Source organism: Engystomops pustulosus, chromosome 11 (genome assembly GCF_040894005.1).
Source record: "Engystomops pustulosus chromosome 11, aEngPut4.maternal, whole genome shotgun sequence".
NCBI lineage: Eukaryota > Metazoa > Chordata > Amphibia > Anura > Leptodactylidae > Engystomops > Engystomops pustulosus.
This window is the reverse complement of record NC_092421.1, coordinates 65,724,115-65,796,203: the sequence shown is the minus strand read 5'-3', so window position 1 is coordinate 65,796,203 and position 72,089 is coordinate 65,724,115.

Sequence of the window (72,089 nt, the reverse complement as noted above, 5' to 3'; positions counted from 1 at the left end):
ATCTTGGCATGGAGCTGGCGCTCCGCTGCCAGGCGAGCTTTCGCCAATCCAAGCCCCTGTCTCTAGGCTACTCCCCAAACAGCACTTCTAAGAACCTTTTGTATAAGATCAAGTGTAGTAGCGTTCTTATAAGTTTAGGATATGCCGGGTGAGGGGAATGTAAACAGATGCGCAAGAAGCGCTGAAATAATATCGGTAAATGATAAAAGTTTGCAAGTATATTTTGTGGATTACACAGCAGGGTGGCGACAAAGTTAACAAGTTTGATGTGGAATGCCCTGTAATAGCTCTTGGGCGGTGTGCCTTATATCGCCTAGGCTCAGCAGTTTGAGCACCGCCTGCTGTCGCTTAGCGACGGCACTGCTGCTGTGCCTAGAGCTACTGACTGATGGCGCCGTGCCCACGGATGGTAGTTCGGAGGAGGAGGTGGAGGAGGGGTGGGAGGAGGAGGAGGCATAGTAGGCCTGAAACACCTGGACCGAGGTAGGCCCCGCAATCCTCGGCGTCGGCAGTATATGACCAGCCGCAGGGTCAGACTCGCTCCCAGCCTCCACCAAGTTAACCCAATGTGCCGTCAGCGATATATAGTGGCCCTGCCCGGCAGCACTCGTCCACGTGTCCGTGGTCAGGTGGACCTTGTCAGAAACGGCGTTGGTCAGGGCACGGATGATGTTGTCTGACACGTGCTGGTGCAGGGCTGGGACGGCACATCGGGAAAAGTAGTGGCGGCTGGGGACCGAATACCGAGGGGCGGCCGCCGCCATGAGGTTGCGAAAGGCCTCGGTCTCTACTAGCCTATAGGGCAGCATCTCCAGGCTAAGCAATCTGGAGATGTGCACATTAAGGGCTTGGGCGTGCGGGTGGGTTGCACTATATTTGCGTTTCCGCTCCAGCGTCTGGGGTATGGAGAGCTGAACGCTGGTGGATGCTGTGGAGGATTGTGGAGGCGACGATGGGGTTTTTGTGGCAGGGTCCTGGGCAGGGGGCTGACTATCAGCTGACACAGGGGAAGGAGCAGTGGTGTGCACGGCCGGAGGTGAACGGGCTTGTTGCCACTGAGTGGGGTGTTTAGCATTCATATGCCTGCGCATACTGGTGGTAGTTAAGCTAGTAGTGGTGGAACCCCTGCTGAGCCTGGTTTGGCAAATGTTGCACACCACAGTCCGTCGGTCATCCGGTGTTTCCTTAAAGAACCTCCAGACTTCTGAAGATCTAGCCCTCGCCGCAAGAGCCCTCGCCACGGAGCTTCACTAGTTGACACATTTGGCGCTGATGCACCAGCTCTGGCCCTGCCTCTCCGTCTGGCCCCACCACTGCCTCTTCCAACCTGTTCTGGTCGAGGACTCTCCTCCGTCTCAGAAGCACTGTGTTCACCCGGCCTCTCAACCCAGCTTGGGTCTGTCACCTCATCATCCTCCGATCCCTCAGTCTGCTCCCCCCTCGGACTTCCTGCCCTGACAACAACTTCCCCACTGTCTGACAACCGTGTCTCCTCATCGTCGGACACCTCACCACTACGTCAAGAAGGTCATCATCACCCACAGACTGTGACTGGTGGAAAACCTGGGCATCGGAAAATTGCTCAGCAGCAACCGGACAAGTGGTTTGTGACTGTGGGAAGGGTCCAGAAAACAATTCCTCAGAGTATGCCGGTTCAAATGCCAAATTTTCCTGGGAGGGGGCAGACTGGGGGGGGAGGAGGCTGAGGTGCAGGAGCTGGAGGAGTGGCGATTTCGGTGACATGGGTGGACTGCGTGGAAGACTGACTGGTGGACAAATTGCTCGAAGCATTGTCAGCAATCCACGACATCACCTGTTCGCACTGTTCTGGCCTCAACAGTGCTCTACCACGAGTCCCAGTAACTTCAGACATGAACCTAGGGAGTGTAGCTCTGCGGCGTTCCCCTGCTCCCTCATAAGCAGGTGGTGTCTCACCCCGCCCAGGACCACGGCCTCTGACCCCTGCAGTAGTTGGACGCCCACGTCCCCGCCCTCGTCCTCTACCCCTAGCCCTCGGGTTAAACATTTTTAAAATGAGAGTTATAGCTTTAATTTTTTTTTAACTTTTTTTTTGTGTTTTTTTTTTTTTTTTGTGTTTTTGAGTTTTTAAAACCAAACGATGCTATCCTATTGCTATGGCTATTTTCTAGCCAAGTATGAAAGCACACTACTATGCCAGATGAGATGACACTGAGTTATTAAACAAAATAAACGTAAAATAAAAAAGGAAAAATGGCAGACTGTGCCTAATTGAAATCCAACCCCTAATAAATTTTCCCACTTTGGTGTTTGAGGTGGATATGTGTGCCACTAAGAGCTAAACACAACGGTAGCAAGTCCCCCTGCTAATTCCTCACAAAATGGTACTAGATGCAAATAAAAAAAAAAAAAAAGTAGAACGTTATTGTAGCCCTAAGAAGGGCTGTTGGGTTCTTGGAGAATCACTCCTGCCTAACAGTAATAGAACACCCTAACGCTTTCCCTGACCAGCAGCAGCTCTCTCCCTAGCGGCATCCAGACACAGAATGATCCGAGCAGCGCGGGCAGCGGCTAGTCTATCCCAGGGTCACCTGATCTGGCCAGCCAACCACTGCTATCGACGTGTAAGGGTACCACGTCATGCTGGGTGGAGTGCAGAGTCTCCTGGCTTGTGATTGGCTCTGTTTCTGGCCGCCAAAAAGCAAAACGGCGGGAGCTGCCATTTTCTCGAGCGGGCGAAGTATTCGTCCGAGCAACGAGCAGTTTCGAGTACGCTAATGCTCGAACGAGCATCAAGCTCGGACGAGCATGTTCGCTCATCTCTAGTAGTTATACTTTTGTACATAGGGGGCAGTATTATCGTAGTTATATTCTTGTACATAAGGGGCAGTATTATGATAGTTATATTCTTGCACAAAAGGGGAAGTATTATAGCAGTTATATTCCGGTACATAGGGGGCAGTATTATAGTAGTTATATTCTTGTACATAGGGGGCACTATTATAGTAGTTATATTCTTGTACATAGGGGGCAGTATTATAGTAGTTATATTCTTGAACAAAGGAGGCAGTATTATTGTAGTTATATTCTTGTACATAGGAGCAGTATTATAGTAGTTATATTCTTGTACATAGGGGGCAGTATTATAGTAGTTATATTCCTGTACATAGGGGCAGTATTATAGTAGTTATATTCTTGTACACAGGGGGAAGTATTATAGTAGTTATATTCTTGTACATAGGGGATAGTATTATAGTAGTTATATTCTTGTACATAGGGGGCAGTATTATGGTAGTTATATTCTTGTACATAGGAGGCAGTATTATAGTAGTTATATTCTTGTACATAGGGGGCAGTATTATACTAGTTATACTATTGTACATAGGGGGCAGTATTATAGTAGTTATATTCTTGTACATAGAGTGCAGTATTATAGTAGTTATATTCATGTACATAGGGGGCATTATTATAGTAGTTATATTCTTGTACATAGGGGATAGTATTATAGTCGTTATATTCTTGTACATATGGGGCAGTATTATAGTAGTTATATTCTTGTACATAGGGGGCAGTATGATAGTAGTTATAGTCTTGTACATAGATTTCAACATTATGCAGTCACCTGTTTGTGATTAGTTAGCCAGCCGTTGACACACCTCCTATTGGGCGTGATATCCCCACACCGGAAACCCGCACACCTTTACTGCCCTCAACACTATTTAAAACGTTAGCGGGATAAACAGGCTAGATATGATTAAGGGCTAAACATGTAAAGTAGCCCAAAAACGCGTTACCGCTGCTACTCTTTTCTTTTTTTGTTTTTTGTGTGTTTTCACTGCAATTCCTTGTTTTTGCATCAATGTCTTTACCTTATACGAAGACTTTTTAGAAAATGAAGTCTAAACTTTTTGAAGATTTTATATTTACCGTCTATACTTGAATCTTCTTGCATGGATGCTGGATTCCCTATTTCCTTCCTTTGAGTTTTTCTGCCATTTAATACACACCACATTGGACTTCCGGACAAGTGGTTTGTGGGATCATTCCGTGCACCTGGCAATTATCGTTGTGCATCAAAAGAGCAGTCTACAAGGGGTGAGCTGATTCCAATTTTTTTTCTCTTTCTCGCATTTTTTTGGGCTGTATTATTGTTCACCATTATAGTAGTTATATTTTTGTACATAGGAGGCAGTATTATAGTAGTTATATTCCTGTACATAGGGGGCAGTATTATAGTAGTTATATTCTTGTACATAGGGGGCAGTATTATAGTAGTTATATTCTTGTACATAGGGGGCAGTATTATAGTAGTTATATTCCTGTACATAGGGGGCAGTATTATAGTAGTTATATTCTTGTACATAGGGGGCAGTATTATAGTAGTTATATTCTTGTACATAGGGGGCAGTATTATAGTAGTTATATTCTTGTACATAGGGGCAGTATTATAGTAGTTAAATTCTTGTATATAGTGGCAGTATTATAGTAGTTATATTCTTGTACATAGGAGACAGTATTATAGTAGTTATATTCTTGTACATAGGGGGCAGTATTATAGTAGTTATATTCTTGTACATAGGGGGCAGTATTATAGTAGTTATATTCTTGTACATAGGGGCAGTATTATAGTAGTTATATTCTTGTACATAGGGGGCAGTATTATAGTAGTTTTATTCTTGTACATAGGGGGCAGTATTATAGTAGTTATATTCTTGTACATAGGGGGGCAGTATTATAGTAGTTATATTCTTGTACATAGGGGGCAGTATTATAGTAGTTATATTCTTGTACATAGGGGGCAGTATTATAGTAGTTATATTCATGTACATAGGGGGCTGTATTATAGTAGTTATAGTCTTGTACATAGGGGGCAGTATTATAGTAGTTATATTCTTGTACATAGGGGGCAGTATTATAGTAGTTATATTCCTGTACATAGGGGCAGTATTATAGTAGTTATATTCTTGTACATAGGGGGTAGTATTATAGTAGTTATATTCTTGTACATAGGGGGCAGTATTATAGTAGTTATAGTCTTGTACATGGGGGGCAGTATTATAGTAGTTATAGTCTTGTACATGGGGGGCAGTATTATAGTAGTTATAGTCTTGTACATGGGGGGCAGTATTATACATTCATAGCAGCTGATCGTGTTCATGTTTGATGACTTCTTAATAGTCTTTTAAATTCTTTTTAATACAATTCAATTTATTGGTGAATATTTATGACATTCATTGGATATTTTGGTTTTATGATGATGGAAATCCTTATTATTTCCTGCTCACTCCTTATCTTATGATAGAAGAGAAAGTTCCTTGTCGCATGTGAGTAATTATCTTCTTCTTCTCTTTACTTATTTATGGTTGCTCTTGCGGTTTATTCAGTGTATTTTGTTATATCTATGCAATACCATTCTGTGTCTCATACATCACTGTGTAGAGTAATGTCTATTGTATTTAAGCTCAGAAACTCAGCAAAGTGTCTGCTCAGCAAATCTACTGTTCAGAAACAATGAAAAATAGAGACAAGGGGGCCCTTAAAGAGAACCTGCAAATTATACCACTCAAAATAAATGCTTCATTAAAAACTATGCGGAACATGTATCACATTTTTTTTACCTTTGGTGAATTTTCGAGACATTTGGAAGGTCTTTTTTGTGCCTTATGTATGATCAAGCCATGTGAGGGGGTTATATACAGGATAGGATACAAGCCATGTGAGGGGTTATATACAGGAGAGGATACAAGCCATGTGAGGGGTTATATACAAGAGAGGATACAAGCCATGTGAGGGGGTTATATACAGGAGAGGATACAAGCCATGTGCGGGGGTTATATACAGGAGAGGACACAAGCCATGTGAGGGGTTATATACAGGAGAGGACACAAGCCATGTGAGGGGTTATATACAGGAGAGGACACAAGCCATGTGAGGGGGTTATATACAGGAGAGTATACAAGCCATGTGAAGGGGTTATATACAGGAGAGGACACAAGCCATGTGAGGGTATTATATGCAGGAGAGGATACAAGCCATGTGAGGGGTTATATACAGGATAGGATACAAGCCATGTGAGGGGGTTATATACAGGAGAGGACACAAGCCATGTGAGGGGTTATATACAGGAGAGGATGCAAGCCATGTGAGGGGGTTATATACAGGAGAGGACACAAGCCATGTGAGGGGTTATATACAGGAGAGGACACAAGCCATGTGAGGGGTTATATAAAGGAGAGTATACAAGCCATGTGAGGGGTTATATACAGGAGACGACACAAGCCATGTGAGGGTGTTATATACAGGAGAGGATGCAGGCCATGTGAGGGGGTTATATACAGGATAGGATACAAGCCATGTGAGGGGTTATATACAGGAGAGGATACAAGCCATGTGAGGGGTTATATACAAGAGAGGATACAAGCCATGTGAGGGGGTTATATACAGGAGAGGATACAAGCCATGTGCGGGGGTTATATACAGGAGAGGACACAAGCCATGTGAGGGGTTATATACAGGAGAGGACACAAGCCATGTAATGGGGTTATATACAGGAGAGGACACAAGCCATGTGAGGGGGTTATATACAGGAGAGTATACAAGCCATGTGAGGGGGTTATATACAGGAGAGGACACAAGCCATGTGAGGGGGTTATATACAGGAGAGGACACATGCCATGTGAGGGGGTTATATACAGGATAGGATACAAGCCATGTGAGGGGTTATATACAGGAGAGGATACAAGCCATGTGAGGGGTTATATACAGGAGAGGATACAAGCCATGTGAGCGGTTATATACAGGAGAGGATACAAGCCATGTGAGGGGGTTATATACAGGAGAGGATACAAGCCATGTGAGGGGTTATATACAGGAGAGGATACAAGCCATGTGAGGGGGTTATATACAGGAGAGGACACAAGCCATGTGAGGGGTTATATACAGGAGAAGATACAAGCCATGTGAGGGGGTTATATACAGGATAGGATACAAGCCATGTGAGGGGTTATATACAGGAGAGGATACAAGCCATGTGAGGGGTTATATACAAGAGAGGATACAAGCCATGTGAGGGGGTTATATACAGGAGAGGATACAAGCCATGTGCGGGGGTTATATACAGGAGAGGACACAAGCCATGTGAGGGGGTTATATACAGGAGAGGACACAAGCCATGTAAGGGGGTTATATACTGGAGAGGACACAAGCCATGTGAGGGGGTTATATACAGGAGAGTATACAAGCCATGTGAGGGGGTTATATACAGGAGAGGACACAAGCCATGTGAGGGGGTTATATACAGGAGAGGACACAAGCCATGTGAGGGGGTTATATACAGGATAGGATGCAAGCCATTTGAGGGGTTATATACAGGAGAGGATACAAGCCATGTGAGGGGGTTATATACAGGAGAGGATACAAGCCATGTGAGGGGTTATATACAGGAGAGGATACAAGCCATGTGAGGGGGTTATATACAGGAGAGGATACAAGCCATGTGAGGGGTTATATACAGGAGAGGATACAAGCCATGTGAGGGGTTATATACAGGAGAGGACACAAGCCATGTGAGGGGTTATATACAAGAGAGGATACAAGCCATGTTAGCGGGCCGCTTTCTAAGATTACTGTGGGAAATCCAATAAAACTCCTCAAAGACTTCTAAAGGAAGGGGCGGGGGTGTTCCCATATACATGCATCTATAGAGGCGCCCAGTCCCATAATGATAAGAGACAGGAGCATCACATGTTTTTATTTCACATTTTACCACTTTATTGCATGGAAACTGTCCCAAAGAGACGATGACCATGAAGAAGAATAACTCACTGATGTATGAAAAATGAAGTGTTCATTTAAGCCCCAAGAGAATGACATCAGATAATCCATCGTCCTGGGAAGATCCATTGGGTGAGACGTTCCCATCCAAGCTCCTGAGAATTCCATAGAATTTACTGATGGCTATTGCCCTGGTCAGGGAGAACCTATGTATTATAGATGATAGACTGTGCCCTTCAAGCCGCTCTCCTTAAGAGACTGGACCACAAGCACCAAGGCAGCATCTAATTATACTGATCCATAACCACCAAGCCAATACCCAATTATACTGCTCCATAACCACCAAGCCAGCATCTAATTATACTGATCCATAACCACCAAGCCAGCATCTAATTATACTGATCCATAACCACCAAGCCAGTATCTAATTATACTTCTCCATAACCACCAAGTCAGTATCTTATACTGATCCATAACCACCAAGTCAGTACCTAATTATACTGATCCATAACCACCAAGCCAGTACCTAATTATACTTCTCCATAACCACCAAGCCAGCATCTAATTATACTGCTCCATAACCACCAAGTCAGTATCTTATACTGATCCATAACCACCAAGCCAATATCTTATTTTACTCATCCATAACCACCAAGCCAGCATCTAATTATACTGATCCATAACCACCAAGCCAGTATATGATTATACTGCTCCATATTCACCAAGTCAGTATCTAATTATACTGTTCCATAACCACCAAGCCAGTATATAATTATACTGCTCCATAACCACAAAGCCAGTATATAATTATATTGCTCCTTAACCACCATGCCAGTACCTAATTAAACTGCTCCATAACCACCATGCCAGTATCTTCTACTGATCCATAACCACCAAGCCAGCATCTAATTATACTGATCCATAACCACCAAGCCAGTATATGATTATACTGCTCCATATTCACCAAGTCAGTATCTAATTATACTTCTCCATAACCACCAAGCTAGTATATAATTATACTGTTCCATAACCACCATGCCAGTACCTAATTAAACTGCTCCATAACCACCATGCCTGTATCTTCTACTGATCCATAACCACCAAGCCAGCATCTAATTATACTGATCCATATCCACCAAGCCAGAATCTTATACTGATCCATAACCACCAAGCCAGCACCTAATTATACTGATCCATAACCACCAAGCCAGCATCTAATTATACTGATCCATAACCACCAAGCCAGTATCTAATTATACTTCTCCATAACCACCATGTCAGTATCTTATACTGATCCATAACCACCAAGCCAGTATCTAATTATACTGATCCATAACCACCAAGCCAGTACCTAATTATACTTCTCCATAACCACCAAGCCAGCATCTAATTATACTGCTCCATAACCACCAAGTCAGTATCTTATACTGATCCATAACCACCAAGCCAATATCTTATATTACTGATCCATAACCACCCAGCCAGCATCTAATTATACTGATCCATAACCACCAAGCCAGCATCTAATTATACTGCTCCATAACCACCAAGCCAGTATATGATTATACTGCTCCATATTCACCAAGTCAGTATCTAATTATACTTCTTCATAACCACCAAGTCAGTATCTTATACTGATCCATAACCACCAAGCTAGTACCGAATTATACTGATCCATAACCACCAAGCCAGTACCTCATTATACTTCTCCATAACCACCAAGCATCTAATTATACTGCTCCATAACCACCAAGTCAGTATCTTATACTGATCCATAACCACCAAGCCAGTATCTTATTTTACTCATCCATAACCACCAAGCCAGCATCTAATTATACTGATCCATAACCACCAAGCCAGTATATGATTATACTGCTCCATATTCACCAAGTCAGTATCTAATTATACTGCTCCATAACCACCAAGCCAGTATATAATTATACTGCTCCATAACCAAAAAGCCAGTATATAATTAGATTGCTCCATAACCACCATGCCAGTACCTAATTAAACTGCTCCATAACCACCATGCCAGTATCTTCTACTGATCCATAACCACCAAGCCAGCATCTAATTATACTGATCCATAACCACCAAGCCAGTATATGATTATACTGCTCCATATTCACCAAGTCAGTATCTAATTATACTTCTCCATAACCACCAAGCCAGTATATAATTATACTGCTCCATAACCACCATGCCAGTACCTAATTAAACTGCTCCATAACCACCATGCCTGTATCTTCTACTGATCCATAACCACCAAGCCGGCATCTAATTATACTGATCCATATCCACCAAGCCAGTATCTTATACTGATCCATAACCACCAAGCCAGTACCTAATTATACTTCTCCATAACCACCAAGCCAGTACCTAATTATACTTCTCCATAACCACCAAGCCAGTACCTAATTATACTTCTCCATAACCACCAAGCCAGTACCTAATTATACTTCTCCATAACCACCAAGCCAGTACCTAATTATACTTCTCCATAACCACCAAGTCTCTCTAACCATAAAGCCATTTGCCTCTGGAATGAATTTTATAAGTACCAAACCAATTGCTTCTTGTCAGAGTATTTCATAATTACCACGTGCATTGTGCTTGTTGTGACTGTTTGATAACCACCAAGTTAATTGTCTCTTTCAGCGTCTCCTGCTTCTAATGCCTGTGTGTGAGCCTCAGATTTATACAGGTCCAAAAATTTGTTGAAAATCCAGTTTCTCATCATACACATGCCATCTGCTGCAGAACCTCATAATACACACCTCAGCTGCTGCAGAATCTCATTATACACACCTCAGCTGCTGCAGAACCTCAAAATACACATCTCAGCTGCTGAAGAACCTCATCATACACACCTTGGCTGCTGCAGAACCTCATAATACACACCTCAGTTGCTGCAGAACCTCTACAAATATACACTTTGGCTGCTGTTGAACCTCATTATACACACCTCAGCTGCAAGCGCCACCACTGCCACTGTCCCCACCATGAGGCTCTGTATGCGGATGAGGTCGTCTAGTAAAGCCCTAGGCGCTCAGTAATAGTTATAGGACATGAGATACCGCGCTGCGGCTCCGTCTCTAAACTTTCTTAGGGCAGAACTTGACGTTAATGATAGTTTCTGTTATCTTAATGGCTTCGTAATGGAAATAAATGGGACATTACTGCAGGGACGCATACAAGGCACAGCCGAGATATATCAACCGGCCTCATTAATCTGGAGCGAACACAGGACTGCAACAAGCCAATCCGCCGCCTGAGGCAAAATGTCACATCACCATGGACCGTGTGTAGGTAAATAAATCTATCCACACACATATATATCCATACACATACAGCTGACATGTAACATGGAACGTTTATAACAGGTAATAGGTCACGCTAATGTTTGCTCCATCTCTTTGTGTACTTTATGCACATTGGGGCATTTTTAGTAATAGTAGTTTGCCTGTGTAGCCTGCAGGGGGGCGCCAGATCCAGGATTTCTGGTGCACTTTCTTCAGGAAACTGCCCCGACAAACTGCACCACTTTTTTCGTTCACCTCTAACATGGGGCATGCGACACAATTCTTTCAGACTTTGCATGATAAAAGTGGCGCACGGTCCGACTGAGCACCGGAACGCCCAACAAATGCACTTCATCCTTACACACTACTACAGATGCACTTAAGCCTCACCCACTATTACACAGATACACTTCAGTCTTACCCCCTTCTACACACAAACACTTAAAGGACATCTACCAACAGGATGAAGGATTGTAAACCAAGCACACTGACATACTGGTGTGCGTCTCCTCTGGCAGAGTTTGGTCTTCTTTTAGCTTCAGATGACCTAGTTTTTACAAAAAAGGGCTTTTAAATTGTATGCAAATGAGTCTGAGGGGCTCCAGGCTACTTAAGTGTTAATAGAGACTGTAGCCCCTCAGACTCATTTGCATAATTTTAAAAGCCTTTTTAAAAAACAAAACAAGGGAATAAGGAGCTAAAATAAGAGCAGATCCTGCCAGAGGGGGCACACATCAGCATGTCAGTGTACTTGACTTACAGTCCTTCATCCTGGTGTTAGATGTATTTAAAGGGGTCTTCCCACGACTCGAAGCTAGGCCCTGCTGATTGGTGAGGGTCTCAGTGATAAGACCCACACAGATCACAAAAACGAGGGGTCCCAGGTACCTCAGTTAGGGCCCTCGTCGCTCCTGGAGATTAATGGAGCTGATAGAAATTGCCGAGCAGCGCAATGGTAGTGCGACCTCCGGTTTATGGATGTGTGCAGAAGATGAAGGTGTAACATGATTATCAATGCTGCGCCGGATAGACCCGAGCTTTTATTTCCTTACTCCATTTGGTGATAACCATTTTCTGCTGCTCGCCATTTTTACGTAAAACTGATTCGAATCTCAGAACTTGAACTTTTAATTGTCTATTCTACCATTGACTAGAATGAAGAGGAACACAATTGATCATTGCTCCGCGCCTCCAGGAGAGGAAGAAATGTTTCCGCCTGTCACCAAATCTCTTTTAATCAGGCTTTAATTAGCGTTTCCACCGCATTACATGGAGGCAACCAAGCTGAACCGCAATTACTCCTGAATGTGGAATCAATTTATAATAAAATGTCTTATGACGATGTCAATGACTCCAGAGATGTTCTTACAAGTGGCCACTCTTATTAGGATCTAAGTTTTAGGTTTTGAGTTGACAGAACAGAAAATACAAAAGAAAAAGATCTTGTATTGAACGAGAATATAACTACTATAATACTGCCCCCTATGTACAAGAATATAACTACTATAATACTGCTCCCCTATGTACAAGGATATAACTACTATAATACTGCTCCCTATGTACATGAATATAACTACTATAATACTGCCCCCTATGTACAAGAATATACCTACTATAATACTGCCCCCTATGTACAAGAATATAACTACTATAATACTGCCCCCTATGTACAAGAATATAACCACTATAATACTGCCCCCTGTGTACAAGAATATAACTGCTATAACACTGTCCTCTGTGTACAAGAATAACTACTATAATACTGCCCCCTATGTACAAGAATATAACTACTATAATACTGCCCCCTATGTATATGAATATAACTACTATAATACTGCCCCCTATGTACAAGAATATAACTACTATAATACTGCCCCCTATGTACAAGAATAACTACTACAATACTGCCCCTATGTACAAGAATATAACTACTATAATACTGCCCCCTATGTACTGGAATATAACTACTATAATACTGCCCCCTATGTTTAAGAATATAACTACTATAATACTGCCCCCTATGTACAAGAATATAACTACTACAATACTGCCCCTATGTACAAGAATATAACTACTATAATACTGCCCCCTATGTACTGGAATATAACTACTATAATACTGCCCCCTATGTTTAAGAATATAACTACTATAATACTGCCCCCTATGTACAAGAATATAACTACTATAATACTGCCCCCTATGTACAAGAATATAACTACTATAGTACTGCCACCTGTGTACAAGAATATAACTGCTATAACACTGCCCTCTGTGTACAAGAATATAACTACTATAATACTGCCCCCATGTACAAGAATATAACTACTATAATACTGCCCCCTATGTACATGAATATAACTACTATAATACTGCCCCCTATGTATATGAATATAACTACTATAATACTGCCCCCTATGTACAAGAATATAACTACTATAATACTGCCCCCTATGTACAAGAATAACTACTACAATACTGCCCCTATGTACAAGAATATAACTACTATAATACTGCCCCCTATGTACTGGAATATAACTACTATAATACTGCCCCCTATGTTTAAGAATATAACTACTATAATACTGCCCCCTATGTACAAGAATATAACTACTATAATACTGCCCCCTATGTACAAGAATATAACTACTATAGTACTGCCACCTGTGTACAAGAATATAACTGCTATAACACTGCCCTCTGTGTACAAGAATATAACTACTATAATACTGCCCCCATGTACAAGAATATAACTACTATAATACTGCCCCCTATGTACATGAATATAACTACTATAATACTGCCCCCTATGTATATGAATATAACTACTATAATACTGCCCCCTATGTATATGAATATAACTACTATAATACTGCCCCCTATGTACAAGAATATAACTACTATAATACTGCCCCCTATGTACAAGAATAACTACTACAATACTGCCCCTATGTACAAGAATATAACTACTATAATACTGCCCCCTATGTACTGGAATATAACTACTATAATACTGCCCCCTATGTTTAAGAATATAACTACTATAATACTGCCCCCTATGTACAAGAATATAACTACTACAATACTGCCCCTATGTACAAGAATATAACTACTATAATACTGCCCCCTATGTACTGGAATATAACTACTATAATACTGCCCCCTATGTTTAAGAATATAACTACTATAATACTGCCCCCTATGTACAAGAATATAACTACTATAATACTGCCCCCTATGTACAAGAATATAACTACTATAGTACTGCCACCTGTGTACAAGAATATAACTGCTATAACACTGCCCTCTGTGTACAAGAATATAACTACTATAATACTGCCCCCATGTACAAGAATATAACTACTATAATACTGCCCCCTATGTACATGAATATAACTACTATAATACTGCCCCCTATGTATATGAATATAACTACTATAATACTGCCCCCTATGTACAAGAATATAACTACTATAATACTGCCCCCTATGTACAAGAATAACTACTACAATACTGCCCCTATGTACAAGAATATAACTACTATAATACTGCCCCCTATGTACTGGAATATAACTACTATAATACTGCCCCCTATGTTTAAGAATATAACTACTATAATACTGCCCCCTATGTACAAGAATATAACTACTATAATACTGCCCCCTATGTACAAGAATATAACTACTATAGTACTGCCACCTGTGTACAAGAATATAACTGCTATAACACTGCCCTCTGTGTACAAGAATATAACTACTATAATACTGCCCCCATGTACAAGAATATAACTACTATAATACTGCCCCCTATGTACATGAATATAACTACTATAATACTGCCCCCTATGTATATGAATATAACTACTATAATACTGCCCCCTATGTACAAGAATATAACTACTATAATACTGCCCCCTATGTACAAGAATAACTACTACAATACTGCCCCTATGTACAAGAATATAACTACTATAATACTGCCCCCTATGTACTGGAATATAACTACTATAATACTGCCCCCTATGTTTAAGAATATAACTACTATAATACTGCCCCCTATGTACAAGAATATAACTACTATAATACTGCCTCCTATGTACAAGAATATAAATACTATAATACTGCCCTCTGTGTACAAGAATATAACTACTATAATACTGCCCCCTGTGTACAAGAATATAACTACTATAATACTGCCCCCTGTGTACAAGAATATAACCACTATAATACTGCCCCCTGTGTACAAGAATATAACTACTATAATACTGCTCCCTATGTACAAGAATAACTACTACAATACTGCCCCTATGTACAAGAATATAACTACTATAATACTGCCCCCTATGTACAGGAATATAACTACTATAATACTGCCCCCTATGTACAGGAATATAACTACTATAATACTGCCCCTATGTTTAAGAATATAACCACTATAATACTGCCCCCTGTGTACAAGAATATAACTACTATAACACTGCCCCCTATGTACAAGAATATAATTGCTATAATACTGCCCCCTATGTACAAGAATATAACTACTATAATACTGCCCCCTATGTACAAGAATATAACTACTATAACACTGCCCCCTTGCTGAGAGGTTGTGTGCAGTGTGAGCTCCTGAGGTCTCCTCATGTCTGGAGCTAGCCCAGGCGGGGCCACCCTGGGTGGGGATCTTCCCCATACAAGGTCCAGGCTCCAAGGCCTTCTCTGGGAAATAACTCCCAGACACCCAAACCAATGGATGAAAATCCTAAAGTCTCCGGTACAGTAAGTCATGTCAGCGGCTGCAGTTCAGCCAGAAGTAGTCATGTAAAGAAAGAAGATGTTGTGAAGAAAGAAGCAGCAGCAGTAAGTTCCAGTTTGGTGAAGTCACCTACCAGTGTGAATGTGCAGCAGAAGCCAGTGAGTGGGAACACAATGTCGGGTCATCCAGGACAGAAGAGCGAGCAGGTTGTGCAGGAGCAGAGGAAGCCTCCAGCCCAGGCCTCAGCTGTGCCGTGTACACCTCCATCATCCAGGCAGAGGAAGCCTCCAGCCCCGGCCTCACCTGTGCCGTGTACACCTCCATCATCCAGGCAGGGGAGGACATCTCTGGAGAAGCAGACCTTGCTGGAGAACCTGCAGCAGCCTGTGCTGATCCGCTCTGAGCGCACACGGTATGGGAGTGGAGGCAGCAAGGCCGAGACCAAACTAGCAGGGAGGCCTCAGGCTGCCACAAGTGCTGCTACTGGACAGTGTCATCCCCCAGCAGTAAGAGCGGCAGCGCGCCAGAACCCAACAGTGGCGCAGAGGCCCGGACCCAGCAGAGTGCCAGTACCTACCACCAGTAAGCAACCTGCAGCAACTCCGTGTACGGCGGCTGAGCGTGCACCTGCAGCAACTCCCTATGCAGCGGCTGAGCATGCACCTGCAGCAACTCCCTATGCAGCGGCTGAGCGTGCACCTGAACTCCTCCTGGCTGATCAGATCCCAACACTGGTAAAGAGACTGGGAAACCTGAAGGAACAAAAACTGCTGCTGCAAAAAAACATTGACTGTGCCTACAAGCTCAAAGCAGCAAACCCGGAGAGACATGAGCTGTTAGACAAGAAGCTGACCACCCTGGCCAAGCAGCTCGCTGACAATGTCGCCCAGACTGAAGCTGTCCTGGAGCAGATGGGTCCCCTGGCAGAGACCTACAGGAACCAGGAGCGCTTCCAGGCCCAGAGACATCATGGAGGGGCATCTAATCCGGCAACTGAGACCTGCGCTGGTGGTGTCCAGCAGACCCAGGGGAAACCTATACTTCAGCCTGCGACTTTCCCGTACCAGCAAAGGGATCTCTACAAGAGAGATGAAGCCATGAAACAGCAACCACCCACAGCAGAGGCACCACAAGTCCCAGCAACCTGCAATATGCAGAAGGATCACAGCCGTCCCTCTAATGCCACTAGAGCAGAGAAAACACCACATGTCCCAGCATTCAGCGTGCAACGTGGACATCTGCCTGATGCTAGTGGTGGAGGAAAAGCACCACAAGTCCCAGATGACGGCTCACTGCAGCAGGACTGTGCACCTGATCCTGAGGGCGCGTTCACACGTTGCGTTTTGACCTGCGTTTTCATTGCGTTTGAAACGCATATACAACAGCTGAGGAGAGGTGATTTGCCTAATTACATCACTGTAAACGTTTCAGTTTACAAAACGCATCGTAAACGCGATGTTAACGCATGTGTTAACAAAGCGTTAACATATGCGTTTTGTTAACGCATGCGTTAACATTGCGTTTACAAACGTAAACGGTAATGTAATTAGGCAAATTACCTCACATCAGCTGTTGTATATGCGTTTCAAACGCAATGAAAACGCAACCAAAACGCAACGTGTGAACGCGCCCTGAAGGTAACACTGTGGCATCTGAGCAGGATCATCAGGACTCTGCTGTGACTAATGGTACTGACATTGATGGGACTTCAATGCCTGATACTGCTCATACATCAGTGCCTAATGCCTTTGCCCCTAATGTCTGTGATACTGCTCCCCCTATTGTCTGTGACACTGCTGCCCCCAATGTTGGTGATAATGCTGATTTATCTGCGTCTGTTCCTGTTACCAATGTTGATACCATTGTGTGTGATAATGTTCCAACAGGGGAAGCGCAGTCTGTGTGGGATGTTGCCATAGAGCAGGCAGAGCAGTGTATGGAGGCTGATGGTGGGGAGGGGGTAGTACAGTCTGATGCTCAGGACTTCCCCCCTCTAGTTGCTGAGGTAGCAGACCCTCAGAGTGCAGGAGCCTAGCAGCCCCCGCAGCGCCCCCAGACACAGCAGGGTACGGGCCCTCACCAGTCTTCTTCTGGCAACGCCTGGAGCCGGGGTGCACCATCATTTTCATCTGGCTCTCATTACACCGGTCAGGCGTTTAAGAGGAGGAATGTGGTGAGATTTAGGCACAGAGGGGCCAAGGAGGACCTACCTGACAGGCGGTTTGTGGTCAGATCACTATTGTGTGAACAAATGGGTTTCTCGCCAAGTGATATTTTGGCAGTAATTAATCTCCCCGATCGCCAGGGATATGATGTGAGCTTTAAGCTGATCGGCAACCTGGACCGGTTTTGGGCCATCTTCCCCAGGTTTAGAGATGCAGAGGGGTGGAATAATTTCAGCTTCATCCCCATCTCTAAACTTGGTACAGTCACTGTCACAGTCATCTTCCGGAATGAGTCTGTTCCCCAGCAGGATATTGTCATCTGGCTCAAGAGGCACTGTGACATCATGTCAGAGCTCACCAAGACCCGGGATGAGGACGGGATCTGGACAGGAGGGTGGAAGGTCCTGGTGAAATTAAGACAGTACAACAACATAACCCAGCACCTGCCCAACTCCTTCTTCATTGGCCGGGAGAAGGGAGTATGTTTCTATCCGGGTCAGCCCCGGAGATGCTTCAAATGTGGTAGAGTCGGTCACATCGCCAGTAATTGCTCTGTGGTCAAGTGCAGCCTGTGTGGGGATATAGGCCATGTGAGTGCGGACTGCCAGAACATCAGGTGTAACCTGTGCGGTGAGATCGGGCATGCCCACAGGGATTGTCCCAATGCCTGGCACAACATATGTAAGAGCTTCCCTGATGAAGACCTATTGGCAGGGGCAGATGACCTGGGGGAGGAGGAGGCATTGTTATTAGGGTCAGATCAGGCTACGCCAGAACCTCAGCAGGTCCTAGAGTCAAGTGATGCTATACCAACACCAGACCAGCCTCAGACCCAAACCACGGAGGGAGATATGGAAGTTGTCCAGCAGGTTGCACCACCGTCAGTGCTCATTCCCTCTCCGGCCACAACATCTGCCAATAAGAGGAGGAAAAAAGATAAGTCTTCCCGGAAGCCGGAGGGTGAGTGGACCACAGTTCACAAGTCATCAAAGATGAGAGTGGACAGTGGAACAGACATGACCATGACTGTGAATAGATTCAGTGTCCTCTCAGAGTCAGACGCAGAGGAGGAGCTAGAGAGGGAACTGCAGAGGATGGTGGCAGAGTATGATGAGGATCCCGATGGTGACCCCCCCTCAAAACGGAGACCCCATAGGGTGGGACCAGAGTCTGAATCAGACAAGGGGAGGGATCTGATCCAGATTTATGATGATGGGGACACTCTCTCTGCTTCTTGTTATAGCTCTAATGGCGAACTTCAACCTGAAAATAATATCTAGCAATGTCAACAGCATTAGGGCAAGAAGGACAAGACATGCGGTGTATGAACATCTACATTATCTCGATGCCGATGTCTTTTTCCTACAGGAGACTCATCTTAATAGTCTTAGTTTGTTAAAAGAAGCAGAGAGAGAATGGCGCTCCGGGCCGTCCATCTGGTCACTGTCTGTGGAGCCATGTGCCGGGGTCTCCATACTGTTTAATACCCACGATGTCACCATTCATAGACTAACCGAGGTGTCGATGGGAAGATGTTTGGTGCTGGAGGTTACTATCCGAGGTAGAAGGCTCCGGCTTATCAACATCTATGGTCCACAGACAGTGACTGACAGAGTCAATCTATTTAATGACGTGAAGCCATATTTATTTACATCTCTCCCAGTCATCATGGCGGGTGATTTCAACGCCACTAGGACATTGAGTGACAGACCCACTGGTAGACCTCTTGCCAGGGACTCTAAGGTCTTAAATGATATTATAACACAGTCAGGTTTGTCTGATGTCTTTGTGCAGGGTGGTAGAAAACCCAAATTTACCTACTCCTGTGCTTGGAGGTATAGCAGAATAGACCTGGCGCTGGTGAGTCCCACAGAGGTCATTGGGGATAGAAGTGAGAAGTCTGTCCCATACTCGGATCACCTGGCCCTATACTTCTACTTGGGTAATACTGAACGGCCAGATATAGGAAGAGGCTTGTGGAGACTAAATTCTACCCTATTAGAAGAGGTTTTTGTCCAGGAACAAGTCCACTCTCTTATACAGGGTGAATTGGAGAGAGTGTGTTTCTATAATCATGCATCTGACTGGTGGGAGGACGTCAAGGAGGAGATCCGGTCCCTCTTAAAGAGACTGTCAGTAAAGAAGGGGAAGAGTAAGTACAGCCAGTATCTCAAGCTGCGGAAAGAATTGGAGTCACTGTATTCGGCGGGTGGGGATGAAAAACAAAAGATAGACCGACTGAAATCTGAAATAAAACAGTATCAGTACAGCCGCTACACGTCCCTGGTTGTGGAGCGAGACTATGGAAACTTAGTCACGCCTGATCCATATGAGAGTTGCCGGGAACGTGTGGCTAAGAAATCGATCACAGGTCTCACTGACTCCCAGGGAGTTTTGCAGGAATCTCGGGAGGGTATCCTGGGGGTGGTGAGATCCTACTATGCTGAATTATTTCAGAAGAAGGTTTTGGACAAAGACAAAATGGCTCAATTCTTGGAGGCAACTCCAGGTCCTGATACTAGAGATTTGGACTTTTCTCCTTTGACAGCAGGAATAACAGAGGAGGAGGTTAAAGAGGCCATTGATAAGTTACATCTGAAGAAGGCACCAGGTCCTGATGGTATTACAGCTGAATTCTATAAGAAGTTCAGAGACCTCTTAGCTCCAATCCTTGTGGATGTGTTTACCAATTGTCTAGAGAATCACCTGATGCCTCCATCCATGAGAGTGTCCTCCCTTATTCTGCTGTCCAAAGGTAAGGAGCCTAGTGACATGAAGAACTGGAGGCCGATCGCCCTCTTGAATGTCGACAGAAAAATTCTGGCAAAAATTCTGTTTTCTAGGTTAGTCTGTTTGTCCCCGGCACTGTTGGCAGGCTCTCAGTACGGCACAGTAAGAGGGCGGAACATCTCTGGAGCAGTTATCTCGATTAGAGAGATGTTTGAGAGATGTAAAGCTCTGAGGTGTGGGAGATATGTTGTAGGTCTGGACCAGGCTAAAGCCTTTGACAGGGTTGATCACGATTATCTATGGGCCACTTTGTCAAAGTACGGTATTCCGGGACAATTTATAGATTGGCTGAGAACTTTGTATAGAGAGGCGAAGAGCTTTCCTCTGATCAATGGTTGGCAGGGGGACACTTTTGAAGTAGAAGCGGGGGTGCGACAGGGCTGCCCCCTGAGTCCACTGCTGTATGTGTTTGCCATAGACTTGTTTCTGCGATCACTGCAGCAGTGCGATTTTCAGGGGGTGCCGGTCCCCCATTGCTTGCCTTTGAAGGTAGTCGCCTACGCGGATGATGTGACTGTGGTGATATCTGAGCCTCGTGAGGTGGAGATGTTATCCACAGCCATCAGAAGTTACTCAGGGGCCTCCGGGTCTCTGGTCAACCTAGAGAAGAGTCAAGCTTTCTGGACATTGGATACTGCTCCTGGCTTTGATCTGCCACAATTCGCCAAGGCCTCCACCCATATTAAGATCCTTGGGGTTAAATTCGGGAGGGAAGATAATGCCAAACTAAATTGGGAAGAGAAGTTGGATACCGGAAATGTAAAGGTTCAGCGATGGAAGAACTGGAGGCTGACCTATAGAGAAAGGGTTACTCTGCTGAAGACTTACCTGGTCCCTGTCTTCCTCTACATCTCTGTCGTATTTCCTTTGCCAGAATCTTTCTCCGCTAGGCTCTTTAGCCTGTTATTCCAGCTTTTATGGGGGAACAGGTTGAACCCGGTTAAAAGAGGGATAACCTACCTACGGAGGAGAGAGGGTGGACTGGATATGTTAAATCCAAGGGTTTTCTTTGACTCCATGTTTCTGAAAGTCAATTTTGGTTGCCTGGACTCAAATAATGGTCTCCTGTGGGTAAGTAGTGTCAGGGACTGGATATTGCCTTTTGCAGAGTCTTGGGTGCGAGGCGGCAGTCTCAAGAGGGGCCGATGGACTCCTGGCTTCCTCCCCCAGTATCTGGTATATGGTCTGAAGTGTTTCAGGATGTGGAAGCTGGAGAAGTCCTACATTGTCAGTAACACCAGGAGAGATCTATATACTAGGATATGTCGGGCTTTCTACCACTCACCACTTGCTCTCAGAGACTGTGTAACCACCACCTTACAGAAGAGTCTCAGGTTCCTCAATGCGAAGCGACTTCCCCCCAAGTTGTTTGATATCTCTTGGTTGTCACTACATGGGAGGTTATTTGTGAGAGGGAACCTAAAGTTTGTGAGCGTGGCAGATAGGAAGTGTCCTCTGGGGTGTCAGCAGGAGGAGACGATGGAGCATTTCATCTCTGAGTGCTGGGGAGGGAGGAAAATCTGGAAGGAAGTGTCTGACCTGCTGAACATACCGAGGCTGCAATTCCTCCAGTACCTGGACATCATCTATGGCGTCCCATCTCCAGATGGTAATATAGATCCGGGAACTATGTATCTCATAATAACTGTAATCAAATATTACCACTGGCATGCCAGAACCCGGGTGTCCCTGCATAGTGAGGACTATAACTACACGGCCGTAGTATCCCAAATATTGTCTGAGCTAAGGTGGATAAAATCACTGGAAGTCAGAAAAGACCAGAGAAATAGGAAATTATGGAGGAATGTATCTGGTGTTTAATTTCTATATATATTGATTTTGCATTTTTCTTTTTCCTTTCCAGCAGCAGCTATGGACTCTAAGTTACATTTACTCTGAGTTTATATTTGTTTGATTCCTAATTGTGTATACAGAAGAATGTATTTATGATTTTGTTTAATTGTATTTTGTTGGTTTTTACAATAAAAATTGCCCCCTATGTACAAAAATAAAACCTCTATAATACGGCCTATAGTCTTTATATAGGTGTAATAAGATGAGATACATTGCAGCAGTAAGTTACAGTTGGATTATTACAGATGCAGTGATAGAGGAATGGGATAACATATTGATACATCTGGGGGTCTGGGATATGATTTCTGCAGTGAGGTTTTTGCTCTTTCATTCTTCCTCCTTCGTCCTTCATCAGGTACACGGCGGTGAATTATGTCGTTTGTTATAATTTAATCTTGTGGCAGCTCCGGGGCTGCGATTTGTTCTCAGACAGAAGTAAGAAAACAGAGAGTCCTCCGCTGAGAAAGAACATTGCTGCTTTTACATAAGACAAAGCCATTTAGAGCTAATTACCGTCTGTGCTGCTGCCTGTTACACGCAATCCCATCTCCATATATCACCGCCACATACTCTGCTTATGGAAGATATATAGCAATGCATGTACTTGTCACATGTGTGTGTGTATATATATATATATAGCCACAGCTCAGTACTACTACTCCTTTTCTGTATATATGGACCCAGCACAGTACTACTTCTCCTATCCTGTATATATGAGCACAGCACAGTACTACTACTCCTATCCTGTATACATGGGTATAGCACAGTACTACTACTCCTATCCTGTGTATATGGACACAGCACAGTACTATTACTCCTATCATGTATATATGGGCACAGCACTGTACTACTACACCTATCCTGTATATATAGAGACAGCACAGTACTACTACTCCTATCCTGTATATATGGACACAGCATATTACTACTACTCCTATTCTGTATATATGAGCACAGCACAGTACTACTACTCCTATTCTGTATATATGAGCACAGCACTGTACTACTACACCTATCCTGTATATATAGAGACAGCACAGTACTACTACTCCCATCCTGTATATATGGACCCAGCACAGTACTACTACTCCTATTCTGTATATATGAGCACAGCACAGTACTACTACTCCTATTCTGTATATATGAGCACAGCACAGTACTACTACTCCTATTCTGTATATATGAGCACAGCACAGTACTACTACTCCTATCCTGTATATATGGGCACAGCACAGTACTACTACTCCTATCCTGTATATATAAGCACAATACTACTACTCCTATTCTGTATATCATGCCGGATTCTCCGCTAAAGTCAACATCAAACCGAAATACATATTCACTGAGACCATAACCTTTTTATATTTGTGCCTCAAAATAATGAAGCAGACGATCTGGATTTGTTTTGTTTTTCGTTTTTGCTCAAAAAAGGGATTGAAATCTAATTCTTATTCTGGACCTTTGAGTCTGATGTATAAAATAGGGTTACCCGCTCAGGGGATGCAATATCCTTTTTAGAATTTCAATTTTATGTGAAATTTTTCACTATTCCCTTTAAAAAAATCTCTACCAAAGTCAGTTACCAAATATGACGCTTCTCATCCCACAGGCAGTTCATTTCCTACTGTATTCCAACTATACAAACTTTGTAGAACCTGAAAGATGAAATCTCTATCTTTAATATGAAACTATGGGGGACATTGAGGCTCATTTACTAGGGGTCCATGGACCGCACTATCGTAGGAATATCCGATGATTTCCGATGTGTGCCGCACTTCGAAGGGTTTTTTGTTGCATGCGATTGGATTTTGGAACATCGGCGCCGGCTTTCACGTGACACAAATCGGAGGGGCGGGTGGTTGGACGATCCGACGGATTCGGACAACGCACAGGATTTAACATTCAAAATTGTGTCGCAAGCCAAGCACTTACATGCACCGGGAACAAGAAGGTGAACTCCGGCGGACCTGAGCGGGGAAGTGACACATGCAGGAAATTGATCACACTGGGGGTCATTTACTAAGGTCCCGAAACGCTATTTTTCGTTGGGTTTATTGAATATTACCGATTAGCGCCGTTTTCCCCCTGAATTGCCCCAGGTTTTTGGCGCACGTGATCGGATTGTGGCGCATTGGCGGCCGTCGGAAAAACCCGTCGGAATCGGAAAAACCACGGTATTTAAAAAAAAGGTGTCACTTGACACGGCTTACATGCACCCAGGAAAGGTTGGTGAACTCCGGCGGACCTCAGCGCAGCAGCGACACCTGGTGGACATCGGGTGCACTACCTCAGTGAATCGCAGGAAGACCCGAATCCTCGACGGAGAACGCGCTGCTGGATCGCGACAGGACCGGGTAAGCAAAATTTGCCCCACTATCTTAGTGAATCGCAGCAGCTCCGAATACTCATTGGACAACCCACCTCGGGGATCGTGACGGGATGGGTGAGTAAGTGTGCCACATTGACTTACCAGTCCTGACGCGTTCCCTGAAAGTGCATTGTCCGACCGGAATGCACTCTGCCGCAATTCACTAACATCGTGCACCCGATATCCTGCATGTGTCACTTCCCCGCTCAGGTCCGCCGGAGTTCACCATCTTCTTCCTGGTGCATGTAAGTGCTTGGGCTTACGACACAATATGAAAGTCAAATCCTGCGCTCAGTCCGAATCAGTCGCTCCCGGTATCTGTTGCATGAAAGCTGGTGCAGCTGCGCCAAAAACCGATCACATGCGACACAGTCCCCTGCTAAACACCTGTCACAGCTGTGCAATCCCTGAAAACGTCGGAAAAAATGGCAAAAGTGCGGCCGCGGACCCTTAATAAATACGCCCCAATAATGTTGTTTCTAGGTGTTAAAGAACAGAAGATGCGTCTCAAATGCCACTACCCCTGCAACCACTAAACTTGACTTATCTTATGTGAAAATGAGATGAGAAGAGAAGAGTCATTTTTGCCTGACTTTGGGGGAGATGGTTAATAGGTAAACAGGTGAGATTTTGCATAAAAGAGGGAAATCGAGGAAGGACATTTCACCCCTTTCCTAAGGGGGCAAGTAGTTTAGGGTGGTAAAACCTGATGACAGGTCCCCTTTAAAGAGAACTCCTTTATGAGTTGGAGTTGGTAAAAAGAAACACAAACGGGGTGAGACATTGAGAGGTAAATATGCTTAATTTTTTTTAATGTTATTTTATGTTACTTCTGCCAGGGTCCCCATAGTATTTCCCAAAAACACCTTTAAGGGGGGATCAGTTTTACTAAACACTGAACAGTCTGATGCTGATGTGAACAGGGACCGCCTGCAATGAGGCGAGTTGAAACACTCGTCTCAGACAGCGCCACATGCTGGATAACAGAGGGCTGGTAAAGAGGTGTGACAAATGAAACAGATGTGTAGGACTGCAGGACCTGAATTTATATCATTTAAGGACCTGGGTCCATTTCATAGTACCGGAGAACTATGTATGTACATGCTTCTATTTTATATTCAAGTATTCTGATGGTATCTTCATATGCAAAGAATACAGAGAAGTGTCCTCACACTGCTGTGCTCTGAGCTCTCTGGATTGAATTAATCTACAGCCCCTTGCTTCTGAACTGGATGTCTAACCACAGCTTTTACTCTGAGCCAAGGGGAGGGGCTGTTGATCTATTTGATTTAGAGCTCTCAGAGCACAGCAGTGTGAGGAGACATTTCCAGGAGAAATTACAATCCGCCAATAAAAAATACATTTTTCACAGTCCTACTATCCCACGAGAAGAGACAATAGTTTTTCTCTCATCATGTAGCTTGCACCATGTATCCTGTTATGGGCTTCACAATCATCCTAAATGAGCACCATCTGTAAACTTTGCTCATCAGTGCAGCTTTAGAGGCCTCCAGATTTGGGGAACGGGGAAATTGTATAAAAAGTGTGGGTGCATTGGGGACAGATTAGGGATAACACTAGATATGACCTGTTTATACTGTGCTGACAGCTTTATAATGCAGCTAAAGAAAATCTCATTTGTCTCAAAGTTGTCTGAAGGTTCCTAATTACTGAATCCAACTTGTTATAATTAAAACACAAATACTAATCAAAAAACATATCTGAAAAGAACAAAGTATAATCCATAAAATACGAAATCACAAAATTTCATAGGATTTGTGATCCTTGCACATGGAAAATAATATATCAAAGTCGTCTGAAGGCGTATAATCCTTTAATATAGTGGATAAGTGTAATTAGCTGGTTGTGAACTTATAATTAAAGAATTAATAATTAACATGACTTTCTGCTGGTATTAGCCGAGGCTTGGATGATGTATGTAACGAGACCCTGGCTGAGGCATCGGGGGGCGCTGGAGTGTGGAGTGACGGATTAGAATGAAGAGCGTCTCCTTATTAAGACGCTTGTTGTTGCTGATCATTTTACCGCTAACATTTCATTTGGAGAGGCTTCTCCAGGCGGGAGGACGGAGGCTCCGAGCGCCATCGCAGTCGGTCACCGCGCCTTCTCCCCACGGGGGCTCCCAAAAGTGATTTCTGAAGCGTCAACAATTAGGATTTAATTACAAATATAAATACGGAGCACGATTCTGTTTATCACTTTTGTCTCCGCCGTCTCGGGCTCCCGATGCTCGGCTCCCTCAGCGGGGCGGTATTGACTGAGACGAGGCCCTGGGCTCCCTTGTCATGTTATTAAATTAGCAGCACATTATGAGGCTGTGCCGGAAAATCATCCAATGCTTCTGTTATATTTGCATGGACTGAGCCTTAAAGGGATCCTGTCAACAGGTGCGACCATGTAGACAGTGTTATGTATTGTCCCAAGAGAGATGTGTAATCAGACCTCACACTGCTGTGCTCTCTGCAGCCAGTGTTATGTATTGTCCCTGGAGAGATGTGTAATCAGGCCTCACACTGCTGTGTTCTGTGCTCTCTGCAGCCAGTGTTATGTATTGTCCCTGGAGAGATGTGTAATCAGGCCTCACACTGCTGTGTTCTGTGCTCTCTGCAGCCAGTGTTGTGTATTGCCCCTGGAGAGATGTGTAATAACACCTTTGTATATGTTGTTAGTATCAGCAGGAGACATATGGATTTATATTCCAGGAATGTAACTTCTTTAAGTGAATAGGAGGTGTACTAACACTCCTTCTCTACTATTTGTATGTAGTATATAGTACACTATGTGAGGAGCACCCCCCATGTGGTGGCTGTATAATATATATGTGAAGAGCTCCCTCTAGTGGTGGTGTATAATCTGTATATGAGGAGCTCCCCCTAGTGGTGGCTGAATAATCTGCATGTAGTGATCTCCCCTTATTGGTGGCTGTATAATCTGTATGTAGTGAGGAGCTCCCCCTAGTGGTGGTGTTTAATCTGTATGTAGTGAGCTCCCCCTAGTGGTGGTGTATAATCTGTATGTAGTAAGGAGCTCCTCCTAGTGGTGGTGTATAATCTGTATGCAGTGAGCTCCCCCTAGTGTTGGCTGTATAATCTGTATGTAGTGAGCTCCCCCTAGTGGTGGCTGTATAATCTGTATGTAGTGACCTTCTCCTAGTGGTCGCTGTAAAATCTGTATGTAGTGAGCTCCCCCTAGTGGTGACTGTATAATATATATGTGAGGAGCTCCCTCTAGTGGTGGCTGTATAATCTGTATGTAGTGAGCTCCCCCTAGTGGTGGTGTATAATCTGTATGTAGTGAGCTCCCCCTAGTGGTGGCTGAATAATCTGTATGTAGTGAGCTCCCCCTAGTGGTGGCTGTATAATCTTTATGTAGTGAGCTTTCCCTAGTGGTGGCTGTATAATCTGCATGTAGTGATCTCCCCTTAGTGGTGGCTGTATAATCTGTATGTAGTAAGGAGCTCCCCCTAGTGGTGGCTGTATGATCTGTATGCAGTGAGCTCCCCTTAGTGGTGGCTGTATAATCTGTATGCAGTGAGCTCCCCCTAGTGGTGGCTGTATAATCTTTAGGTAGTGAGCTCTCCCTAGTGGTGGCTGTATAATCTGTATGCGAGGAGCTCCCCCTAGTGGTGGCTGTATAATCTGCATGTAGTGATCTCCCCTTAGTGGTGGCTATATAATCTGTATGTAGAAGGAGCTCCCCCTAGCGGTGGTGTTTAATCTGTATGTAGTGAGCTCCCCGTAGTGTTGGCTGTATAATCTGTATGTAGTGAGCTCACCCTAGTGGTGGCTGTATAATCTGTATGTAGTGAGCTCCCCCTAGTTGTGGCTGTATAATCTATATGTAGTGAGCTCCCACTAGTGGTGGCTGAATAATCTGTATGTAGTGAGCTCCCCCTAGTGGTGACTGTATAATCTGTATGTAGTGAGCTCCCCCTAGTGGTGACTGTATAATCTGTATGTAATGAGCTCCTCCTTGTGGTGCCTGTATAATCTGTATGTAGTGATCTCCCCCTAGTGGTGGCTGCTGTATTTGAGTAGGTCCCCCTAGTGGTAACTGTATAATCTGTATAAAGTGAGCTCCCCCTAGTGGTGGCTATATATTCTGTATGTAGTGAGCTCCCCCTAGTGGTGGCTGTATAAATCTGTATGTATTGAGCTCCCCCTAGTGTTGGATGTATTACCTGTATGTAGTGAGCTCCCCCTAGAGGTGCCTGTATAATCTGTATGTAGTGATCTCCCCCTAGTGGTGGCTGCTGTATTTGAGTAGGTCCACCTAGTGGTGTCTGTATAATCTGTATGTAGTGAGCTCCCCCTTTTGGTGTCTGTATAATCTTTGTAGTGAGCTCCCCCTTGTGGTGTCTGTATAATCTGTATGTAGTGACCTCCTCCTAGTGGTGTCTGTATAATCTGTATGTAGTGAGCTCCCCCTAGTGGTGGCTGTATAATCTGTATGTAGTTAGCTCCACCTAGTGGTGGCTGTTTAATCTGAATGTAGTGAGCTCCCCCTAGTGGTGGCTGTATAATCTGTATGTAGTTAGCCCCACCTAGTGGTGGCTGTATAATCTGTTTGTATCGAGCTCCCCCTAGAGGTGGCTGTATAATCTGTATGTAGTGAGCTCCTCCTAGTGGTGGCTGTATGATCTGTATGTAGTTAGCTCCCCCTAGTGGTGGCTGTATAATCTGTATGTAGTGACCTCCTCCTAGTGGTGTCTGTATAATCTGTATGTAGTGAGCTCCCCCTAGTGGTGGCTGTATAATCTGTATGTAGTTAGCTCCACCTAGTGGTGGCTGTTTAATCTGAATGTAGTGAGCTCCCCCTAGTGGTGGCTGTATAATCTGTATGTAGTTAGCCCCACCTAGTGGTGGCTGTATAATCTGTTTGTATCGAGCTCCCCCTAGAGGTGGCTGTATAATCTGTATGTAGTGAGCTCCTCCTAGTGGTGGCTGTATGATCTGTATGTAGTTAGCTCCCCCTAGTGGTGGCTGTATAATCTGTATGTAGTGAGCTCCTCCTAGTGGTGGCTGTATAATCTGTATGTAGTGAGCTCCCCCTGGTGGTGGCTGTATAATCTGTATGTCAGGAGCTCCCCTTTATCTCTTATCTCTTTTAGATTCCATGCAAAGCTGGGGTCAAGCTTTCTTGCCTGTAAGATAAAAGTTGGGGTAACTGTCCTTACCTTGTACTTAAATAACTTGGCCTGGGCAGGTAATGGAAATTGGTGAACTTCATTTTGCAAAATTCTGGTTTAAGATAAATCATACGATGATATAATGTTAGAAGGTTCTGCTAACAATATGAGGATGTGCAGCCTCATCCCCTGTGGCTGTGGAGGTCACTTCTCTGGGTCATCGGTGGATGAAGAAGGGGCCTACACTGCACACTTCTCCATGGCCTCTGCCGCTCAGTATCATAGTCTATGAGTCCGGACCCTTAGTTGCCCATGGACCCCGTACACATAGCTGCTCCAGTGACTCCTCCAGGACGCTCCACCATGAATAATGAACGTCTGGAAGACGTGAGGAGAAGCTGTTTAGTGTTACATTGTATCCTGCAACATCTGAATAGTTAATGGAAAAATGAATAAGTAACAATGTGGATCCCCCTGAGGGGCCAGGGAAGGGGGGGGGGGAGCAGTTATTAAGTATATATACAGTATATATATTCAGCGTGTGACTCCAAGGTCCTAAGTCAATTATGTCTGATCTTATAGATACCTTCTCCATCCCCCGCCTCTGCGCTTTTCATGGAAATTTCCTAGAATTGTTCTTTTTTTTTCAATCATGCTCAGGGGAGGCGTCCCCCCAGATTACAGGGATGGAATTAATCATTACATGATCACTATTAGTTCTAATGGCTACACAGTACAACTTCCCTCCATCTGCATTCAGTCACATGTTGTACAGTGACGTAACTAGGAGAGGTAGGGCCCCATAGCAAACTTCTGAATAAGGCCCCCATACCTCGTAAAAATATACATACAATCTATACACATATATACAAAGACATATAGGGGGTCATTTACTAAGGGCCCGATTCGCGTTTTCCCGACATATTAACCGAATAATTCCGATTTGCACCGATTTTCCCTGAATCGCCCCAGGATTTTGGCACACGCAATCGGATTGTGGCGCATCGGCACGCAACGGAAATCGGGGGGCGTGGCCGTAAAATAACCCGACGGATTCTGAAAAACCGCTGCATTTTTTAAAAAAAAGTGTCGCTTGACACGCGCTTACCTGCACCCAGCGGAGGACGGCGAAGTTCAGTGCAATCCGATGAACCTCAGCGCAGCAGCGACACCTGGTGGATGTCGGAGGAACTGCCTTAGTGAATCCCGGCTGGACCCGAATCCTCCGCAGAGAACGCGCTGCTGGATCGCGAATGGACCGGGTAAGTAAATCTGCCCCATAGCATACACACAGCACAAATACACACATGCAACATGTTCACACCAAATACCCCAGATGCCGGGGCCCCCATGATTCTATGTAGCTATGGCTGCTACCACTGTAGTTACGCCCCTTATGTTGTAGCAATCTGCACAGTACAACTTCCCTCCATCTGCATGTTGGTTTCCAGGAATGTTTGTTTCCCTGTGTTTCTTTTCAGAGGTAAGTACACAGAACTACTTCCATGAATTTCCATGTCATAGAATAAATTGGGTTATTTTAAATCCTGGACACTAGTTTGGTCAGGTATAATTCCCCATGGGAATTATTGTTATACTGTGCTCTGCTAAAGATAATAGTACAATTCTGGGGAAGAGCAAAGCACAAACAGAGGCTTCTGGAGATAATAGGAAGTTTCTATCTCACCCCAAGTGCTTTATTCTCATCAATACAGGTAAGTATTTGATCCTGCTGGTCAGGGGCGTTGCTAGGGTGGTAAAAGATCCGGGGCACGGACCCCAATGCATATGTATGGCACTTTCAGTAATGCCCCGTCCTGTATATAACCCCCTCACATTACTGACAGTATAAACAGCTACAGAAACCACAGAAATCCCTACGTGTTACATCCAGCGTCCTCTATCTTCTCCATTAGGCCTGGCATTTCCACATCTCTTCTTCAGCCATGTCTCCTCTCTGTGTAGTTCACCAAATAAACATCTTATGTTCTTCATTGTCTTGACATCTTGGTTCTCTGACAGTGTTATCCTGCTGCTACCCCCAAAATACTGGGAGGCTGCAGTCACACATTTGCCTTGCATTAAAACAATACAAGACACCAAGCGGATGCATTTTACTGGAAGCTCATATGAGATCAAATCGAGGCCCATCCTAGTGACATGTGTGAACGCACCCCAAGAAATGTCCTCACAGCCTCCAATAATGTCCTTCATACATCCCAGAGTAATGTTACCCACAGCCCCCCAGTAATTTCTCCCACATCGCCCCCAGTAATGTCCTCACACAGCCCCCCAGTGATGCCCTCACACATTCCCCAAGTAATGTCCTCCACACAGCCCCCTGTGGAATGTTCACACACAGCCCCCAAGTAATGTCCCCCACACAGCCCCCCAGTAATGTGCCCACACAGCCCACAGTCATGTTCTCACACAGATCCCTAGTATTGTCTCCCACACATCCCCCAATAATGTCCTCTTACTACTCCCAGTCATGGCCCCCAGACAGCCCCCCAGTAATGTCTACTACACAGCCCCCAGTAATGTCCCTCACACATCCCCCCAGTAACGTCCCCGCAGTCCCCAGTAATGTCCCCCACACAGCCCCCCAGTAATGTGCCCACACAGCCCACAGTCATGTTCTCACACAGATCCCTAGTATTGTCTCCCACACATCCCCCAATAATGTCCTCTTACTACTCCCAGTCATGGCCCCCAGACAGCCCCCCAGTAATGTCTACTACACAGCCCCCAGTAATGTCCCTCACACATCCCCCCAGTAACGTCCCCGCAGTCCCCAGTAAAGTCCCTTACACATCCCCCCAGTAATGTCCCTCACACAGCCCACCAGTAATATGCCCAAGCAGCCCTCCAGTAATGTCCCCTAGACATCCCCCTATTAATGTCCTCACACAGCCCCCCAGTTATGTCCTTCACACATCCCCCAGTAATGTTACCCACAGCCCCCCAGTAATTTCTCCCACAAATCCCCCCCAGTAATGTCCTTCAAACATCCCCCAGATCTGTTCCCCACACAGTAGTTTTCTCACACAGCCGCCCAGTAATGTCCTCACACACCTCCCCAAGTAATGTCCCCCACACAGCCCCCCAGTAATGTGCCCACACATCCTCCAGTAATGTTCTCACACAGACGCCTAGTAATATCTCCCATACAGCTCCCAGTAATGTTCTCACACAGACCCCTAGTAATGTCTCCCACATAGCCCCCCCCGTGATGTCCTTACACATCCCCCCAGTAATGTCCCTTACACAGCCCACCAGTAATGTGCCCACACATCCCCCAGTAATGTCCTCACAGAGCCCCCCCAGTAATGTCTTCTACACAGCCCCCAGTAATGCCCCCCCACACAGCCCCCAGTAATGTCCCCTACACAGCCCAGCCAGTAATGTCCCCCACACAGCCCCCAGTAATGTCCCCCACACAGCCCCCCAGTAATGTCCCCCACACAGCCCCCCAGAAATGTCCTGACAAAGCCCCCCAGTAATGTGCCTGCACATCCACCCAGTAATGTCCCTCACACATCCCCCTAGTAATGTTCTCACACAGCCCCCAGTAATGTCCCCCACACAGCCCCCAGTAATGTCCTCACACAACCCCCCATTAATGTCCTGACAAAGCCCCCCAGTAATGTGCCTGCACATCCACCCAGTAATGTCCCTCACACCTCCCCCCAGTAATGTTCTCACACAGCCCCCGAGTAATGTTCTCACACAGCCCGAGTAATGTTCTCACACAGCCCCGAGTAATGTTCTCACACAGCCCCCGAGTAATGTGCCCACACAGCCCCCCAGTAATGTCTTCTACACATTCTCAGTTAATGTCCTCCACACATTCCCCCAGTAATGTCCTCCACACAGCCCCCCAGTAATGTCCTCCACACAGCCCCCCAGTAATGTTCTCCCCACAGCCCCCAGTAATGTCCCCCACACAGCCCCCCAGTAATGTCCCCCACACAGCCCCCCAGTAATGTCCCCCACACAGCCTCCACTAATGTTCTCACACAGCCCCCCAGTAACGTCCTCCATACCCAGTTGCCACCCATGTTCCCCCCCTTACCTTAGCTCCTATCATGTTTCCCCCTCACCTCACTGGTGCAGCTCTGTGCACTTCTTTCCTTGCATCACAGGTCCTGCGGCCTCCAGGTAGTAATATTCTCCCAGAGGCTACAGGACCTGCAGGGGAAATCAGTGCACACTTTCTCATCAACTTCTATGTCCTGAGGATACAGATAGTGATGAGCGAGGGGAGGAATACATTTCCTGCTGACCTGGGGAAATTCGGGGCTCTAGCCAAAAGCAGGTATCTGCTGCTGATGCTTCCAAGTTAGGGTGCGTTCACACGTTCAGTTTTTCAGATGCAGTTATCAAATCCCAAAGAAGGTGTGGATGATAATGAGAAAAGCTGCTCCTCCTATTTTTTCATTCCATTCCAGGTTTGGACATCAAAACTGAACGTTTGAACGAACCCTCGGTTATGGACTCTTCTTGACTTTCTGTGTGCAGTGTATGGGAGACATTGCGGCAGATTTACTTACCCGGTCTTGTCACGATCCAGCGGCGCGTTCTCTGTCGAGGATTCGGGTCTTCCGGCGATTCACTAAGGGAGTGCGCCCGATGTCCACCAGGTGTCGCTGCTGCATTGTAGTCCGCCGGAGTTCACTGGAGTTCACGATCCGTTGCTGGGTGCAGGTAAGCGACACCTTTTTAAAAAAAATACGGCGGTTTTTCCGAATCCGACGGGTTTTCTTACGGCCACGCCCCGATTTCCACCGCATGCATGTCGGCGCCGATGCATGTCGGACCCTTAGTAAATGACCCCCATTGAGGCAGATTTACTTACCCGGCCCTGTCGCGATCCCGCAGTGTGCTGTCCGACGAGGATTCGGGTCTGCCGCGATTCACTAAGGTCGTCCGTCCAACTTCCTGCATGTGTCGCTTCTGCGCCAAGGTCCGCCAGAGTTCACCTTCTTCTTCCTGGTGCATGTGAGTGCGTGTCTTGTGACACAATTTTAAATGTTAAATTCCGTGGTTTGTCAAAATCCGGCGGGTTGTTCGACAGCCACGCCCCCCCCCCCCCATTTCTGTTGTGTGCAAGCCGGCACCAATGTGCCAAAATCCGATCGCGTGCACCAAAATTCCGGCACCATTCAGCGCAAAACGGAAATCGTCGGGAAACGACGAAAATGCGCTCCGCGGACCCTTAGTAAATGAGCCCCATTATATCCACTGGTCTCCTGTCTCCAGCCTTGAGACAACTTAGAATAGAAGCTTCAGAGGGTAAACTGCAGAACACAAGTCATGTCATGTTTGGATGTAGTGTTACTCAGTATTTACAAACTGGTCAACGTGTTAACAGTTTAGGTTCTTAGATAAAAGTTTCGTCAAATCTGTAGAATGACAAAACCTGACTCCCTATTTGTAGGGATGAGCTGGATATTGGACCACATCTCACAGAATACATTGTGGCTCCGGCGCGCACCTGTACGAGCCTCTTTCATATGGATATGTCTGCAGGAAGCGCAATCACCTGCTCTCCAAACAGAATCACGGATAATTACCCGCTAAACAATATCGAGTGAACACACGGAGAATGGAGTTGTTTCTGAGGCGTGTGCCCCTTCCTGACGCCGGATCGTTAGCGCAATCAATGGCTGCTAATTCTATTCAGCTTTGTAAACGACTCTTCAAGGGGCGAGTGTGGAGAAACACGAGGATCGGCAGCTCAAAGGATTAGGGGGAATAAACATGTTCCGGAGATCTTCTCCTGCTGCCACCGCAGTTATATCTCCTTCTGGAAAGCACTGGGTGACAACCAATATGGCCGCCATTGCAGGTACCACAGGTGTTGTGAACCAGTTATGCAAAAGGAAACTATATCAAAAGAGCTGACATTTAAAGGGGATGTGAGTGGTGGTCTGGTTACAGACCAGTATCATATATACTCCATTAATATGTGATGTAATGACATCATCCTATGGATTGGATAGTGATGTCATTATACTGATGCATCTGAGTGATTGTGTAGTGATGTCATCTGAGTGATTGTGTAGTGATGTCATCTGAGTTATTGTGTAGTGATGTCATCTGAGTGATTGGGGCAAATTTACTTACCCGGCCCATTCGCGATCCAGCGGCGCGTTCTCTGCTCTGGATTCGGGTCCAGCGGGGATTTAAGAAGGTAGTTCCTCCGCCGTCCACCAGGTGGCGCTGCTGCGCTGAAAGTCGTCTCATCGCGCCGGAATGCACCACCTCGGACCAGGTGAAGGTAAGCGCTCCCCAAGCGACACTTTTGCGGTTTTTAAATGCGGCGGTTTTTCCGAATACGTCGGGTTTTCGTTCGGCCACGCCCCCCGATTTCCGTCGCGCGCGTGCCGGCGCCGATGCGCCACAATCCGATCGCGTGCGCCACAATCCCGGGGCAATTCAGGTACAATCGGCGCAAATCGGAAATATTCGGGTAACACGTCGGGAAAACGCGAATCGGGCCCTTAGTAAATGACCCCCATTGTGTAGTGATGTCATCGGAGTTATTGTGTAGTGATGTCATCGGAGTTATTGTGTAGTGATGTCATCTGAGAGATTGTGTAGTGATGTCATCTGAGAGATTGTGTAGTGATGTCATCGGAGTTATTGTGTAGTGATGTCATCTGAGAGATTGTGTAGTGATGTCATTGGAGTTATTGTGTAGTGATGTCATCATAGTGGTTGTGTAGTGATGTCATCTGAGTGGTTATGTAGTGATGTCATCTGAGTTATTGTGTAGTGATGTCATCTGAGTTATTGTGTAGTGAGGTCATCTGAGTGATTGTGTAGTGATGTCATCTGAGTGATTGTGTAGTGATGTCATCTGAGTTATTGTGTAGTGATGTCATCTGAGTTATTGTGTAGTGAGGTCATCTGAGTGATTGTGTAGTGATGTCATCTGAGTGATTGTGTAGTGATGTCATCTGAGTGATTATGTAGTGATGTCATCTGAGTGATTGTGTAGTGATGTCATCTGAGAGATTGTGTAATGATGTCATCTGAGTTATTGTGTAGCGATGTCATCTGAGTGATTGGGGCACTTTAAGGGTCCGTGGACCGCAACTCGGGTTTCCCGACTATTTCTGTTCTGCGCTGAATCGCACAGGGGATTGTGTCGCACGTGATCGGATCGTAGCGCATTGGCGCCGGCTTTCATGCGACACAATTGGGGGGGGCTTGGCCGTCGGACAACCCGACTGATTTGGACAAACCGCGGAATTTAAAATTCAAATTGTGTCACAAGATCAGCACTCACATGCACCGGGAAGAAGGTGAACTCCGGAAGACCTGAGCAGGGAAGCGTCACATTCAAGAAATCAGGCGTACACTGTAAGTGAATCGCGGCAGCTCGGAATCCTCGTCGGACATTCCGGATCAGCGGACGCAACGGGACGAGTAAGTAAATGTACCCCATTGTGTAGTGATGTCATCTGAGTGATTGTGTATTGATTAGAGACTACAGGCTGGGAGGATCCCATGTGGCTCTATGCTTAAAAAGGATGTACACTTCAGCTGCTGTGGGTTCCCTAATATGGATTTCCATCACTCACAGTAAGGAGCTACATGTAATGTTCCCTGCTAAGATCACTTAAAGGAAATCTACTTCTTAATTTCACTTCTACACCGCTGCTTTGTAGAGGTGAACATTGACACTGCCTCACTCTCTCTGACGCTGATGTTTGGTGCACACTGCTACGTGAGTTTGTGTTGGGTGACGTCATCTACTAGGGGCAGCGCCAGAGAAGGCCGAAGGTGAAGTAAACATGCAAGGGGATGGGGGTGTTACTGGAGCCCCTCTGGGCTTTGGCTTTACACCCCTCACAGTGCTTCTACCTGTGATGTCACCCAGCTCTTTAAACGTCTTGCGCATGCGTCCCTCACTCTCTTGTGTTGAGTAACGTCATCTACTAGAAGCAGCGATGGAGGAGGCGGAAGGCAAAGTAAACATGCTTGGGGGGGGGGGACATTACTGGAGCCCCTCTTGTCTCTGGCTTCACACCCATTGCAGAGCTTCTACCTGTGATGTCACCCAGCTCTCTAAACATCTTGCGCATGCGCCCCTCACTCACTTGTGTTGGATGATGTCATCTACTAAGGGAAGCACCAGAGGAGGCAAAAGGTGAAGAAGATGTCCTTGGGGGGGGGGGGGAGGAGATTACTAGAAGTCATCTGGGCTCTGACTTAGCTCTGGGCTCTGGAGAAACACCTCGCAGCACTTCTACCTGTGATATCGCCTTCCCGTCTAAAAGCCTTGCGTATGCTCCCCTAACTGTCTTGTGTTGGATGACTTCATCTACTAGGCACAGCAACAGAGAAGACGGAAAGAAAATTAGATGTGCTGTTGGGGGTATGAATCCAGAGACCAGAGGGTTACTCCCCCAGGGCACTTCTGCCTCAATTACATAAAGATAACATGAAGTTTTTAAGTGAAGGATCCTGCTGATCATCAATGTTAGGTAAGTCTGTTATGTCGATACCACCGCTTTGTAGAGGTGAAATTAAGTGGTAGATTTTCTTTAACCAGAGAGGCAAAAACAGAAAAAAAACTAATGCAATCAAAGTGAAACCAAGGATTCTTAGAAATGAGTGAAATGAAAATATCACATTGTAACAAGTTTGACATGTAATTTATAGATGTAAACTGAGGGATAGAGATCCGTCCATGCACATATTGGGAGTAACAGTCGGCCATGTTTTCTGAGGCCTATCTCTCTCCCTGAAGCTCAGTGCAAGTAATTATCATCCGATAAAATCTCACACAATCTCAATCCCAGGTAACAACTGTCAAGGAATTGGAAAATATTAAATATTTTATTATATCACAAGGCAAAGCCCTCCTAATATATTCCAGTGCTGCTTAACGTCTCCATCCCGGATGAGCCCCCAATATTCCAGCTCGGATTGTGGTAATGTTTTATTCTATATTTTGCGCTCTACGGTTGGATTGCTTCGCTCTTGTTTGTCTCTGTAGACTCGGCTCATTCCAGCTGCCGGTTTTAATAAACAGGGTAAGCAGATAATGTAAAAGCTTCCAGCTTGAAATTATTGATCGAGTATGTTCCACCCTCCAGCAGGTCATTACGAGTGGCAGGCCGGTGGGAGGGGGGGGCGCTGTACGAGAGCCAGAAAATTGGGGTCATTAATATGATGTGGTTGGGTACTTCAAGACCAAAAATTGCAATTAACCTCAAGATGATGATTAAAAATATAATTAATGATTACATGCCGAAGGAAAAGGTTACGCGGAAATGCTTTCGAAAGAGCTTTTTTCAGAAAATATGCGGAGGGAGGGAAATCGGGAATGTGGTAATTAGCTCCGATCCTGGATGAAAACCCTCAAGAAGAAGAAAGCAGCTTTTACTCGTCTATGAAGCCAAATGTACTGAATGTCTTTCTATATTAAGGTTATTGATGAAATAGAACAAATACTTCAGCTAAGTTATTCAGGCGGATAAAGAGGAATATCTACAGGAAGGAGGAAGCTTCATATGTATCTATGGAGAATAGTCTCCTTTATTAATGGATTCTGGCAGCGGTTTTCTCTACTGTTGATTTTGAGAAATGAGTAAGTTGTAGGCAATGGACTAATCTGAGGAAGCCGGGATCATCCGGCCAAGATTGCCCAACTCTATCCTCCAGAATAGACGAGCAAAGCAATGACTTCCAGTGCATCTGTGGTGGTCATTTGTGCGGTGGTGTAAGAGTTTGCACTCCTGGGGAGGTATTCTGTGCAGGTGCTAATATTTGGTGCTTTCACTGAGGTATTTGGTGCATCGCTTCAGTATTTAGTGCATCTTGGCAGGTTTTGTAGTACAGCTCTGCAGTACTTAGAGGTCTTAGGGAGGTATTTTGTGAAATGCTGTTATGTTTGGAATCAAGGTATTTTGTGCAGCAATGAGGTATTTGACACTGTCACGGGTGCTGTCGCAATCCATGTTGTGGATCGCGAGCGCACCTGTGCTCCCCTGTCTGCCGGTCCCCGTCCCCCTACCCACACTTACCTCTCCTGGCTCCTGTCCGTGCTCCGGGTCCCGGCGTCTAGGCCGCACTCCTCCTTCCCTGCAGTCCCTGTGCTCCCGCTGCTAGGGAGTGCGCACGCGGACTTCTCAAGATTTAAAGGTCCAGCATCCTCTTGATTGGCGCTGGCTAATCCGGCTCACCCTTTATAATCCGGCACCTCCCTTCCTTCCTGGCCGGATCTTCAGCATTGTTTCAGCATTCTATGTGACGTCAAGGTTTCCACACCTCGCTACCCACAGTGGTTCCCTGTCTTCCAGCGTTTCCAGAGGCCTCTGCGTGCTCCTGCCATCCTGTGTCAAGTCTTCAGTTAGCCTCCTTGCATCCTGCTGTGCTTCCCAGGGTTCCAGTCCAGTGGTGTGTCCAGTCTGTGCCAGCATTACCGATGTTCCTCTGTGTTCCTGCTCTCATTTCAGGTTCGGACTGTTTCCTACATATCCTTTACCTTGGCTGCCACTGCGGGCCTCATACCATCTCTTGCGGTGGTCCAGAGGTTCCACTGGTCCACAGACTCCTCCTTCCGGACTCTTCCCATAGAGACTTTCCTCCCGGGTACTCCCAAGTACCTTCCTGTTGTCTGTGTGAGCCGTTAGAAACCTGTATGGATATATTTTGCGCGGTGCTGTGGTAGTTACTATGTTGGAAATGGATGATGTGGAGATGTGTGGAGGTTTTTGGAACTTTTGTGGAAGTATTTAGCAGTTTGGTGGTAAGTGAAACTTGGGTAGGTATTTTGTGCAAGAATTTGGTGTACCTAGGGATGGATAATTTGCAACATTGTAGTATTTGCTATTTCTGGGAAGCTATTTTGTGCTGAGCTTTGGTGGTTAGAGCTTCTAGCCTGTTTTCCTGCATTCTAATTGTTGGAATTTAAATGCATTTTGTGAAGCCTCAGGTATTTGAATCTACTGCAGGACTATGATATGTTTCTGTGGGGGTATTTTGTTTACTGTTATGGCATCTGTTGCATTTGGAAAGGTGTTTTCCTGGGGGTATTTTGTTAAAGGCTGCATTATTTGGTGCAGCTGGGGAAGTATTTTGTGGAGCACTATAGTATTTGATGCTTCTGCAGTGCTAGTTCTTGCAGTGTTGTTTAGTGAAAATGACAAACAGGAATCTTACAAATTGTGAGGACCTGGTGTATAAAATCTATTACAAAGTAGAATGTGATCTAGGATCAGGGAACGGACAGACAGAGAAAGTGGGCCCTGGGACTATATTCACTTTCCATGTGTCCTTCCCTAATTGCCCGAAGGGGTAGGAGACAACTGTTCAATGTTCCCTTTTTGAGTCAAAGTGCAAACGCAGAGACAAAGATAAGACAATACAAACAGAGAAGGTTAGTCACCAAATATGGTTCTGAATGTAGAGGACAATGCAGTTCAAAATCACTAGGCAAACAGATCTGGAAAATGATGGGATCAGTTCTCTGACATCAGAAAGGGCAGCAATAAGGAGAGAGTAAGGAGAGATTGGGGCACATTTACTAACCCGGTCCAGCCTCGATCCAGCGGCGCATTCTCCCACAAGGATTCAGGTCTGCCGGAATAAGGTAGTGCGCCTGATATCCTGCAGGTGTTGCTGCTGCGCCGAGGTCCGCCAGAGTTCACCTTCTTCGTCCAGATGCATATGAGTGCTTATCTTGTGACAAAAATTCTTTTTTAAATTCTGTGGTTTTTCCAAATCCGTTGGGTTGTCTGACGGCCACGCCCCCGATTTCTGTCGTGTGAAAGCTGGCGCAAATCGGAAACCAGACGAAAGTGCGCGATTCTGACCCTTAGTAAATGAGCCCCATTCTGTCTATCACAGCAGATTAACTGTAAGTTAACCAAAGCAGAGTTCACAGGAGACAGATGGGTGTGGTGGAAATCAATCAAGAGTGCTAGGAAAGGAGTAAAACGGTGTTCAGACTTGCAAAAACAGAATGGAACAAAATGACACTTCTCAGCTCATTCTCAGCCCAAAAACAAACAAACAAAAACCCAAACAGACACAGAACTTCTCCTGGCAGGATGATTTCTCACCTCTAAAACCCTGTTTTGTGCCTCCTCTACCTGCAAGGTTTTGGTGTTCCTCCATCTTTGGACAGTTATTACTTAGTTTTGGAATGTTTCCCGGCAGAATTATAAGAGGTTTAAGTCTGTGAATTGGAGTCTGCTGTGTAACAGGCTCCGTACAATTATCACCTGCGGTCGTACGCTTCGGATGAGGGATTAGCAGCAATAAGGAAGCTTCTATTGACTTTTCATATTAATGAGTGGTGAACATGAGATCCTGGAGGGGGAGGGGGGTGTATGTCTGACATGGACGGGGTTACTCAATCACCAATGCAAATAAATACGAAATAAAACCGTATCCATAGAAACTGAGCCACGCAAATAATTATGGGGCAGAGAAGATGCATGCTGCATAACTACTTATTTTTTACTACAGCATCATCATTTTTCATCTAAGCACAGCGCCACCTATATGCACGTGGTTATAACTGGAACTGCAGCAGCTTCATTGTTTGATCAGGCGCTGCACTACCTATATATGAGTGGTGATGGCAGGTAATGCAGACCAGACTGTTTATTGAGAAACAGCGCCATCCTTATGAGCGAGGCTTTGACTGGTACTGCAGCACCTTCACAGTTTATCCACGCATAGCGCCACCTATAAGAGCATCTTAATATTTTATACAGCCACAGTGCAACCTATTACAGTGTGGCCATGACTGATACTGCTGGTGAACCTTAAGGGTGATGTCACACGTGGCGTTTTGAATGCGTTTTTGACCCGTTTTTAAGCAGTCCGTCAAAAAACGCGTTCAAAACGCCAAATGTGACATCGCCCTTAGGCAACATGAAAACAAACTAACTGCAAGTCAGACCAGTAGCAGCAATCTGAATGCAGCTCTACAGAAATGTTAGATGAAAGGTCATGTACTCTAATTAAACGCAGCTTAGGATGTGAGTAGAGTCCCACAATTGCAATTTTAGAATATTAGAGGGTAGTAAATCTTGTAATAGAATGTGACGTTTCTGTAAATTTCTCGTGTGAATTTCTCGCATTCCAGACTTCATTTTATGCAGATCTGGCGTCCAGGGATCTACAGTCCCGCAGCGATGCAGAATATATGACAATCCTCACATAATTACAGATTTCTCCACATTTACTCAAGCTGCGCAGCTTTCAGGATTGTTAATAATCAGCACTTACATTGTGAGATTGCCTTGAAGTGAGGGTTTTTTTTTAAGGTTAGGGGGGGGGCAGGGGAGCAGTTTGTAGTGACCTGGACTTTTTAAAGGGGTTCTCTGCTTTGAACAATCTATATATGTTATAAGAGGATGAGCAAAAAGTATCTTCTTGTACTGAGATCACCGGCGATCATCTAAAATCTTCAGCTCCCCCGCAGGGGAAACAAAGAATTACAGTGGTATGTATGCATAATGCATGATGGGTCCTCAGGACGTAGAAAAGCACTTTGTGGGGCTTATTTACTTATTTAAGGGTCCTGTGGCTGCATTTCCGTTGGGTTTTCCGACTTTTCGGTGATCACGCCGCTGGGACAGGGATTTAGAAGGACATTGTGTCACACGGATTTTGGCGCAATAGTGGCGGCTTTCATGCAACACAAATCAGGGGGGCAGGTCGTCGGATGATCTGACGGATTTGGACAAACCGCAGGATTTAACTTTAAAATTGTGTCGCAAGCAAAGCACTTACATGCTCAGGCGGACCTGAGCAGGGAAGCGACACATGCAGGATATCGGACGCATGCTCGTAGTGAATCGCGGCACAGTGCATGTTCGTCGGACATTCCGGATTGGGGATCGCCACGTGAACAGGTAAGTAAATGTGCCCCTGTATCTTTAAGACTTGAGGATCCTAATAATAATAATTCTTTTTTTTATATAAAGATCGGTCCCTGTCCCAGTGGGGCTCACAATCTATTAGACCTAACAGTATGTTTTGGAGTATGGGAGGAAACCAGAGGACCCAGTGGAAACCCACGCAAACACGAAGAGAACATACAAACTCTTTGTAGATGTTGACCCTGGGACTTGAATCCATGTGCCCAGTGCTGCAAGGCTGTAATGCTAACCACTGAGCCACCATTCTGGATGTCAATTACTGTGATATGGCGCCATGATTTTGGTTATGATTTGTAGGGGCCACTTCTTCCTCCTATTGCGTATTTGAAGGATCCTGGCATCATATGGGCCCTTTATCGTTAGTCTAATGACTAGTCTGGTTATTAATCCCATAAAATAATCCAATTTCTTCATAATTTCCTCTTTGTGATATAAAAGGCGTCTCTGCCTGATCCATAATAATAGAATTACCCGCGGCTGAATAAATATTTGCATAAAACCAGAATCTCGCTAACGCAGATTAATGACTCGCTCCACTTTCTTCTTAATTAACTTTACCTAAATGCGAGATTTAATCTCCAGCGCACGGGAAACGGGAACGTCTACGGGTTTTGTTGTGCGTTGACAATAGCAAAAGGCGGTGAAATTCTGGGGGGGGGGGGATCCGGCAGGTTGCGATCAGGTGACTTTGTGGCGCTCTCCCGGGAAGCAGGAGTAATGATCAAAACAAATGGGGAGAATGCTAATGAGGCGAGCGAGTGGTGGGGTACCGACGCTGTGAACTCCGCACCGCCGCTGCCTTCTCAGCTGCGCTCACTTTCCCTCCAGCTTAATGTAGCTTAATTAACGCGTCCAATAAACTGGCGATGAAGTTGTTCGGCGCATTGGTTTATTCCTGCTCAGCTCATTAGGTCCCGTCAGGAGAAGTCGGGTGTGGGGGCCAGCGAGTTCAAGAACTTAAGACTTGTTTAGAAGTTTAACTAACGGGTTCTCTGTAATTAAGGAAAGTAACAGAAATGTAGCAACGTGATGCAAATAATGGAGAGGTAATTAGATGAGTGGAGGGGGGAGTCCGCTGCTGCAGGACTGGGTAGTATGGCAGTGTATAAGGCAAAGTAGTCTTTGTGATTTCTGATACTAGGAAAGCTGAGTGCCAACTTATATTGCTACAATTACATCTTCCCCAGACGGAAAATCTCCATAGTCTGGTCATCCACTGATGTAATCTATATGTAGTCTATATATTCTGCATACACTGCTCCAGAAGAGATTCATGTCTATCACAGGGGCAATAACGGTCGCCCCTGTCCACAGGGTGTAAAAGTCTCAAAAAGTAGCAAAATAGCTACTTTTTCATGACGTGTATGGGCGAAAATTGGCGTAAAAGGCATTATAAATTTGCTTTGAAGCCTGAGCTGTGTTCACACAGTGCTCTTGAATTGCGCTGGCAATTTAGCTTCTCCCCTTCACCTCTGAATTTAGACCTGGGATCGGGAACAAGCACCCTAAGTTTTACATTGTTTGCTAACATAACACGTGTTTCTCATGCCCAATCTCAAACATTAAGGTCTGAACACAAATGTGACCATCGAGAGAATCATGTAGGACATTATAAAAAAGTAATGACCTGTACTGATAAAAATAAAGCACTTGGGGTAAGATAGAAACCTCCTATTATCTCCAGCAGCATCTTTTTGCACCTCTTTCCATATCTCTCTTCCATCACTTAAAAGCATCAACAGAATCATATAAGAGATTATAGACAAGTACAAAACTGTATTGATGGGAATAAACCACTTGGGGTTTGATAGAAGCTTTTTATCATCTCCAGAAGTTTGTATATGTGTCCGTGCCTCTTCTCTATCATTCAAAAGCATAAGCAGTATCATATAATACATTATAGAGAAGAACTGACCTGTACTGATAGGAATAAAGAACTTGGGGTTGGATAGAAGCTTGCTACTCTTTGCAGCAGCCTCAGACTGTATCTGTGTCCCTCCTCTACCACTCAAAAGAATCAGAATGGTCTCATAGGACATTATAGAGAAGAACTGACCTGTACTGATAGGAATGAAGCACTTGGGGTAAGATAGAAACTTCCTATTATCTCCAGCAGCCTCTGTCTGTGCCTGTGTCTCTCTTCTCTCACTCAGCAGGATCATATAGGATATTAAAGAGAGGTAGTGACCTGTACTGATGGTAATAAAGCACTTGGGGTGAGATAGAAACTTCATATTAACTATTTGTGCCTATACTATTGCCATTGTCCATATTGGACATAAACCCATCACATGACTGCACAGTTTTTGGATTCACATTGGACTTACAGCATGAACTTGCGCCAAAGTCTCTGTAATGTTTTCGGAAGGACATGTGATATTCATAAAGTATAAGCTATGCAGCAGACTAAACATTCATGGTTTATTGATCCAGGACTGAGACGCTCGCTCCACACATCTGTACGTAATGTTCTCAGCCGTTTTATTTCTCCCCGGATCAGGATCTGCGCAGTTACGGTTTCCCGTCGTGGTGGGCAGGCGGTAACAAGGGGGATGCAGCTGCTGGATCTGATGGTGGGTGTGATGTCTCTGTTATGTGGCTCCAGGATACACACATCTACTATGTGAAAGGATTCACCAGAGGATACACTTCAATATTTCATAAAACCGCGCTGAATACGAAACAGGAGAAATGCGTAACGTTATCGATCCTGAATGCAGATATGATGCAAAGCAGATCCGTAGGTTAAAAAATATATAGAACAACAAACACATTGCAACGCGATTCTTTTATAATATGTTGCAGATTTTGCAATTGTTATTCTAATTATTACATGTCAGATTCTGCTGACATCACGGGTGCATCTAAAACCAATTCAACTGAAGGACACATTGGGGGGATCTATCAGGAGCTGCATCCTGCGACACAAGAAGTGTCCACCAGGCGGAGGCAACTGTAGCCTATGGTATATGGGGGAAAGGGGTTTGTACATGGTAAACAGGCGCGTAACTTGAGGGGGTGCAGAGGGTGCAATCGCAACCGGGCCCAAGAGGTTTAGGGGGCCCATATGGTGTCACTTTCCCATATGAGCAGACTAGTACTATATACCATACATTATAGTCAGGGCCTGGCACAGACTTTGCACTGGGGCCCATCAGCTTCTAGTTACCCCACTGATGGTAAATACCTAATAAGATGTATATTCCAGACTGTACACCCAAAACTGCATTTTTTTTTTCATTTCTTGTACCCCAGAAAACTGTGTATAAATCTGCTCCATTGGATTTGGTGAATGGAAGGGGATAACAGGGGCTGCATCTGACCAACATACAGCAAGGGAGATGCTACAGTGCCAGGTATTCACTACTAGCAGTAGTAGTACTGAGCAGTGCCAATATATACAGGAAAGTAGTAGTACTGTGGTGTGCCAATATATACAGGATAGGAGTAGTAGTACTGTGCTGTGCTCATATATACAGGACAGGAGTAGTAGTAGTACTGTGCTGTGCACATATACACTCACCAGCCACTTTATTAGGTACAACTGTCCAACTGCTCGTTAACACTTAATTTCTAATCAGCCAATCACATGGCGGCAACTCAGTGCATTTAGGCATGTAGACATGGTCAAGACAATCTCCTGCAGTTCAAATCGAGCATCAGTATGGGGAAGAAAGGTGATTTGATGCCTTTGAACGTGGCATGGTTGTTGGTGCCAGAAGGGCTGGTCTGAGTATTTCAGAAACTGCTGATCTACTGGGATTTTCACGCACAACCATCTCTAGGGTTTACAGAGAATGGTCCGAAAAAGAAAAAACATCCATTGAGCGGCAGTTCTGTGGGCGGAAATGCCTTGTTGATGCCAGAGGTCAGAGGAGAATGGGCAGACTGGTTCGAGCTGATAGAAAGGCAACAGTGACTTAAATCGCCACCCGTTACAACCAAGGTAGGCAGAAGAACATCTCTGAACGCACAGTACGTCCAACTTTGAGGCAGATGGGCTACAGCAGCAGAAGACCACACCGGGTGCCACTCCTTTCAGCTACAGGAAACTGAGGTTACAATTTGCACAAGCTCATCGAAATTGGACAGTAGAAGATTGGAAAAACGTTGCCTGGTCTGATGAGTCTCGATTTCTGCTGCGACATTTGGATGGTAGGGTCAGAATTTGGTGTCAACAACATGAAAGCATGGATCCATCCTGCCTTGTATCAACGGTTCAGGCTGGTGGTGGTGGTGTCATGGTGTGGGGAATATTTTCTTGGCACTCTTTGGGCCCCTTGGTACCAATTGAGCATCGTTGCAACGCCACAGCCTACCTGAGTATTGTTGCTGACCATGTTCATCCCTTTATGACCACAATGTACCCTGTAACATCTGATGGCTACTTTCAGCAGGATAATGCGCCATGTCATAAAGCTGGAATCATCTCAGACTGGTTTCTTGAACATGACAATGAGGTCACTGTACTCAAATGGCCTCCACAGTCACCAGATCTCAATCCAATAGAGCATCTTTGGGATGTGGTGGAACGGGAGATTCGCATCATGGATGTGCAGCCGACAAATCTGCGGCAACTGTGTGATGCCATCCAGCACCTTGTTGTATCTATGCCACGAAGAATTGAGGCAGTTCTGAAGGCAAAAGGGGGTCCAACCCGTTACTAGCATGGTGTACCCAATAAAGTGGCCAGTGGGTGTATACAGGATAGGAGTAGTAGTACTGTGCTATGCCTATATATACAGGATATGAGTAGTAGTACTTTGCTGTGCCCATATATACATGGAAGGAGTAGTAGTACTGAGCTGTGTCCATATATAAAGGATATGAGTGGTAGTACTGTGCTGTGACCATATATACAGGATGGGAGTAGTAGTACTGTGCTGTGCTCATATATACAGGGAAGGAGTAGTAGTACTGAGCTGTGTCCATATATACAGGATAGGAGTAGTGGTACTGTGCTGTGACCATATATACAGGATGGGAGTAGTAGTACTGTGCTGTGCTCATATATACAGGGAAGGAGAAGTAGTACTGTGCTGTACCTATGTATACAGGATAGGAGTAGTAGTACTGTGCAGTGCCTATATATACAGGATATGAGTAGTAGTACTTTGCTGTGCCCATATATACATGGAAGGAGTAGTAGTACTGAGCTGTGTCCATATATAAAGGATATGAGTGGTAGTACTGTGCTGTGACCATATATACAGCATACCTCCCAACCGTCCCGCTTTCAGCGTGACAGTCCCGTTTTATGGGCTCTGTCACGCTTCCACGGAAGGGGGAGAGAATGTCCCGGGCCCCGCCCACTTTTTCCGCTTTGTCCCGCCTCCTCCAGCCCCTGTAGTTTAGAGCTGCAGAGCAGCCAGGGCATGGGGGCCGGGAGGAGGCGGGACCAGCCCCTGCTCCCTCCTCACATGATGTCTGCACCAATCATGTGAGGAGCGAGCTCCGCCCCCGGTTGGCCACGCCCCCTCCGCGCGTCCAGGGAAGAAGATGGAATGACAGAAGGTAAGAGACTGAGGGGACAGGGGGGCCACAGGGAGAGGAGCCAGGAGGAGGATGGAGGCTACAGAAATGACAGGGGGGCTGGGGCACAGGAGGAGGACAGGGGGGGTGCTGAAGGCTACAGGGTGGGCTGGAGGCTACTGGAGGAGGAAAGAGGGTCTGGGGCACAGGAAGAGGACAGGGGGGGTGCTGGAGGCTACGGGGGGGGGGGGGATGGGGGCTGGAGGCTGGAGGCTACAGGAGGAGGAAAGGGGGAGCTGGGGCACAGGAAGAGGACAGGGGGGTGCTGGAGGCTACAGGGGGGCTGGAGGCTACTGGAGGAGGACAGGGGGTGCTGGAAGCTACAGGAGGACAGGGGGGCTGGAGGCTGCAGGACAGGGGGGGCTGGAGGCTACACAAGGACAGGAGCAGGGTGCTGGTGGGCAGGAGGAGGCTCGTGGGGGACAGGAGAAGGCTGCTGGGGAACAAGAGGAGGCTGCTGGGGGACAGGAGGAGGCTGCTGGGGGACAGGAGGAGGCTGCTGGGGGACAGGAGGAGGATGCTGGAGGACAGGAGGAGGATGCTGGAGTACAGGAGGAGGAGGCTGGAGGACAGGTGGAGGCTGAGGACAGGAGGATGCTTGAGTAGGCTGGGGGACAGAAGAAGGCTGGAGGGCAGGAGGTGGAGGCTGCTGGGGGACAGGTGGAGGCTGCTGGGGGACAGGTGGAGGCGGGAGGAGGCTGCAGGAGGACAGGAGGAGGAGGCTGGGGGACAGGAGGAGGCTGGGGGACAGGAGGAGGCTGCTGGGGGACAGGTGGAGGCGGGAGGAGGCTGCAGGAGGACAGGAAGAGGAGGCTGGGGGACAGGAGGAGGCTGCTGGGGGACAGGAGGAGGCTTCAGGAGGAGGCTGCAGGAGGACAGGAGGAGGAGGCTGCAGGAGGACAGGAGGAGGAGGCTACAGGAGCACAGGAGGAGGCGGCTGGGGGACAGGAGGAGGAGGCTGGGGGACAGGAGGAGGCTTCAGGAGGAGGCTGCAGGAGGACAGGAGGAGGAGGCTGCAGGAGGAGGAGGCTACAGGAGCACAGGAGGAGGCGGCTGGGGGACAGGAGGAGGAGGCTGGGGGACAGGAGGAGGCTTCAGGAGGAGGCTGCTGGGGGACAGGTGGAGGCTGCTGTGGGACAGGATGAGGAGACTGGGGGACAGGAGGAGTAGGCTGGAGGACAGGAGGAGTAGGCTGGAGGACAGGAGGAGTAGGCTGGAGGACAGGAGGAGTAGGCTGGAGGACAGAAGGAGGAGGCTGAAGGACAGGAGGAGGAGGCTGAAGGACAGAAGGCTGGAGGACAGGAGGATGCTTGAGGAGGCTGGAGGACAGGTGGAGACTGCTGGGGGACAGATGAAGGCTGGAGGACAGGAGGAGGAGGCTGGAGGACAGGGGGCTACAGAAGGAGGCTGGGGGACAGGAGGAGGAGACTGAAGGACAGGAGGATGATTGAGGGGGAGGTTGGAGGACAGGAGGATTCTGGAGGGGACTGTAGGACTGGAGGACAGGTGGAGGATGCTGAAGGAGGAGGCTGGAGGACAGGAGGCTACAGGAGGACAGGGGGGGCTGGAGACTACAGGAGGACAGGGGGGGCTGGAGGCTACAGGAGGACAGGGAGGGCTGGGGCACAGGAGCAGGACAGGGGGGGCTGGAGGCTGCTGGTGGGCAGGAGGAGGCTGCTGGTGGGCAGGAGGAGGCTGCTGGTGGGCAGGAGGAGGCTGCTGCGGGACAGGAGGAGGAGGCTGGAGGACAGGAGGAGGAGGCTGGAGGACAGGAGGAGGAGGCTGGAGGACAGGAGGAGGATGCTGGAGGACAGGTGGAGGCTGAGGACAGGAGGATGCTTGAGTAGGCTGGGGGACAGAAGGAGGCTAAAGGGCAGGAGGAGGAGGCTGGGGGACAGGTGGTGGCTGCTGCGGGACAGGAGGAGGCTGGGGGACAGGAGGAGGAGGCTGGGGGGCAGGAGGAGGCTGAAGGACAGGAGGATGCTTGAGGGGGAGGTCGGAGGACAGGAGGATTCTGGAGGGGACTGTGGGACTGAAGGACAGGTGGAGGATGCTGAAGGAGGAGGCTGGAGGAGGACAGGGGGGGCTGGAGGCTACAGGAGGGGGCTGGAGGCTACAGGAGGACAGGGAGGGCTGGGGCACAGGAGCAGGACAGGGGGGGGGCTGGAAGCTACAGGAGGAGGCTGCTGGTGGGCAGGAGGAGGCTGCAGGGGGACAGGAGGAGGCTGCTGGTGGGCAGGAGGAGGCTGCTGGTGGGCAGGAGGAGGCTGCTGGTGGGCAGGAGGAGGCTGCAGGGGGACAGGAGGAGGCTGCAGGGGGACAGGAGGAGGCTGCAGGGGGACAGGAGGAGGCTGCTGGGGAACAGGAGGAGGATGCTGGAGGACAGGAGGAGGATGCTGGAGGACAGTAGGAGGAGGCTGGAGGACAGTAGGAGGATGCTGGAGAACAGGAGGAGGAGGCTGGGGACAGGAGGAGGAGGCTGGGGACAGGAGGAGGAGGCTGGGGACAGGAGGAGGATGCTGGAGGACAGGTGGAGGCTGAGGACAGGAGGATGCTTGAGTAGGCTGGGAGACAGAAGGAGGCTAAAGGGCAGGAGGAGGAGGCTGGGAGACAGGTGGAGGCTGCTGCGGGACAGGAGGAGGAGGCTGGGGGACAGGAGGAGGAGGCTGGGGGACAGGAGGAGGAGGCTGAAGGACAGGAGGATGCTTGAGGGGGAGGTCGGAGGACAGGAGGATTCTAGAGGGGACTGTGGGACTGGAGGACAGGTGGAGGATGCTGAAGGAGGAGGCTGGAGGACAGGAGGCTACAGGAGGAGGCTGGAGGCTACAGGAGGAGGCTGGAGGACAGGGGGCTGGAGGCTACAGGAGGAGGCTGGAGGACAGGGGGCTGGAGGCTACAGGAGGAGGCTGGAGGACAGGGGGCTACAGGAGGAGGCTGGAGGACAGGGGGCTACAGGAGGAGGCTGGAGGACAGGGGGCTACAGGAGGAAGACTGGAGGCTACAGGAGGAAACTGGAGGACAGGAGGATAGATTATGAGGAGGATAGAGAACAGGGACCACACCATGTGAGGAGGGGTGGGGGTAGGGGTACAGGTAATATTATGTGTAAGTTTGGGGAGATAAATAAAAGTGGAAAACAAAATGTCAAGGGAGGATAAAATTAAAGATGGGTTTTATATGTTGCAGATTTGCTTTATGGGATATTATACGGGTCCATGGGGGTGGGGGAGTGGCCAAAGTAAGGGGCTCTGTACTATGTGGGGACCGTCAAGGTTGATATTATACTATGCTTGTGGGTGGGTCAATGGGCGTGGTTTAGAAAAAGGGGGAGGGGCTTATGTCCCTCTTTCTCTTGTCCAAAAGTTGGGAGGTATGTATACAGGATGGGAGTAGTAGTACTGTGCTGTGCTCATATATACAGGGAAGGAGTAGTAGTACTGAGCTGTGTCCATATATACAGGATAGGAGTAGTGGTACTGTGCTGTGACCATATATACAGGATGGGAGTAGTAGTACTGTGCTGTGCTCATATATACAGGGAAGGAGAAGTAGTACTGTGCTGTACCTATGTATACAGGATAGGAGTAGTAGTACTGTGCAGTGCCTATATATACAGGATAGGAGTAGTAGTACTGTGCTGTGACCACATATACAGGATATGAGTAGTAGTACTTTGCTGTGCCCATATATACAGGATAGGAGTAGTGGTACTGTGCTGTGACCATATATACAGGATGGGAGTAGTAGTACTGTGCTGTGCTCATATATACAGGGAAGGAGAAGTAGTACTGTGCTGTACCTATGTATACAGGATAGGAGTAGTAGTACTGTGCAGTGCCTATATATACAGGATAGGAGTAGTAGTACTGTGCTGTGACCACATATACAGGATATGAGTAGTAGTACTTTGCTGTGCCCATATATACAGGATAGGAGTAGTAGTACTGTGCTGTGCTCATATATACAGGGAAGGAGAAGTAGCACTGTGCTGTACCTATGTATACAGGATAGGAGTAGTAGTACTGTGCAGTGCCTATATACAGGATAGGAGTAGTAGTACTGTGCTGTGCCCACATATACAGGATATGAGTAGTAGTACTTTGCTGTGCCCATATATACAGGATAGGAGTAGTAGTACTGTGCTGTGCCCATATATACAGGATAGGAGTAGTAGTACTGTACTGTGCCCGCATATACAGGATAGGAGTAGTAGTACTGTGCTGTGCCCATATATACAGGATAGGAGTAGTAGTACTGTGCTGTGCTCATATATACAAGATAGGAGTAGTAGCACTGTGCTGTGCCTATATATACAGGGAAGGATAAATAGTACTGTGCTATGCCCATATATACAGGATAGGAGTAGTAGTACTGTGCTGTGCCTATATATACAGGGAAGGATAAATAGTACTGTGCTATGCCCATATATACAGGATAGGAGTAGTAGTACTGTGCTGTGCCTATATATACAGGGAAGGATAAATAGTACTGTGCTATGCCCATATATACAGGCAGACCCCAGGTTATGTACAAGATGGGCTCCATAGGTTTGTTCTTAAAGGGGTATTCTTGTCTGGGCATTCACATTCAGTTTCATTAATCTGCCATATGTAAACATTTCTTCAATTGGATGTTATTAAAAAAAAATGTTCTTGTGCGAAGATAACTTCTCATAAATGTAGTGTTATGGCCCTTAGAAACAAGACTGTGTCCTTAGTTACGGCCACCATTGCTGGAGGGATTGTACAAAGAAACAAAAGGTTTTTGTATATGAAATGTCCAGGAGTTACTACATGTCACACAGCCGTCCAGTGGTAATGATTGCAGAAACCAGGGGGTCAGGCAGGACTGAATAATCCATGTCTGGCCACCGCTGCTAAAATGTGAAGTGGTCGTATCCGAGGAAGCCATCTCGTGGGACAACATGGCTACATTTATGAGAAATTATCTTCACACAGGAACATTTTTTTTAATAACATCCAATTGAAGCAATGTTTACATATGGCAAATGAATTCAATTAAATGTGAATGCCCAGATGGGAATACCCCTTTAAGTTGAATTTGTATGTAAGTCGAAACTGTATATTTTACAATTGTAGCTTCAGTCAACATTTTTTTTTTATCTCCGGTGACAAATGTAGTTTCAAATTTTTTTTGCTGTAATGGGACCAAGGATTACCAATAAAGCTTCATTACACACACCTTACAGCTGATCATTGCAGTCTGGGACTATAGTAACATCTAGAGACCTTCACCAGAGGTCACAAGGGCATAATGGTCCGTCTTTAACTAGGGGTTGTCTGTAAGTCGGGTGTCCTTAATTAGGGGACCGCCTGTACAGGGAAGTAGTAGTACTAGTAGATATGCGTTGCGGGAACACCGGAGACAGTACTGAGCTGTGTCCATAAATACTGGATAGTGGTATCAGTACTGTACTGTGCCCATATATACAGGATAGGAGTAGTAGTACTGTACTGTGTCCATATGTACAGGATAAGAGTAGTAGTACTGTATTGTGTCTATATATACAGAATATATGGAGAAGTACTGTGCTGTTTTCATGTATACAAGATAGGAGTAGTAGTACTGTGGTATGTTAATATAAAAAGTATAGGAGTAATAGTACTGTACTATGCTAATATTTACAGTCTCACAGAGTGTAAGCTCTTGGGAGCAAGGACCTCACTCCTACTGTTCCATATGACTGTTACTATTATTACAGTATAGGAGTAGTAGTACTGTGCTGTGCTCATATATACTGGATAGGAGTAGTAGTACTGTGCTGTGCTTATATATACAGGATAGGAGAAGTACAGTATTACTGTGCTGTGCTCATATATAGAGGATAGGAGTAGTAGTACTGTGCTGTTCTCATATATAGAGGATAGGAGTAGTAGTACTGTGCTGTGCTCATATAAATATGATAGGAGTAGTAGTACTGTGCTGTACCCATATATACAGGATGGGGGTAGTAGTACTGTGCTGTGCCCATATATACAGGATAGGAGTAGTAGTACTGTGCTGTACCCATATATACAGGACAGGAGTAGTAGTACGGTGCTGTGCTCTTATATACAGGATAGGAGTAGTAGTACTGTGCTGTGCCCGTATATACAGGATAGGAGTAGTAGTACGCTGTCGTGCTCATATAAATATATAGGGTAGTAGTATTACTGTGCTGTGTCCATATATATAGGATAAAAGTAGTAGTACTGTGCTGTGTCCATATATACAGGAAAGGAGTAGTCCATATACAGAATAGGAGTAGTAGTACTATACTGTGCTCATATATAGGTAGAAGGATATACATGATAAGGGTAGTAGTACATTTCTGTGCCATATATGGAGAATAGGGTAAAGCGGCCCTGGTCCCAAGCTTAATTTCATTCCAGATTTTGTTTGTTTTTTTCTGTCTTACACCGGGTTTATACCTGAATGACTTATTTTAACCCATCTCCTTTCTATATGATTTAGTAATCTCATCTTTCCTTCTATAATAAAAAGTTGTACGCCTTGCCCCCCACCACCACCCTATTCTTCAATACAGAGAATTGTGACAAATCCCCTCATTACTTGTACCTTTATCCTGGTACACATCCATCCTGCTCATGAATATAAACTATCATCTCACTTGACAAAGAGACAAAGCCATTACCCCAGCTGAGAGCATCAGCCGCTACACCCCCTACTATATACAATGCTACAATGATAGATAGAAGTCACACATTCCCAGGTGCCGATCCACTGAATGACTGAATGTAGATGAGGATCAACTGATAAAGTAGAATAATATCCAGGGTGATTGCAGTCAGTGAATAGAACACAAGGAGATTCACTTCAGCAGCAAAAGGAACAAAAGCACAAAATAAGTAAAAAAAAAACAATTTCAATTTCTTTTATTTATTGGAAGAATAGAGGCTCAGCCGCTCCTGAAAGGACGACACGTTACCTTCCAGAGAAACTTTCTAAGTTAAACTTTTAATAAGGTATAAAAAATATCAGATAATGAAGACTTGTATGAGGATGTCTTAAAATAGAAAAAATCCCCTTAGTTCTCTGGGTTCTCATATCTTAACAACTTTATTAAATTTCATGAAGTTGTAAGCTGGATGAAATCCTACATATAGGTTATTACGAGCTCGTCTACGATGGATCAGTCTCCATCTCCCCTAATGGCTCAGTCTCCTCTCTGATGGCTCAGTCTCTTCTCTGATGGCTCAATCCCCTCTCTGATGGCTCAGTCTCTTATCTGATGGCTCAGTCTCATCTCTGATGACCCAGTCTCTGAGTCCTCTCTGATGGATCAGTCTCCTCTGATGGCTCAGTCTGTTCTCTGATGGCTCAGTCTCCTCTCTGATGGCTCTGTCTCTTATCTGATGGCTCAGTCTCATCTCTGATGACCCAGTCTCTGAGTCCTCTCTGATGGATCAGTCTCCTCTGATGGCTCAGTCTGTTCTCTGATGGCTAAGTCTCCTCTCTGATGACCCAGTTTCTGAGTCCTCTCTGATGGCTCAATATCTTTTCAGGTGGCCCAGCCTCCTCTCTGATGGCTCAGTCTCTTCTATAATGGCTCAGTCTCCTTTCTAATGGCTCAGTCTCCTTTCTAATGGCTCAGTCTCATCTCTGATGGCCCAGTCTCCTCTCTGATGGCCCAGTCTCCTCTCTGATGGCCTAGTCTCCTCTGATGGCTCAGTCTCTGACTCCTCTCTGATGGCTCAGTCTCTGGCACCTCTCTGATGGCTCAATCTCCTTTTTGGTGGCCCAGCCTCCTCTCTGATGGCTCAGTCTCATCTCTAATGTCTCAGTCTCTTCTCTGATGGCTCAATCCCCTCTCTGATGGCTCAGTCTCTTATCTGATGGCTCAGTCTCATCTCTGATGACCCAGTCTCTGAGTCCTCTCTGATGGATCAGTCTCCTCTGATGGCTCAATCTGTTCTCTGATGGCTCAGTCTCCTCTCTGATGACCCAGTCTCTGAGTCCTCTCTGATGGCTCAATCTCCTTTCAGGTGGCCCAGCCTCCTCTCTGATGGCTCAGTCTCTTCTATAATGGCTCAGTCTCCTTTCTAATGGCTCAGTCTCATCTCTGATGGCCCAGTCTCCTCTCTGATGGCCCAGTCTCCTCTCTGATGGCCCAGTCTCCTCTGATGGCTCAGTCTCTGGCCACTCTCTGATGGCTCAATCTCCTTTTTGGTGGCCCAGCCTCCTCTCTGATGGCCTAGTCTCCTCTGATGGCTCAGTCTCTGACTCCTCTCTGATGGCTCAGTCTCTGGCACCTCTCTGATGGCTCAATCTCCTTTTTGGTGGCCCAGCCTCCTCTCTGATGGCTCAGTCTCATCTCTAATGTCTCAGTCTCTTCTCTGATGGCTCAATCCCCTCTCTGATGGCTCAGTCTCTTATCTGATGGCTCAGTCTCATCTCTGATGACCCAGTCTCTGAGTCCTCTCTGATGGATCAGTCTCCTCTGATGGCTCAATCTGTTCTCTGATGGCTCAGTCTCCTCTCTGATGACCCAGTCTCTGAGTCCTCTCTGATGGCTCAATCTCCTTTCAGGTGGCCCAGCCTCCTCTCTGATGGCTCAGTCTCTTCTATAATGGCTCAGTCTCCTTTCTAATGGCTCAGTCTCATCTCTGATGGCCCAGTCTCCTCTCTGATGGCCCAGTCTCCTCTCTGATGGCCCAGTCTCCTCTGATGGCTCAGTCTCTGGCCACTCTCTGATGGCTCAATCTCCTTTTTGGTGGCCCAGCCTCCTCTCTGATGGCTCAGTCTCATCTCTAATGGATCAGTCTCATCTCTGATGGCCCAGTCTCATCTCTGATGCCCAGTCTCATCTCTGATGGCCCAGTCTCCTCGCTGATTGCCCAGTCTCCTATATGATGGCCCAGTCTCCTATATGATGGCCCAGTCTCATCTCTGATGGCACAGTCTCATCTCTGATGGCCCAGTCTCTGAGTCCTCTCTGATGGCTCAATCTCCTTTCAGGTGGCCCAGCCTCCTCTCTGATGGCTCAGTCTCTTCTATAATGGCTCAGTCTCCTTTCTAATGGCTCAGTCTCATCTCTGATGGCCCAGTCTCCTCTCTGATGGCCCAGTCTCCTCTCTGATGGCCCAGTCTCCTCTGATGGCTCAGTCTCTGGCCACTCTCTGATGGCTCAATCTCCTTTTTGGTGGCCCAGCCTCCTCTCTGATGGCCTAGTCTCCTCTGATGGCTCAGTCTCTGACTCCTCTCTGATGGCTCAGTCTCTGGCACCTCTCTGATGGCTCAATCTCCTTTTTGGTGGCCCAGCCTCCTCTCTGATGGCTCAGTCTCATCTCTAATGTCTCAGTCTCTTCTCTGATGGCTCAATCCCCTCTCTGATGGCTCAGTCTCTTATCTGATGGCTCAGTCTCATCTCTGATGACCCAGTCTCTGAGTCCTCTCTGATGGATCAGTCTCCTCTGATGGCTCAATCTGTTCTCTGATGGCTCAGTCTCCTCTCTGATGACCCAGTCTCTGAGTCCTCTCTGATGGCTCAATCTCCTTTCAGGTGGCCCAGCCTCCTCTCTGATGGCTCAGTCTCTTCTATAATGGCTCAGTCTCCTTTCTAATGGCTCAGTCTCATCTCTGATGGCCCAGTCTCCTCTCTGATGGCCCAGTCTCCTCTCTGATGGCCCAGTCTCCTCTGATGGCTCAGTCTCTGGCCACTCTCTGATGGCTCAATCTCCTTTTTGGTGGCCCAGCCTCCTCTCTGATGGCTCAGTCTCATCTCTAATGGATCAGTCTCATCTCTGATGGCCCAGTCTCATCTCTGATGCCCAGTCTCATCTCTGATGGCCCAGTCTCCTCGCTGATTGCCCAGTCTCCTATATGATGGCCCAGTCTCCTATATGATGGCCCAGTCTCATCTCTGATGGCACAGTCTCATCTCTGATGGCACAGTCTCATCTCTGATGGCCCAGACTCCTCTCTGACTGCTCAATCTTCTCTCTGATGGCTCAGTCTCCTCTCTAATGGCTCAATCTCCTCTTGGATGGATCAGCTTCTTCTCTGATGGCTCAGTCTCCTCTCTGATGGCCCAGTCTCTTCTCTAATGGCTCAGTCTCCTCTTGGATGGATCAGTTTCTTCTCTGATGGCACAGTCTCCTCTCTGATAGCCCATTCTATTCTCTAATGGCACAGTCTCCTCTCTGATGGCTCAGCCTCTTCTATAATGGCTCAGTCTCCTCTCCGAAGGCTCAGTCTTTGGCTCCTCTCTGATGGCTCAGTCTCTGACTCCTCTCTGATGGCTCAGTCTCTGGCACCTCTCTGATGGCTCAATCTCCTTTTTGGTGGCCCAGCCTCCTCTCTGATGGCTCAGTCTCATCTCTAATGGCTCAGTCTCATCTCTGATGGCCCAGTCTCATCTCTGATGCCCAGTCTCATCTCTGATGGCCCAGTCTCCTCTCTGATTGCCCGGTCTACTCTATGATGGCCCAGTCTCCTCTGTGATGGCCCAGTCTCCTCTCTGATTGCCCAGTCTACTCTATGATGGCACAGTCTCCTCTCTGATGGTCCATTCTATTATCTAATGGCACAGTCTCTTCTCTGATGGCCCAGTCTCCTCTCTGATGGCCCAATCTCCTCTCTGATGGCCCAGTCTCCTCTCTGATGGCCCAGTCTCCTCTCTGATGGCCCAGTCTCCTCTCTGATGACCCAGTCTCCTCGCTGATTGCCCAGTCTCCTATATGATGGCTCAGTCTCCTCTCTGATGGCCCAGTCTCATCTCTGATGGCTCAGTCTCCTCTTGGATGGATCAGTTTCTTCTCTAATGGCACAGTCTCCTCTATGAGGGCCCAGTCTTCTCTCTGATGGCCCATTCTATTCTCTAATGGCTCAGTCTCCTCTCCGATGGCTCAGTCTTTTGCTCCTCTCTGATGACCCAGTCTCTGTGTCCTCTCTGATGGCTCAATCTTCTTTTTTGTGGCCCAGCCTGCTCTCTGATGGCTCAGTCTCTTCTATAATGGCTCAGTCTCATCTCTAAAGGCCCAGTCTCCTCGCTGATTGCCCAGTCTCCTATATGATGGCCCAGTCTCTTATATGTTGGCCCAGTCTCATCCCTGATGGCCCAGACTCCTCTCTGACTGCTCAATTTTCTCTCTGATGGCTCAGTCTCCTCTCTGATGGCTCAGCCTCCTCTCTGATGGCTCAGCCTCCACTCTGATGGCTCAGTCTCCTCTCTGATGGCTCAGTCTCCTCTCTGATGGCCCAGTCTCCTTTGTGATGGCCCAGTCTCCTCTCTGATTGCCCAGTCTCCTCTTTGATAGCCCAGTCTCTTCTCTAATGGCTCAGTCTCCTCTTGGATGGATCAGTTTCTTCTCTGATGGGCCAGTCTCCTTTCTGATGGCTCAGTCTTTACTCTGATGGCCCAGTCTACTCTATGATGGCACAGTCTCCTCTCTGATGGCCCGTTCTATTCTCTAATGGCTCAGTCTCCTCTCTGATGGCTCAGTCTCTTATCTGATGGATCAGTCTCATCTCTGATGACCCAGTCTCTGAGTCCTCTCTGATGGCTCAATCTCCTTTCAGGTGGCCCATCCTCCTCTCTGATGGCTCAGTCTCTTCTATAATGGCTCAGTCTCCTTTCTAATGGCTCAGTCGCATCTTTGATGGCCTAGTCTCCTCTCTGATTGCCCGGTCTACTCTATGATGGCCCAGTCTCCTCTCTGATGGCCCAGTCTCCTCTCTGCTTGCCCAGTCTACTCAATGATGGCACAGTCTCCTCTCTGATGGTCCATTCTATTATCTAATGGCACAGTCTCCTCTCTGATAGCCCAGTCTCCTCTCTGATGGCCCAGTCTCCTCGCTGATTGCCCAGTCTCCTATATGATGGCCCATTCTCATCTCTGATGGCCCAGTCTCATCTCTGATGGCCCAGACTCCTCTCTGACTACTCAATCTTCTCTCTGATGGCTCAGTTTCCTCTCTGATGGCCCAGTCTCTTCTCTGATGGCCCTGCCTCCACTCTGATGGCTCTGTCTCCTCTCTGATGGCCCAGTCTCCTTTCTAATGGCCCAGTCTCCTTTCTAATGGCCCAGTCTCCTTTCTAATGGCCCAGTCTCCTCTCTGATTGCCCAGTCTCCTCTATGATGGCCCAGTCTATTCTTTAATGGCTCAGTCTCCTCTTGGATGGATCAGTTTCTTCTCTGATGGGCCAGTCTCCTTTCTGATGGCTCAGTCTTTACTCTGATGGCCCAGTCTACTCTATGATGGCACAGTCTCCTCTCTGATGGCCCATTCTATTCTCTAATGGCACAGTCTCCTCTATGATGACCCAGTCTCCTCGCTGATTGCCCAGTCTCCTCGCTGATTGCCCAGTCTCCTATATGAAGGCCCAGTCTCATCTCTGATGGCCCAGTCTCATCTCTGATGGCCCAGTCTCATCTCTGATGGCCCAGTCTCATCTCTGATGGCCCAGACTCCTCTCTGACGGCTCAATCTTCTCTCTTATGGCTCCGTCTCCTCTCTGATGGCCCAGTCTCTTCTCTAATGGCTCAGTCTCCTCTTGGATGGATCAGTTTCTTCTCTGATGGGCCAGTCTCTTTTCTGATGGCTCAGTCTTTACTCTGATGGCCCAGTCTACTCTAAGATGGCACAATCTCCTCTATTAGGGCCCAGTCTTCTCTCTGATGGCCCATTCTATTCTTTAATGGCACAGTCTCCTCCCTGATGGCCCAGTCTCATCTCTGATGGTCCAGTCTCCTCTCTGATGGGCCAGTCTCCTCTCTGATGGCCCAGTCTCATCTCTGATGGCCCAGTCTCATCTCTGACTGCTCAATCTTCTCTCTGATGGCCCGGTCTCCTCTCTAATTGCACAGTCTCCTCTCTGATGGCTCAATCTCCTCTCTAATGGCCCAGTCTCCTCTCTGATGGCCCAGTGTCCTCTCTGATGGCCCAGTCTCCTACTTAATGGCTCCTCTCTGATGGCTAAGTTTCCATTACTTCTAATGGCTCAGTCTCCTCTCTGATGGCTGTATATTAGACTAAGGCCCCCATCTAGTGCTCTTATTTTTCATGCGCTGAACCAAAAGAAAGAACTGAGACTTTTTCTATGTACACAAAAGGCCTTTTTGTGTTAGCATTACTTTGCCTATTCGGAGATACACCCCCCCCCCAGGTGTGATATCAAAATGTTCATCAGACACATATTTACTGTACAAGTGCCTTAGGGTATTACAATAATAGGCCTCTCTATAATGTGCAGTTTTACTGTATCGGGAGGATCTTAGGGCACAGAAGTGACCAACTTTTGCCTCATGCAGTGCATCACATCTCTGTCACATAAAGTTGATCAAAATTGGTTTAGTAAAGGTATGAATGAATCTAAAGATACTACTGTTTCTATTATCTCTATTGGTTGCGCTGATATTTGAAACAGTATAAGTATGTGGTATCTTTTACTTATATTGTTGTGGGAGAATCCCACATCGGCTGTCGAGCTGGGGGTGGGGGCATCCTAAAAGAGGTGCTCCATACCGCTGGGACCCTTAATCTGTCTCTCAATGAATAATTTAATATACTGCCCCCACAATTAATTATTTAATATATTGGACCACCTCATGTTTTATATATACTGGGCCCCTCAATTAAGTATTAAATATACTGCCCCACCCCATTTAGTAATTTACTAAACTGGGCCCCCTATTATTTGTATAAACTGAGCCTCTCAATTAATTATTTAATATACTGCCCCCTCCCCAGCAAACTATTTTATATACTGGCCCGCAATGAATTATTTAATATACTGCCCCCTCCCAATCAATTATTTAATATGCTGCCTCCTCATGTGAACTATTTTATATACTGATCCCCCTGTTAATTGTTTAATATACTGGCCCCCCATTTAATATACTCCAGTAATTTAAATGCTCCAGCCCAACCCTGATCATTGGCGCTATTGGAGTTCTAGGCTGGGGGCCCCTGAGGATATAATCCGGATTGAGGGGCCCAGTACTGGTGCTCCAATAGTGTCAATGATAATGCGGTCCTGTGTGTTCATTGAAAAAAATCTTAGATTTTTGGGTTAATCTATTGAAAAATGGAAGAAAATCAAAAGTGTAGCGTCTATGGGGGATTTATCATATGATAGAGATATGATAGATATATACATAGATAGATGCATAAATAGAAACATACATACATAGAGAGACATGAGATAGGCAGAGGACTGGATGAGCACCCCACATCAGAGTGGTCTGAATTCTCATCGTGTCTCCTGCGCTCTCCTTATCTCGCCCTCCTAATTAGTTAGCGGCAGAATCTGGTCAATAGTTTGTTGCTATTCTCAGCTCATTACTCGGATCTTCATGTCCTGTTCATTAACACCAGACTCTATAAATTAGTAAGATGTGAAGAGTTAATTGATTGTGTTACTGATTTGGATTTTGATCTTATTACAGTATTTAAAACTTAAAGGGTCTGAAATTCCCTGATAAAAACAATAATTACAGCCATTCTGCAAAGGACAAATGTCCAAAAAGCATACACACAGGTCTGATTACACATCTCTCCAGGGGCAAAACACAGTCAAAATTCATTGTAATTGCAATATATCCATGTGGTTACACTCAGCGTTACGCAGGTTGTCCCCAGCTTTCCCAGGCCCTTGAGTGGTGATGGTACCTAGTAACCTAGTGATACATCCTACAATATATTCTAGAATAAAAGTTCCATCTTATGAGTTTAATGGAAAGATTTCCAACAGTCAGAAAGAATTATGGAATTTTGGAAATAGGGACAGACATGGGCTTTCAATTACTGTTGTGTTACTGAACAAAGGGGCCCAAATTGTGCCCCTTATTTCTATCCATGTGTTTGCTGGATAAAAGGATATGGATGGATTATATAGAAACCATGGTGGCTGACACTGAGGATTTAGGGATCAGATAGTGGGATTAGGCTTGCGTCTACCATAGACTTCATGGACATACATTATCAGAATGAATAACGCATATGTATCCCCTTTATTCACTGCTCTGTATTGTGAGTCATTCACTATTTGTCCACAAGGGGCGCTATACATAATACCACACCAATTGGGGCACATTTACTTATCCAGGCCCAGGAGTTCACTTAACCCCTTAACGACCTGGCCCTTTTTTTGTTTTTTCAATCCCATTTTTCACTCCCCACCTTCAAAAATCTATATTATTTTATCACAAATCTTTATTTTATCACATAAAGAGCTCTGTGATGGTTTATTTTCTGCGTAACAAATTGCGCTTCATAGTGACGGTATTTAATATACCATGCGGTGTACTGGGAAGCGGGAAAAAGATTCCAAATGCAGTGAAAATGGTGAAAAAATGCATTTACAACGTTTTCTTGTGGGCTTGGATTTTACAGCTTTCACTGTGCACCCTAAATGACATGTCTACTTTATACTTTGGATCGGTAAGATTACAGGGATACCAAATTTGTATAGGTTTTTTTATGTATTCATACATTTACAAAAATTAAAACCTCCTGTACAAAATGTATTTTCACAAATATTATATTTTCACATGATCTGTTGCCCTCTGGTTTTTATGTGTTTTGTCAGATGTTTTATCACATACAGAAATACAAGTGCAATCATATTATGAGTAACAAAAGCTTTAACTGACACTTAGAAGGAGTTACTGCAGCAAGTCAGTATTTGCAGTGTTGCCCCTTCTTCTTCAGGACCTCTGCAATTCTCCCTGGCAGCTCTCAATCACCTTCTGGACCAAATCCTGACTGATAGCCGTCCATTCCTGCACAATCACTGCTGCATTTTGTCACAATTTTGCTGTTTTGTTCCCTGAGCCATTTAGTTATCACCTTTGCTTTATGGCAAGGTGCTCCATCATGCTGGAAAAGGCATTGCTGATCACCAAACTGCTCCTGGACGGTTGGGAGAAGTTGCTCTTGGAGGACATTCTGGTCACATTCTTTATTCATGGATGTGTTTTTAGGTAAGACTGTGAGAGAGCCGATTCCCTTGGCTGAGAAGCCGCCCCACACATGAATGGTTGCAGGATGCTTTACAGGTGACATGAGACAAGACTGGTGGTATCACTCACCTTGTCTTCTCCCAACAAGCTGTTTTCCAGATGATCCAAACAATCGGAAAGGGGATTCATCAGAGAAAATGACTTTCCCCCAGTCCTCAGCGTCCACTCCCTGTACCTCCTGCAGGATATCAGTCTGTCCCTGATGTTTTTTCTGGAGAGAAGTGGCTTCTTTGCTGCCCTCATTGACACCAGGCCTTGCTCCAAGAGTCTCCGCAGTCTCACAGTGCGTGCAGATGCCTCACACCTGCCTGCTGCCATTCCTGATCAAGCTCTGCACTGCTGGCAGCCCCATCCCGAAGCTGAAACTCTTTTAAGAGACAGTCCTGGCACTTGCTGGTCCTTCTTGGGCGCCCTGGAGCCTTTTTGGCAACAATGGAACCTCTCTCCTTGAACGCTTGATGATGCGATAGATTGGTGACTGAGGTGCAATCTTTCTAGCTGCGATACTCTTCCCTGTTAGGCCAGTTTTGTGCAGTGCAATGATGACTGCACGAGTTTCTTTAGAGATAACCATGGTTAACAGAAGAGAAACAATGATGCCAAGCACCAGCCTCCTTTTAAAGAGTCCAGTGGTGTGATTCTTACTTAATCATCACAGATTGATCTCCAGCCCTGTCCTCATCAGCACCCACACCTGTGTTACTGGAGACATCACTGACACCATGTTAGCTTCTCCTTGTAAGGCACCTGCAATTAATTTAAAATGTGTTTTGAGGGAAAAAGTTCATTTTCTAGGCAAATATTGACTTTGCCATTAATTGCTGATAAGCTGATCACTCTTTATAACATTCTGGAGTATATGCAAATTGCTATTATAAAACCTGATGCAGTAGACTTTGTAAAAATTAACATTTGTATCATTCTCAAAACTTATGGCCATGACTATTTATTTATATTCTATATAACACCACGTATACAGTAGATATTATATCACTATATACTACTGCCATCTATAGTCCACATAACACCACGTGCAGCAAATTCGTTGTCTCTCTTATTCCAAAAAAATTCACTTTTTAACTTCTCTATAAATAACATTAAATAATCTGCCTGACCTCACTGACCATGACCCTGTCAGTAGACGAGTCCCAGGGGGTGGCGGTATTATTCTGAGACCAAAGATCTAAACTTTTACCAGAAAATAAAAGTCGATCTGACTGTAAAAAGCATAGACCCCAGACCTCCCCTGACCTGAACACAGAGGAGGACCCGTAGCGTGATATATGCGCTCCCTGGCCGGTGTCCACGTATAAGGAAGACATCACATTATACAGATTATAATCCTAGCCCTCAAAAATATTACCATATAGTGCAAAAAAAAACTGCCATGCACTTAATACCATTCTATTTAAGCACTACAATCCTACCAAATACAACCTACATAATACCGCCATAAAGTGTCAGAATAATACAATCATACAAAACCACCAAGAGAATACTACCAGCTGCATCCCACATAATACCACCATATAGTGCCAAGGGATTACTGAAATGCACTTACCAATATATACTAAAATATAATACTATCATACACAACCGACAACACCAAAAAATTTTGCCGCCATATACAGCCCATACAATGCCACCAAAATAATGCTGCCATATACAGCCCAAATTAAACCCCCTTATAGTGCTAAGATAAAACTACTATACACAGCTCACATAAAAGCACCATATATTCCTGAATAATACAACCATATACAGCCCTCACTATATATTTGTAAAATATAGCACCTATATACAGTAAAACCACCATACAGTACTTGGGTAATACAACCATATACAGCCCCCATGTCACCATACAGTGCCAATACAGCATGATAAAGGACATACTCATAGATCCAGGCACCATGACAGTCGTAATCTTTTATATTTGTCGTCCATGGGCTCCTTCCTTCTAAAATCAACTTTTAAAATTATGCTAGTGAAACTGAAGTGCTCTGCAGAGGGCTTACCAAAACTCCTCTATGCCGCAGCTTCCTAGGCTGCTACACTGTGCAAGTGTACCCTCCCACTGCGTGAGATTACATAAGGTGAAAGAATGAATTGAAAGTGCTGAGGGAGCAAAGGGGAAACAGTGTAACAGCCTGTAATGCTGCGGCACAGAGGGGCTCTGGTGACACCCCATCATTAGCATAATTCTAAAACGTGATTTTAGAAGGAAGGAGACCACAGATAACAAATATAAGACAATTACCACAGTCACGGTGCCTGTATCTATGAGTAAGATTCCGATGGTAGATTTCCTTTTAGGGGGAAATTTCCTTGATGTGCCGGTTAGTGTGGGAGTTTGGCAGTGTAGGGGTTAAGTCCGCAGGGACACAATGTCCTCCTGCCGCTCCCCCTTATTACAGTCAGATACGTCTTGTGACCAGCGGGACGCACTTCTTTAGCTTTCACATGACCCCGCGACCCCTGCAATTAGTTTCTGGGGACAGGAATAATTTTCGGATCCATAACCGCAGAGCCAGTGTTTACACGCTGGAGGCCTAGAGGGACATGTAACACTGTAACAGCAGTACGCGGACACACAGCACGCCCCCCACTGGTGGCAGGAGGACACGTCCAGACCTGGGGGTTCTTAATATCCATCAGCACCCATGCAATGTCATAGAAGGTTTGACTAAAGCAGAATCATTCAACAGATCAGGGCACAATCTATGTCACAGCTGCACAGAGTATTTCAGCACAGAAGTCTGCTGGGATTGGAGGAGGCATTACAGCATGGAAAGAGCAAGGTCCTCCGCAGCACAGAGGATTTCAGGAGAGGATTGTGCTCATCTTGTTGGAGGTCACAGAATGAGAGTCACATAGTAAATGGTACATGGGCCCACAGCAGCACAGAGTATGTAAGGAGATGAGTGCGCTGGACTTGTGGAAGATCCTAGGCTAGCCTAGTGGAAGGTCGGTGACCCCGCAGCACAGAGTATTTCAGGAGAGGAATCTACCACTCTTGGGAAGGTCAGTGACCCAGCAGCAGCACAGAGTATTTTAGGAGAGGAGTCTACCGCTCTGGGGAAGGTCAGTGACCCAGCAGCAGCACAGAGTATTTCAGGAGAGGAGTCTACTGCTCTGGGGAAGGTCAGTGACCCAGCAGCAGCACAGAGTATTTCAGGAGAGGAGTCTACCGCTCTGGGGAAGGTCAGTGACCCAGCAGCAGCACAGAGTATTTCAGGAGAGGGGTCTACTGCTCTGGGGAAGGTCAGTGACCCAGCAGCAGCACAGAGTATTTCAGGAGAGGAGTCTACTGCTCTGGGGAAGGTCAGTGACCCAGCAGCAGCACAGAGTATTTAAGGAGAGGAATCTACCACTCTTGGGAAGGTCAGTGACCCAGCAGCAGCACAGAGTATTTCAGGAGAGGAGTCTACTGCTCTGGGGAAGGTCAGTGACCCAGCAGCAGCACAGAGTATTTCAGGAGAGGAGTCTACCGCTCTGGGGAAGGTCAGTGACCCAGCAGCAGCACAGAGTATTTCAGGAGAGGAGTCTATCGCTCTTGGGAAGGTCAGTGACCCAGGAGCAGCACAGAGTATTTCAGGAGAGGAGTCTTCTGCTCTTGGGAAGGTCAGTGACCCAGCAGCAGCACAGAGTATTTCAGGAGAGTGCCTTTTGTAAGTTGGTACCAGTCAAACATCGCAGAACAGATCCTACATCCATTTTGGAGCGGATGTTCTTGTAAATAGACCCCTATACTAGAATGTGCAGTCGTCACAGTGTGTCGGTCGCTCCCTGATTTGTTAGGTGGAGATGTAATTGTTTCGCCTGATTATTCTTTTAGTTATAAATTCTGTCAATGTAGATTAGTGGATCTGCTGACTCAGGGTTCTTGGATCTGCACCAGACGATGGATAAAATTCCCAAAATTAAAGAAAATTACTGAGGCCAAAGAAAGGAACAAGAGAAACATCTCAATATACTTTTATAGATCCAGGTCACAGCCACTCATTGTCACATCAAATACATTGTGCTGTGCCCGTATATACAGGATGGGAGTAGTAGTACTGTGCTGTTCCCATATATACAGGATAGGAGTAGTAATACTGTGCTGTGCCCATATATACAGGATAGGAGTAGTAGTACTGTGCTGTGCCCATATATACAGGATTGAGTAGTAGTACTGTGCTGTGTCTATGTATACAGGATAGGAGTAGTAGTACTGTGCTGTGCCCATATATACAGGATATGAGTAGTAGTACTTTGCTGTGCTCTTATATACAGGATAGGAGTAGTAGTACTGTGCTGTGCCCGTATATACAGGATAGGAGTAGTAGTACTGTGCTGTGCCCATATATACAGGATAGGAGTAGTACTGTGCTGTGTCCATAAATACAGGATGGGAGTAGTAGTACTGTACTGTGATCATTTATACAGGATAAGAGTAGTAGTACTGTGCTGTGTCCATATATACAGGATAAGAGTAGTAGTACTGTGCTGTGCCCATACATACAGGATAGGAGTAGTAGTACTGTGCTGTGCTCATATATACAGGATAGGAGTAGTAGTACTGTGCTGTGCCCATATATACAGGATAGGAGTAGTAGTACTGTGCTGTGTCCATATATTTAGAATAGGATTAGTAGTACTGTGCTGTGACCATATATTTAGGATAGGAGTAGTAGTACTGTGCTGTGCTCATATATACAGGATAGGGGTAGTAGTACTGTGCTGTGCCCATATATACAGGATAGGAGTAGTAGTACTGTGCTGTGCCCATATATACAGGATAGGAGTAGTAGTACTGTACACTGACCATATATACAGGATAGGAGTAGTAGTACTGTGCTGTGCCCATATATACAGGATAGGAGTAGTAGTACTGTGCTGTGTCCATATATTTAGAATAGGATTAGTAGTACTGTGCTGTGACCATATATTTAGGATAGGAGTAGTAGTACTGTGCTGTGCTCATATATACAGGATAGGGTAGTAGTACTGTGCTGTGCCCATATATACAGGACAGGAGTAGTAGTACTGTGCTGTGCCCATATATATACAGGATAGGAGTAGTAGTACTGTGCTGTGTCTATATATAAAGGATAGGAGTAGTAGTACTGTGCTGTGCTCATATATACAGGATAGGGGTAGTAGTACTGTGGTGTGCCCATATATATACAGGATAGGGGTAGTAGTACTGTGCTGTGTCTATATATAAAGGATAGGAGTAGTGATGACACCTGAAAGGTCCATTATGAAGGGTGCCCCCGACTGCTTAAGGAGGGCGCCCACTGACTGGGGGTGTCCTAGTGTTGCAATTTATTACATGGGACGTTTGCACTTTAAATAGGGGTGGTATTTGCTTCCTTTCTCCTCCCTGCTGCTGCTGCTGCTCTGCCCCTCCCATAGCTGAGCCTTTATAGGGCAGGCACTGGGCCTGCACTTCCTCTTGCCCGCGCCATCTTCAAGCTGTCCCTCCCTCCCTCCCTACTGTTACTTGGTTTTTGTTTTTGATGTTTTCGGTTTTCAGTGATCATCTCAAGTCACAGCTGACGGAAAATGAGAATTGATGTGGATTTTGCCCGGAAGTCGAAGTGCTGATTCGGGAGTCCGGTTGAGCAAACCGCTTCGGGCAGCTATGGTTTACAAAGAGATGGATGAAAATTGTGGTTAATTTTTTTTAAAAAAAGTATTAAGTAATAATTGTTTTGCTGAAGGAAAATGAGAATTGATGTGGATTTTGCCCGGAAGTCGAAGTGCTAATTCGGGAGTCCGGTTGAGCAAACCGCTTCGGGCAGCGATGGTTTACAAAGAAACGGACGGAGATTGTGGTTAATTTTGAGTATTAAAGTAATAATGGTTTTCGGTGATCATCTCAAGTCACAGCTGGCGGAAAAGAGAATTGATGTGGATTTTTTCGGAAGTCGAAGTGGTGGTTCGGGAGTCCGGATGAACAAACCACTTCGGCAGCTATGGTTTCCAAAGAAACGAACTGAGATTGCGGTTGATTTTGAGAATATTAAAATAATAATAATTGTGTTTATTAGCAATAAATAGCTGTGACCTTTTCTGCCCAACAGGAGCCTCGTGTCCTCATTTCTTAGTTATGTTTAGTTATAAATGGTTTATGGGGTTAATGTTACGGGTAGGATTATGTATCTTTACTAAAGTGCCTTAATGTGGAGTTAAATGGGTAATGTTTACTACCTCCCAGTCAAGAAGAGCACAGTAGAACTTGTCACATGTAGGGCTGCAGGTTGTTTGGCACAATTACCGCACCCCATGAAATCACATATACATTGTATAATACTACAGTCTAATAGCACCTTCCTCCATATGTACTGACAGCACTTGATTCTTTCACATAGGATGTCTGTGTAATCTTGTGAAGGTTGCAGGACGGTGTCTTTTCATTGGGATGCAGGGAGTGGAGGACGCTGACATTGGAGACATCTGAGTTTGGGTGTAAGTAAGGACACAGAGGACATGCACCTTCTATGTACCCCCAGTCCGCTGCCAGATACCTGCTTCATATTAG